The sequence below is a fragment of the Talpa occidentalis genome, unplaced genomic scaffold (assembly GCF_014898055.3).
Source record: "Talpa occidentalis isolate TD23 unplaced genomic scaffold, MPIMG_talOcc4v2.1 talOcc4.10, whole genome shotgun sequence".
NCBI classification, from domain to species: domain Eukaryota; kingdom Metazoa; phylum Chordata; class Mammalia; order Eulipotyphla; family Talpidae; genus Talpa; species Talpa occidentalis.
In genome coordinates, this window is record NW_023600993.1 from 89086240 (window position 1) to 89146096 (window position 59857).

The 59857-nt window shown below is 46.9% G+C and overlaps 2 protein-coding genes across 4 annotated transcripts; one reads left to right on the plus strand and one right to left on the minus strand.

Annotated features, from left to right (window-relative positions):
- The first annotated feature begins 16130 nt into the window (after window positions 1-16130).
- PSMF1 (proteasome inhibitor subunit 1) lies at window positions 16131-45701 on the plus strand. 3 transcript variants are annotated; one of them, XM_037497662.2, is made up of 8 exons: window positions 16131-16321; window positions 19060-19206; window positions 25290-25442; window positions 26865-26947; window positions 29892-30077; window positions 41367-41420; window positions 42754-42912; window positions 43410-45701. In XM_037497662.2, exons 2-8 carry the CDS (start codon window positions 19078-19080, stop codon window positions 43459-43461), a joined length of 816 nt encoding a protein of 271 aa, XP_037353559.1. In that variant the 5' UTR covers window positions 16131-16321; window positions 19060-19077; the 3' UTR covers window positions 43462-45701. The 3 variants fall into 3 exon arrangements, with proteins under 3 accessions (XP_037353559.1, XP_037353572.1, XP_037353567.1); XM_037497675.2 differs by having other exon boundaries at window positions 19063-19206; XM_037497670.2 differs by lacking the exon at window positions 16131-16321 and having other exon boundaries at window positions 18911-19206.
- Window positions 45702-56401: 10700 nt separating this feature from the next.
- Window positions 56402-57812, minus strand: TMEM74B (transmembrane protein 74B). Its single transcript, XM_037521265.1, has one exon. The coding sequence runs from the start codon at window positions 57777-57779 to the stop codon at window positions 57081-57083; it is 699 nt and encodes a 232-aa protein (XP_037377162.1). The 5' UTR covers window positions 57780-57812; the 3' UTR covers window positions 56402-57080.
- Between the last annotated feature and the right edge of the window lie 2045 nt (window positions 57813-59857).

A 59857-nucleotide genomic window follows, 5' to 3' on the forward strand; every position in this document is an offset into this window, starting at 1 on the left:
GAGCCCAGCCCTCTTTGAAGGGGTCTAGGAACAGCCATCACCCAGCCCCTGGCCCTCCCATGTGCTCACAGCCCCTCTGAAGACCCAGTTCCCCTCCCTGCTGGGGTCAGGGTGGCAGCTGGGCCAGAGCAGAACCTGCAATGGACCTGAGGTCAGAACATGAGGTACAGAGGGAGCAGGATGCTCAGGATGGGGAGCTGGTGAGGAAAGAGAGACAGGAGATACAGAACTAAAGGGGAGGGCCTCCCCTGGTGGCACAGCAGTTGAGCATTGGGCTGCAAAGCTGCCCGCAGTCTCTGCAGCGCCAGTTCGATCCCCCTGCAGTGCTGGTTTGATCCCCGGCCTGCCGGCCACGGGGGCGAGGGTCCCACATGGCGCGACAGACCTCTCCTGCTGGGCCCACTGCTCCCCTCAGCAGTGTATTTCGTCAGTCTGCCTGTTCTGCTCCCCGCTCTGGCTCTGGTGAATTCTCTCACCCTCCCGTGCTTCTGACTGCACCCAGTGCTTGTATAAATAAATAAATAAATCTTAAAAAAAATAAAAAGAGCAAAGGGGGAGGAGGAGGAAAGGGCCTGGAGGGGAGGGAGGAGAAAATCAAACCATCCTGGAGAGGTTGGCTGCAGAGTTCAGTGCCATCAGAACCTGGGGCCCCCTCCTGATCCAGTGTGCGCTTCCCATTCTCAGCAGCCCAGAGAGCCATGACTTTGAGATCCCAACGCTGCACAAAGCAGTGCCAATCTCCCAGCCATTTTGGGATTCACTCTAATTGGCTCCCAGATCTCATCCCTCATACCCAGACTAACCCCAGAGGGCAGTAATACCTAAGTCAGATTGCCTTGGGCCCATGCTCCAACCCCAGCCCCCCTGGACTGCAAGATCAGGGGTGCTAAGGGTGCTGGATCCCCCAAAGTCCTCTAATCCCTTTTGGGGATTAGATGAAGTCACAAACCATAAATGTTCCCCTTAGAGTTCATTGGCTGATTGAAATTTTTCTTTCCAGACCGGCCCTTTTCTAAGAGAAAGATGTGTCTGTGGTCCCATCCTTGTCAGTGGTGCTATGAACTAAATGTTTCTCATGTCTCCCCACATTCACAAGTCAAAGCCCTAACCTTTGGGAGGTAATTAGAATCAGATGATGTCAAGAGAGCAGAGCGCCTATGATGGGGTTACAAGGTGCTTTGTAAGAAGAGAACAGTGTCCACTTGAGGACGCAGCAAAAAGAGGGTGTTTGTTGACACTGAATCTGCCACCACCTTGACCTTGGACTTCCTAGCCTGCAGAGCTGTGAGTTGTTTAAACTCCCCAGTCTGTGATGCATTGTTGCTACAGCCTAAGCTGATGAAGACAAGTAGCAAAGCCAGGCCCCATGCTGGGCCTTGCTCTCTGGCAACGGCCTCCTCAGGGGCAAGGCCAATGAGTCAGGTCCCAGGGGTGCCAGCGGGGTTCTGAGGCGGATATCCTGGGTGGGCAGTTGTGGAGGCCCTTGAGCCAGGGCTTGAAGCATGGGCAGCATTTGCTTGGAGAGGCTCTAGCAAATAGGGAGAAGGACAGGCTTCCCTCAACAGACGTTCTCTCTGGCTCTCTTTTCCTTTGAGGGTGACTAAGATGGGGGACCAACAGTTGCCATAAAATGCAAAGTGGGCATTATAGGAGAAGCACAGAGAAGGAGATGGAGGCCCTTGCCCGGCTTGGCCAAGGAGGCTCCCTGGTGGCTGTGATGTTTGAGCTGAATTTTGAAAGATGAGCAGGAGAAAGAGAAGAAAGGCCTGCCCAGTGATGGGAACAGCATGTACAAATGTGCAGAAGCCCAAAAACACGATGTGGTTACAGAACAGTAAATGGTTCCACATGGCTAGATAAGCCAGAGAAAAGCAGGCCCTGATGCCACTGCCCGTACCCGCAGCTGACCGGAGCTCTGACCATTTCTCTTGCTCCAGGGGCACCGGGGATGCAAGATGGGCAGGGACCACTTACAAATATGTAGGTGGCTTTGTTCTTAGGGGCAGGGATCTAAATCAGGACTCCTGGTTGTAGGGAGCAGAGGTCAGCCAGCCCAAATCCCCATGGCCCAAAATGCAGCTTGGGAAGGATGCCGGGGTGACTTGTGTTCTGAATCCAAGTTGTATAAATCCTGTGTGGGGAGGTGACCGTGGAAATTGGTGTTTTCTTTCGGGAAGACAGGCAGGCAATATGAGCTAGAGCCTAGAACATACTCTTCAACCTAGAAATTCCACTTCTAAGAGCTTATCCTAAGAAAATCAAGAAAGATGAGGGCAAAGATTTAGCTTCCACATGTTCATCATGATGCTGTTTATACAGATAACAATGGTCAACAATATGAACATCCAACCATCAGAGGCTGGGCTGTGCAATGGCTGAAAGGCTGACGATGACCAGTCATTTCATAGGCTGATAAAGATCGTCATTTCCCAGATGTCTGTCCTCCGGCCAGGGCTGCTCTGTGACAAAGTGTGTGCTAGTCTATGGCAAAGTCAGAAAAACAGACACAACAATATGATGTTGATTGAAAAAGATTTTTTTTGTGTAGAACAGTCTTTGCTCTACTTTGACTTGATGATAATGGATGTTAGCTTGCTCTCTTTCTTTTTTATAATTCATTTCTCTAGTTCTTTCTCCCCCGTTAATTGCATAGAGTACATTATTATGATGTGTAGTTTACATTCTTGGTAAATAAAATATCCCTAATAAAGTTTATATTAATTTTTTTTCTTCTTTCCATGTTGCAAATAACAAAATATCCATTTAACTGGCATAAACAAACAAGGGTTTATTTTTCACATAAAAAGAAGTCTGGAGGGATCAATCACTTGGAAGCTTCCACCCGTCAATACCAGGCAGGGAACGATCTCTGGTTCTCTTGCTCTTTCCCTCATCATCCCAAGGAGGTCGCCACTGCTCTTGACATCAGTTCCTGTTTAAGGTGAGCAAAGGGGAAATGTTGCCAATGCTATTTCCCCTTTTATAAGAAAGAAAAAGCATTCCTGGAAGTCTCCAGCAGACTTCCTCTTGTGTCTGATTGGCTAAAAGGGGTATAGAAAACCAAGAGTTTGGCACAAAGAAATGGGATTACCATGTTGGGTTTAGTAATGATTAATTGCCCAGGACAGAGTAACTGGCCCCATAAAGCAAGGGTGGAATGGGGCGGTAGGAATTGGCCAGTGACAGGGCAACTAGTCACGCCCACCACACTGAAAGTTGGCAATCCTTGATCAATGGCCCTTGGTCTTTCTTTCTTTTTTTTTTTAAAGTAGAATTTACTAGAACAGATGACTTATTTCAAATGAGATTCCTGTGATGCCCAGAGTTATTTAGGTTAGGGGGAGAAGCTGAGAAGGGGTGGCTGTACTAAGCCCCCCAACTTTCCTTCAACCCAAGCACTTCACTTTTATCTGAATGTTATATTGAGCATCCCCATAAAATTCCATTTGATGTGTGTGTACATCAAATGTGTGTACATCAAATGCGTGTGTGTACATCAACATGTGTGTACACATGTTTATCTGTATGTATGTATGTATGTATATCATTTAATCTCTCTTTAACTCTTTAATGTCTTTCCCCAATCTGCCTACTCTCTCTTACTCCACAGATTCAGACATTCCTGATATCTTTTATTAATAATCTTTTATCACAATCCACATATTTCTATTAATTTTCATGTAAATTAATTCACCCTATTCCCACATTCATATTAGCATCAATCCCACTCAGTTCAAGTAGTGATGTTCCTCCTATTGCCACGCAGTCTGCACTTACAGTAACTGCCTGGCTCGCTGCGCATGTAGTTTGTGACCCCTGAATACATCAGGGTGTTAACAATGACTCTTTCTGGGTCACGGGTCGTTTTAAATTTTTTCTTGTTCTTGGTCTGGTCTGTCTAATTTTGCTAAAATAAACAGACATGACTTTTGTAATAAGGGGAAAAGACGCCATTTTAATTAAAAAGTAATAACGATGTGGCCTGTGACCCGTAGGCTGTTTGGGCCGTGCTCCATCAGCCCCATGGAGCCTGGCTCTGCTGAGCTGCAGCCCCAGCCTCCCCATCCTGCCTCAAATGCCAAGGGAGTGACTGGGGTCCCCAGACTTGCTCAGTGAGGGAGGCTCTCTCCAGAGGTGGGCAGGAGATGGAGGGCGGGAGAAGCTGTGAAGAATGAGCCCTTCTTGGAAGAGTTTGGAAACCTTCTCTGGGTCTGAGGCCCTTTCAAATGTTGAACTCAAGCGTGGGGACAGTTGCCACCAATGCCAACTGCTTTACTCTGGCTGGGGCTGTTGATAGATATATGGCTTCAAGCTAATGTGGTATTATCACAACACAGTTCCACTCTCAGCTACTGCAAGTCACCAAGACAACATCTGGTTTGAATGTTTTCTCATTAGGACCTAAAAAAATAAAAGCTGAAATCGAAACCACCCCAGAGTGTTAAAACTCTGCATTTCTTTCTCCTTTCTTCCTCTCCCTTTCTTTTCCCCCTTCCCTTTCTCTCAGGCTCCAGAAACCTCAAACCAGGTGTGAGGGTTTAGCAATTATTCAACCTAAGCTCCCTTCTCCCCATTTTACAGATGGGGACACGGAGGCCCAGGAGAAGCGGCTATATCGTAAACCTTCTTACTGACCTGTTAAATGACCAGAAGCAAACAGTTTGAGCCTCTCAATTCCTTCTCTCTAAGGCAGGAAAGCATGGACAGCCCTCCCATCCCACCCAGCACCTCTGAGGTGCCCCTGTGAGGAGCTGATGGATAGTGGGGCAGGACTGGGTGATCAACAAGACTATTATCACTGTCACTCAAGGACTTCTAGCTAATTGGTGGCAGGGTTATATCTTTCTAGAACTCAAATCCCTTTTCTAATTGGAGCATCTGCTACAATTTATTTGGGAGTAAGGACTGGGAAGATAACTATTAATACACTATCTTCCAATACGCCGTCCTCCATTGTGCAGTGTCCGTTCTGAGAAAAGTATCTTTAGGTGCTGTCATGATTATGCAAGTATCATAGAACACAATTACACAAAGTCAGGTGGGCTCACCTCCTACCCACCTCAGCTATCTGGAACAACTGTTGGGGTAACAGCTGTACACACGGTGTGTGTTTGACCAGGTGTCTCTCAACGACACGTGGGGGCTACACTGGGGACTTCATGAACGGTGCGGTGTCAAGAGTGCAGCAGCATCTGCAGTCAAGCCAGAGCCATGGGCAAGCCCTCAAGCTTTCTCATGTGAAAAATGGGGGTGCTAGTAGTGCCGAGCTAGTAAACTTGTTGTGAGGGTAAAATGAGAGCATGTGTAAGGGGTGACTTCACCCCGGTAAGCAGAGGTGCACACGTGGGCCATCTTTGCTTTCCCTAGCTGATCTCTGCTTCAAAGTTAATTGCATTTCCCACCCTTGAGCCTTGTTAAAAAAAAATTTTTTTAAAATAGTGGCAGGTATTATTTAATGAGCTTACCCTATTTCTGGCAAATAATAGATAATTCACATGTCATAAAATTCACCCTTTTTAAAGTGTACCATTCAGTGGTTTGTGCAACCATTGCTCCTGTCTAATCCCGGAACATTTTTATCATCCTATAAAGAAACCCACCACTGAGAGTAAACCCTAAGATAAGCTATGGTCTTTGGGTAATAATGATACGTCAGTGTAAATTCCTTCATTCTAAAAATGTACCACTCTAGTGTGGTGTTTTGAAAGATGGGAAGGTTGTATGTTTGTGGGGGCACAGAGAATATGGGAAATTTCTGCACCATCTGCTCCATTTTGCTATGAACCTAAAACTGCTAAAAAAAATCTATTTTAAGAAAAGAAAAAGAAAGAAACTTCATACCCTTTAGCAATCACTCCCTATTACCTTACTCCCAGTCCCTAGCAACCAATAATGTACTTTGTAAGTTTCTGACTATTCTGGATATTTCATATAAATAGAAGCATACAATATGTGGCTTTTCAGTCTTAGTTCTTTCACTTAGCATAATTTTTGAAGGTTCATCCATGTTGTAGCATGTATCATTACTTCCTTCCTTTTCATGGCTGAATAATATTCCATTGCATGACCATAACACATTTGGTTTGTCAGCTGATGGACATTTCATCTGTTTCTACTTTGGAGGTTATTATGAATGATATTGCCACAGACATTCCTGTACAAGTTTTAGGGTGTATATGTTTTCAGTTCTTTTGAGTATATATCTACGTTATATACATGGTAACTGTGTTTAATGTTTTGAACTGCCAAGTCATTTTCCACAGAGGCTGTATCATTTTTGTTTCCACTCGCAACACATAAGAATTTCAGTTTCTCCACATTCTTGCCAACAGTTTTTATTGTCTGTTATTATTATTAAACCCAGTAATATCTCACTGTAATTTTTATTTCATTTGTCATAATAACTAATAATGCTAATCTTTTCATCTCTTTCTTATCTATTTGTAGCCAATAGATACTTAAAAAAAATCTATTCAAATTCTTTGCCCATTTTTTAATCGGGCTATTTGCTTTTTTAAAGTTATTGAGTGGTTAAGCCTTGTGAATATGTTCTGGATACAATAACCTTACAGAATACAAAAAAGATTTGCAAATATTTTCTTCCATTTCGTGAGCTGTTTTTCACTTTATGGCTTTTAAATTACAAAGCTTTTAATTGATTATTTGTGCTTTAGGTGTCACAACTAAATTATTGCCTAATCCAACTTATTTATAGTACAGGTTATTAGATTTAAGCCTTTGGCCATTTTCATTTAATATATGTATATGGAGCGAGAAAAAGGCTCACCTCCATTCATTAGCACACTATTTGTTGAAAGGATTATTCTCTGCCACATTAAATTATCTTGACACCTTCGTCAAAGCCAATTGCCCATAAATGCCTGGATTTATTTCTGAACTCTCAACTCTACTCCAGTAATCTTTATATCTATCTTTATGTTACCACCACACAGTTTATAGTAATTTCACAACGAGAAAGTGTGGATCTTCGTATACTAAACTTCTTTAAAATTGTTTTGACTATTCTGGATCTCTTGAATTTCCATATAAAGTTTAGGATCATTTTAAACTTGAGTATCTTTAAAATTGTCCACTGGGATTTTAAGAAGGATTACAATGAATTTTTCAATGCATTTGGAGAGCGTTGTCAGTATTATATTTTCTAATCCATAACATAAGATATCTTTTCATTTATCTAGATCTTCCTTAATTGTTCAATTATGTCTTACAATTTTCAGTGTGTAAGTATTTCTTGAAGGGCAAATTTGCCAACAAATTCAGGTTTTGTTTATCTATGAATGTATTTCATTTATTTTCATTTCCTTCATTTTTTTAAAGAGAGTTTTGCTGGATGTAGAATTCGTCATTAACAGCCTATATCTTTTAACACTTTGAATATAACGTTCTACTGACTTCTGGCCTTTGTGGTTTCTATGAGAAATCAGCTGTTATTCTTCTTAAGGATTCCTTGTACCTAGATGACTCAGTTCTCTTTGGCTGTTTCAAGATTACTTGTCTTTGAATTTCACGGTCTGATGATGATGTGTCTAGGTGTGAATCTCTGAGTTTCTCCTACTTGGAATTCATTGAATTGCCTAGATCCTTGGGTTAAGGTAATTTATCAAATTATTTCTTTAAATATTCTAATGTTTTTCTTCTTGGACTTTGATCTTGCATATATACTTGGTGGCATCCCACAGTTCTTTTACTGGTTCCTTTTTCTTCATTCTCTCTTTCTATTGTTCAGATTGCATCATCTCAATGGACTTAACATCAATTTCACTGAATCTTCTTCTGCCTGCACCAATTTGCTAAATCCCTCCAGTGAATTTTTCATTTTATTCTACTTTTCAACTCCAAAATTTCCATTTGATTCTTTTTATATGATTTCTGTCGCTATTGTTATTCTCTATTCAGCAAGACATCATTTTCACTTTCCTGTACTTCTTTAACCATGGGTTCCTTCAGTTCTTTAAATTATTAAATTACTTTATTTAAATTCTTTGTCTAGAAGTCAATGTCTGAGCTTCCTCAGGGACAGTTTCTATTGATTGCTTTTCTCCTGTGGAGGGAACCACAGTTGCTTATTTCTTTTCATTTCTCATAACTTTTTGTTGAAAAATGGACATTTTACATAATAGAATGTGATGACTCTTGAAATCAGATTTCCCCCATCCCCAGGGATTGTTTTTATTATTTGTTTTAATAACTATACAGAACAAATTCTGTAAGTCTGTATTTCTTTGTGCATGGCATTGAAGTCTCTGTTCCGCTACCCAAGTTGTCATCTCATAGTTGGGCAGAGATTTCCTTAGGTGCCTGGAACTAGTACATCCCCGTCTTTACTGAGGGGCCCTCTGTGCATGTTGAGGCAAACTCAACACTCAGCCTGGCGTTGCTACCTCTGCCTTAACCTTCACTTCCTGCTTGACAAAAAGATTAAGGTCAACTAAAGGTGAGAGCTTAGGGCCCACGCAAATCTTTCCCATGCATTTGCACAGCCGTGGCATGCACATAAGCCTACGCATGCACCAGGCCTGCCAGAGTCCCAGGGATATGTCAGAGCTTTTCAAAGCCCCTACGGACAACTCATTCTACAGCCTTACCTTGAAGCATTTCTGTTGGCCTATTGTTTTTCCCAAATGTTATCCACCACCTTAGACAACCCCAAAGTTACACAATTGCATCCAAATGTTTTTGACAAAAGACACAGGAAAAGGACTTTTTGCACTGGGTGAATTCCTAGTCAGGACAAATAATGACAGTTCACAAGGAATGAGGTTTTGGAAGAGTTTGAATTCTACCCTATTTGCTCTGATGGCTGTTAGGCTGCTGGATATCAAGGCTACTACAGAGTGGAGGGACTAAGGAGATGAGAATAGGTTTTCATGCCATAAAAGTCATTGTTCTTACCAACGTTTTGCACTTTTCCTTGGATGTTTCCTTGATTGCTACAAGTCTTTCATTGATTTTAAGAATTCTGGAAAAGTTGATTCTGACAATTTTTGCCCATTTTGTCATTGCTTCTGTGGAAGACTGAATTTTCAGAAGACCTCTTCCACCATTTTCCCTCTTTTAAGCCTTTTGTAGATATCACCTTAGTTAATTTTCACCACATTCCCCCCCCCCAAGATTTATTTATTTATTTATACAAGAACTGGGTATAGTCAGAAGCGCGGGAGGGTGAGAGAATTCACCAGAGCCAGAGCGGGGAACAGAACAGGCAGACTGACGAAACACTGCTGAGGGGAGCAGCGGGCTTAGCAGGAGAGGTCTGCGCGCCATTTGGGACCCTCACCCACATGAGTGGCACTGCAGAGGCTGCGGGCAGCTTCGCAGCCCAGCGCTCAACCACTGCGCCACCAGGGGAGGCCCCTCACCACATCTTTATGTGGCAGATATTGTGGTCATCACTACCTCTCTCTTAGAGGAACCTGAAGCACAGAAACATAAAGTGGCTTGCCCAACATTGCACAGCCAACAATGGATGGAGCCAGAACTCAAATGCAGAGTCTAGCTCAAGGGCTCCCTGCTCCCTGCGCTCTTTTGTCTCCCAGGGCTAAGAAAGGAGCACTGGCTGTGGAGTCAGAAAGTCTGAATTCAAGTCCCAGCTTTGCTGCTGGGCTAGTGAGTGACCTGGTGGCACCACTTCCTCTCTGCCTCCGTTTCTCCCTATGTACAATGAAGTGATTGACTGATGTCTCCTAAGCTTTCCCAAGAGTCGGGTTTCCCAGAACCAGGAGTGCATGCCAACTGCGCCCCCATGAAGTTATGACCCCTTTGTGGGAGCCTGGCCTGACCATTGCCATGCAGAGCACACCCTGTGCACTAGAGCTCTTCCTGTCACCAACTACTCTGGCCCAATCCCATTGCCTGGAGTCCTTAGGGGATCCCAGTGGAGGATCTGTCTGCTGGTGCCATCACTGATGTCACTTCTGTCCTCTCTGTGTCATGAAGCACAGACAAGTTCCCCTTCTGGCTTCTAGCTCGAACCTCCCAAGGCCAAGGAGGATCAGCTGGGAAGGGACAGCCCTTGCTTCACCACCCCCAAATCTCCCCCCACTTCAACCCCCTTCCCCATCCACGCCTGCAGGCACATGGCTCTGCCGTCAGGCCACAGAATAAGGGGGCTTTTTTTTTAATGCCCAAGTATTTCCCTAATATTTGTCTTGAGGTGACCTCTCTGACTCCCCTGAGTTTCAGACACACGTGACAGGCACACTCCTACCTCCGGACCTTTGCTGTTCCACCTGCCTGGGGCAGCCACCTGGCTGGTTTCCTCGCCTGCTTCAGACGTTCAGTCAAATGTCCCTGGTCAGTGAGACTGTCCTTGGCTTCCCTATTTAAAATGTCCCTGCCTCGTTCCTGCCCCTCTTCTCCCGCCCGAGTTCCCTTTTTTCCTTAGGGCAAAATATTTTGTAGCCAATACCTTGTTTTTTTGCCCAAACCAGTTTGAGTTTTCCTTCCTTGGAAGCCATCCTTTCTGATGCAAGACAGCCCTCGAGGAAGACCTGACAATTTGAGCCTCTCTTAGCCCCATCCAAGGACTTGGCAACAAGCTGGGGGCATCCGAGGCCCTGACCCCACGCAGGACAACCTGCCTCATGGCTGCAGTTTGCACAGAGACCGGCTAAGATGTCCGCTGTGTGGGACGACTGGGCCAAGCAGTCGGCAGAGGAAACACACTGATTCAGACGCAGCCAGCCTCTGCCCATCCTTCCCACCCGCGCCAACCTGGGGCTTGACCCAGCGATTGGGAAACGTCCTTTCCTTTCCCCTTATTGAAGTCCGGCCGGAGCCAGCTCTTTCCACTGAATCGTGTGAGCGAGGTGGAAACTATGGTGGTTCCGAGCGGGCTGAGGCTTGCGTGCCAGAGCCTGGACCTCGTCCCTGCCACGTCCCTGGCAGCCAGCCCCCTGACCTGCCACGCCCAGGCCAGCTGCCCACCAGGCCAGTTCGGCAGACATGCAGCACCCCACAGAGCAGAGGGGGTAGGAGAAGAGGTCATTCAAAGGTCAGTTGACCCAACCTGCAGGAGATGTGCCCACTGAGGCCAGAGAGGGGGAGGGAACAGGCGGCCAGCAACATCACCAGGCTGACCAGACCAGGCTGTGCTGCTGATGGGCTCAGTCTCCACTTACTTCCAGAGTGGCTTTGGTCACGGGCCACCACCCTTGTGAGCCTGGGTCCCTAGTCAGAGGTTATAAGAGCTTCTCCTATATCGGGGTGCAAGGAGGAAGAGTTGAGGCAACTCACCCTAACAAGGAACCTTATGCACATCTATGCAGCCTGAGGGGACCTGCGCGAAGGACAGTTCTGGACCCTCAATACACACGAGAGCTGCTGTGCTCAGGGCTCCGTTCTAAGTCGCGACCAGCTCATTTCAGCAACCCTGGGAGGGAATACAAGGAGCAACCCATTTTACAGATGAGGAAGCTAAGGAAGCCAGAAGTGCCAAGTAGTACTGCACTTTCCCAGGATGAGAAGCCGGAGCTCTCCGCCCCAAGGTCTGCTGCAGAGAAAACTCCCACACTCTTCCTGAGGCTGGTCCTGGCCCTGTCCATGGTCTCAGGGAGATTTTGCACCTCTTTGAAACTGGAGCTGCAAACTCTAGTAGAAATGACTGCCCTCCCCTTCGTGGAGAGATGACTTTGCCTCCGTGTGTAATTCCGTTCCTTTCCTCCATGTAAATGTGTGCTTTTGGACTTTGCCTTCGAACCAGTTATAACAGCTGTCTGGTTCTCTCATTGTTTGACAAGTAAAATAAAATCCTGAACGCACATTTCATTTTTTTCACATGTCCAAGAGTCATCATTTTACCTTTTTCTTGAAATGACCTTTTCACAGGTTTGATAGCTAAGCTGGGTTATTATGGCAACAGTCCTAGAAATCCATCCTCCCTTACTCCTTTCTCGCTTCCAGGGCTCAGGGCTCAGCCTTTCTGTGTGTGTTTTCTAGAAAACCCCACAGGGATGCTACTTCTCACCTCTCAGTTTGCAAGTGAGGAAATAGGGGCTTATTGAGGCAGAGACTTAGCCAAGTTTATACAGCTGAAGTCCACACTTTCCCTCTGGAATTGTGTGTGTGTGTGTGTGTCTCCTTGACTAGATTGTGAATCTGGCTCCAGATGGAATCCAAGGGCTACATCTGGAAATGGCCTGGCACTTGTGGGGAGCAGGTGCAGCTGTGGTCTCTAAGAACAGGCTCCACAGGCCTTGGCAGGGGGCCCGATCTCAAGGGAGAGAGGCTGTAGCATGACCGTCGGTGATATCTTTGCCCTCTCCTGAAGAACAGGCCGGGTCACATAGTGGCTCCTTCTGTCCCTTCTTAGAGCACAGAGAAGCTTGCACAGAGCTCTGCCTGTATGTAATAGAACCCGGACTTGAACTCAGGAGCTCCGACCTTGTATGCTGCAGACCTCAGGACCTGGACTTAAACCCAAGGTTGTTCTTCTCAACTGTGTTGGCCTTGGGCAAGCTGCATAACCTATCTGAGCTACTTAAGATCTCATAAAAGTAGCTTTAAAAATTGAATTAGATAATGTAAGTCAAGTTCCAGACACATGTTAAATACTAAAAAAAAACAAACAAACAAAAAGAAAAACAACCAAAAAAACAACCCAGCTGCTTTCTAAAGCCTCATTATCTCAAATAATGAGCCACCACCGAGGAGCTCCTGCCAAGGGCAGGGCACCGTGGGAAGCGCTGCCGTGACATCATCTCCGGGAATCCTCCCAATAGCCTTTAGGGTGATACCGTTATAAACCCTGTTTGACAATTTGATAAGTCATTGGCCCAAAACTGCACAGAGAATCAGCAACAAGGCTCAAATGTAAACAAAGAGGCCCGACTGCAAGACCTGGACACTTTCTACACATTCATTCATTTATTCATTAATTCAATAAATATTTATTGGGCATTTCCTGTGTCTGCCAAGCGCTGTTCCAGGTTCTAGAAGTAGAGCAGTGAACCAGACAGACACAAATCCCTATGCTCACCAAGCTGACGCTCCAATTAGGGGAGCAAAACTTCTGGTCCTTCAGGTGAGGCTGGTCTCCCATCCCACCTACCCGGCCGACTGTGGGGCTTCACAGCTGGAACTGGGAGGGTGCGGGTGCAAGAGGGGAAAGGATCAGGACAAATCTATGAAAGGACAGACACAGGAATGCCTGCTGAAGGAAGAGGGGAACGTGGGGAAGAGAATGGCCTCAGAAAGGAGCAGAGCAGACCCTCAGTGCCCACCCCCCAAGCCCCGGGGTCAGTTATACCCAGAGGTAAAAGCAGGTATTTCCATGTGTGAAGACTCTGACTGCACTGAAGACAGAGTCTGCTGGAGGGCTGCCAGCCTAGGGCTCCCCTGTATCTCTGGGTAGAAAGAGTCAGGATAAGGGAGAGGATCATCTCATCCTGCTTGGATGCCCTGCGCGGGCATTTGGGTGAGCCTAGCGCCCTCTTGTGGTCTCCATTGTCCCTGCATAGACCCTCCCAGAGTCCCAGTGGTTGGCGGGACCGCCAGGCCTAGACCATCTCTGTCCCCAGCTTGGACACTTTTCCCTATTCCCAGCCTTTTCTGCCTCCTTCCAAACGCTGAAAAACTCAGTTATACCTTTCTCACCTGTTCATCTATAGGCCTCAGAACACAGAACTTGGGCACAGCAATCCCCTGGGATGCTATCGGCGGGGCACAGGCAGTGGTGAAGTGTGTAGGTCCACCATCTGGTTCAAATCCTGAGTTTGTCACTAGGAGCAATTGTACATCCCAGGTGCGCTTACTTTTTTCATTTTAAAAATGAGGGTCATAGTAGTTCTACCTTTAAATAGTTATGGGAATTAAATGAAATAATACTCATTGGCTAATTTATATGGTAAAGCCCTAATACTGTCCCTGTTCTCCTCTCCCCATACACCTTCTATGTTCCTCCCCTGCATTCAGGGGCCTGAAGTCTGACATTTTCCAGAATGACTTGCCAGCAGGGTTCAGACAAGATTCAGTCAGTGGGAGGCAGCAAAGGCACATTATTGCTTCTCCAACAGAGTCTGGAATCTAGAGTTTCAGATTCACTTTTGCTGCTACCTCTGCAGGTTATTCCTGATGCTACCTCAGGACAGGAGGGAATTATGGCCACTGTTGGAGCTTTTCCTGACTTTCCTGAAACTCCCAAACTCTGAAAGCAAGAGGCGGTTTTCCCTGGTTTTTACATTTCAACCAATCGAGTGGTTTTTCCAGCAGCCAATTTTTCATATTATATTCCTCCCTGCTGGATGTGGAGCAACTAAGGCTCTCATTCACTGTTCATGGCAGTATAAAATGATGCAGCCATCTTGAAATCCATTTGGCAGTTTCTTATAAAAATATGCTACTACCCTTTGACCAACAGTCCCACTCCAAGAATTTGCCCATGACAATGGCCACACCAAGACTGGTACAGTAACACTCCTCACAATAACCCAGAAACTGGAAATAATATCCAAATGTCCTTGGATAAGGGGATGGTTAGACTGTGGTACATCCATACAATGGAATATTACTCAGAAATGAAAAGGAAAAAGCTGATATATACAACAACATGGATGGATCTCAGGCAAGATGATGAGTGAAAACCTGGCACAAAAGAGTATGTATTGGGCCTCCCCGGTGGCGCAGCAGTTGAGCGCTGGGTTGCAAAGCCTCTGGGTTGCAAAGCTGCAGCCTCTGCAGCGCCAGTTCGGTGGCCTCCCCGGTGGCGCAGCAGTTGAGCGCTGGGTTGCAGAGCCTCTGGGTTGCAAAGCTGCAGCCTCTGCAGCGCCAGTTCGGTCCCCGGCTGCTCCCCAGCCACTGGAGGAGGGTCCCACATGGCGTGCAGACCTCTCCTGCCGCTCGCTGCTCCCCTCAGTGGTGTACTTCAGTCCTTCTGCCTGTTCTGCTCCCCGCTCTGGCTCGGTGAATTCTCTCACCCTCCCGTGCTTCTGACTGTACCCAGCGCTTGTATAAATAAATAAATAAATAAATAAATCTTAAAAAAAAAAAGAGTATGTATTTTATGTGTCAGCGATGGAGGATGCCAGTCCCTATATAAGAAAGAAATTGCCAATCAGTTGTGAGGAGTGATGTGATCAACAGCCTCCAGCTGCAGCTCCTTTGGGATAATGCTGAGGCCAAGCTCTTCACAGCAGCCCACTTGGTAACTGGGCACAGAGGGGGTAAATGACAAATGCTTGGCCATTCCTGCCCAATTTGGGACTTGATGGGAAGTCCTTGCACTGGGGTCCCCTATTGGGCTGATTGAGAATTTTTCAGAACCAGTGAAGACTGAGTCTCCTTCTATCCAACCCCCATTTCTCCCCACTTCTCTTGGTATGAAATTCCTCCCCATTGACTCCTGTTCCTGTCCCTTTCTCTTCCACAACACTTACTTGCAATAATTGCTCTAACACTGCTTATTTTATTCTGTTTCCCAGGACTCCCATCCTGCTCAGATATTTCATTTATACGAAATTTTAATAGAAGCAAAATTAATCTATCAAAACAGAAAGCAGATCAGGAGTTGCTTGGACCAGAGGGCAAACAAGCCAGTCACAAAAAGACACACCATGCTCTTTACTCATGAGGCACCTAAAGTAGTCAAATCCTTAGAAGCAGAAGATAAAATGGTGACTGCCAGGGATGCGAGTAGGAAGGAAGGGGGAGTTATTGTTTAATGGGTACAGAATTTCAGTTTTTCAAGACTTACCTTGCAAAGAGCCCTGGATAGAGATGGTGGTGATGATTGTACAACCATATGAATATTCTTAACACTACTGAACTGTACATTTTAAGATGGTTAAATTTTGTTGTGCTTATATTACCACAATAAACAAATATTAAAACAAATAGAGTTATATTAAAATTACACTTAAAAAAAAGTCATCTCTTTTGGGTGACAAAGATGTTAGGCATCCCGCTGACAAGGGGGATTGGAAGTCTTGGGTTCCAGTTAGTACTGAATAGTATTAATCATGGAAGGCATCCTGAAGGAGGTGAGGTGGTTGGGCTGATGCCAAAGAAGAGTTCCAGTGGTGAATGATTCCACCTTAGTGACTATCTGGGTCCCGCCCCTCAACTCACTTCTTCATGGTCTCCAAGGAGATAGGAAGCTTGGAATACCCATATTGCTGTCACTTGGCAACCAGGAACTGGTGGCTGCAGCCCCTGCCATGTTCTTTCCATCATCCTGGGCCCTCGTCTCTGGCATGGGCTCTCTGCTGCCCAAGCAACGGGGGCCCAGCTAGGAAAACACCTTCCATCTACTTTCTTCTCAGCCACTCACAGGTCTCACAGAGAAGACTGAGACTTGTTGATGGAGGTAAGTCCATAGAAAGTTATAGATGGACCAGGCACAGGACATAGGCAACCTCCAGTCCCAAGGGATCCTGACATTTGTTCCCATCCATAGAGGATTCTGGGGTCGAGGGTAGAGGTAACACAGTATTGGTGCTCTGGGGGTTCATAGCCTCGTGCAAGAGACAGATCTCACCTTGTTCTTTCAACACAGAGACAGCGGGGCCTACCCTGTGCTGGCTGTGAGTCCACCGATTTGCAAAGGCACTTTAGGGAGAGCGTTAGGCGTAGCAGATGCTGCAGAGTGCCCCACTCATTCCTTAGCAGCCACCTCTAAGCACCAGAGGCTACTTTCTCTAAGCTCTGCAGCTCTTTGCCTGAGACTTTTTCATGCTCACAGAAGTAGTCTTCAACCTGTGGCAGACAAAGAACAAATGGGGGAAAAAGTACCCAAGTTTCCCTCACTTGCCCTCAATCAGGACAATTCTGAGACACGCTCTACATTGCCTTCCAGAGTTGCTGGATAGGACTAAGCTCCGGGTGCCCAGATCAGTCAGTTGATCATGTAACACTGTCTTCCCTTCTTTGCCTCACTACCCCACTCTCTTACTGCTATTTTCTGGAATCAGCTCCCAAATAAACCACTCAAATCCTTGTCTCAAGCTGTGTCTCAGGGAACACAAGCTTGAGCAATGGAATGATGGTGTATAACAGAAAAGTAGTGCTCTGTGCCAGTCTAGCTATAACCAACTGTATGCAAAGCAATGGTGAGCCAAGAGGGTGCTGAGGGAGCCGTGGGTCCAAGTGCAGGAAATGAAGGTGTGTATTGTCTGTAAAAAATCTAAATAGTATAAACTGAACAAAAACCAGTCTGCTTTTTATTATCACTATGACCCAGCCATTCCAATCAATTTTAGTGATAAAATTCTCCTCCTGCAAATCTGGTAGTTCTTGCTACCTAATGTCTAACCTTTGTCATCCTACCTATGCCAAATGCACTGAGAAGAAAGTAGGTAGAGAAGGGTAAGGGAAGGTCTCGCTTGGGAGGCAGCATCAATCCTCTAATCACATATTAGCTACATTTCCCATCTCTGTGTCTTTGCACATGCTATTCCCTTTAACTAGTTCCTCAGTGCACTCCCAATCTCCTGTTAAGGTTCAGTGCAGTTGGAAATACCTTCCTCCAAGAAGCCCTCTCTGACTTCCAGCCTGAATTCAATGCCTCCTCTGGACTTGCAGAAACCTCCAAGGGCTTCTCAGTTATGGCAGACTTTTTAAAAAATAATTTATTCTCTTACATCTTTGTTAATTTTGAATAGTATTGATTTCTCCCCTCTGGTGTAGTCCTTGGAGTTCTCCCACCACCACCGTGGCACCGGTGATCCATCACCACAGTCTATTGTGCTCTTCCATCCCCTGTTTTGACCCCTCCTCTGCTGGATTGTGGCAGTTTTCATACTGTGTTACCTTGTAATTTTTTTGCCACTAGAAGGTGAGCTCACAGAGACAGGGAACGCAGCATGTTCATTTGGGCCTGGCTCACAGTAGGTACTTAGGAATGGGGCTGCCACACTGGACAGGCACCTTTGTGCAGTGCACAGCCTGCATCACCATGCATGGCAACCCACTTTGGAAACTTAATGAATGATTGAATGAATGAACTGATGGGATTTTCAATAACAGAGCAAGTGAAAGCAGGAATTTCCATAAATACAGAATTTCTATTTACAGACTATAGAACATACTTTAAGGAGATAGCAATGCAGTAGCAGAGAGGTGCAGAGTTTGGTGCAGAGGTGCAGACATCCAAGTGAGAGATGATGATGGGGTACACCAGGGGACTGAATGGGATGAGGAAACTGAGTTTATTTAAATGAAACAGTAAGTGGATTTCAGTGAACTTGTTGAAGGAATAAAAGGTGGTAAAAATCATGAAAGCAACAAGCAAATAAGTGATTCAAATTTGGTAGTGGGTCAGGAGTACCAGCTCTAAAATTAGCACCTATCTTCTTGAAGGAAATGGTTTTAATTCTCTGAGTTGGCTTTGGTCATCCGCAAAATGGGGATGCTAATGGAGGATAGTTAATAGAGTTGTTGGCAGAGACGTGAAGGTTTTGCACACTATAAACATTTAATAAATGTTGGCTGGATGTGTCATCATGGTCTAATTTACCTGTCTGTGCCTCATTTTACTCATCTGTAAGAGGAGACTACCACTAATACCAGCTTTATAAGGTTGGGTGGTAAGTTATAAACAAATGAATAAAGCATTCAGAATAATGTGGCACATAGTAAGCACTGCCAAACATGCCCACTAAAACTATGGATATATTTCAGTCATATTTCTAACCTTTACCCCGGCCTAACGATCCCCACCCCATTTTGCAGATGGGAGAGAAGTCAGGGACTCGAGCAAAGCGGCCTCTCCTCCAGGACCCAACACCCAGAGCGTAGCGGTCCCGCCTGCTACCCTGGCCGACGGGGCGTCCCTCCGTGAAGCCCGCGCTCCCGGAGGCCCGGATCCAACCGCGCGCGACCTGACGGAACCTTTTAACATTGCTCCGAGTTTCCAGCCGGGCGCACTCGCGGAAGTGCTCCGGGGCTTCGCGCTACTTCCGGAAGCCGCGCCCCGCCCCGCCCCCTCGGTATCTCCATTTTGGCCGCAGGTGGAGACGCAGCTTGGATAAGCCGAGCCGCAGTGTCAGCTGGACTTCGAGGGCCGAGGAGGCTCACCGCCCTCGTCTCCCATTTTCCTTCCCCCAGCAGAAGCCGTGAGCGCGCATGGCGGGCCTGGAGGTACTGTTCGCGTCGGCGGCGCCCGGCATCACCTGCGCGCAGGACGCGCTCGTCTGCTTCCTGCACTGGGAGGTGGTGACGCACGGCTACTACGGCTTGGGCGCCGGCGACCAGGTACGCCACGGGGCCGGCCTGAGGCCGGGGTGGAGGGAGAAGGTGTCTTCTGCGCAAACCCGGGGGGCCAGAAGTCAGACTTGGGGGTTCGTGACACCATTGGTATAGCCTGCGGGTCAAGGAGGACCCTGCGATCCCAGCGCCCTTCATCCACGCCGCTGGCAAGCCCTGTCCTGCGTGGACAGAAACTCCTCCCTTCGGCGTAGTCTGGAGGATTTACAGGCCAGAATTCTGTGGTTCTGGCACCGACACCGGGTTGTAACTCCCCGGAGTACTCCTTACTTACCTGAATTCCACTGAGTTCCATCCCATACATTTGGGGGGTGGAGGGGTGGATTGTACTCAATACTGCCAGATATCTGGATCCAGGCACACTTTAGGGGTCAGTTTTGACCTACTCAGCCGCAACCCAGGGCCCTTTCTTCACTCCCATAGAGCTCACACACACTTGCCTTACCGAAAGGCCCACTGCAGTCCACACGCTGCTGTCATGCCCAGCGCAGGCTCTGGAAACCACCTCCTCTCTCACACACGTAAACATTCACCTTGAGTATTAGGATCCAGTACGGTTTTCTTCCCAGCAGGACCAGCCCCTCCTGCTCTTCCATTCTCAGGCTCTGCCCCTTACAGCTGGACATTGGTTGTCATCTCTTCAGAACCCCGGGATTACTGGACCCAGTTCACCCACTAATTCGCATTCTCCTGTCTTCCTTTCCCCTTCCCTGCGCCTCTCACATACACATCTGCCTCCTGGGAGACTTGGACTTGGCCCCCTTAGTACCCTTTCATTTCCTATTTACTGTCTTCACATGCACACTCTTGCACACTCAGGACTCCAAGCCTGCCCCTCACTATCCTTGCTCATAGAACCTAGAGCAGTTCTGAGGAGCAGGGCACCTCACCCTTTGTAGCTTACAGTGAGATTGTAACTTTCCTCTCATTTGTAGCTACTTCAGTCCTCCAAGTCCCTAATGCTTTTTGCTTCTCAGATACATAATCTTCATTTGCCTTTTCTGACACAGTTTTAGGGATTCCTCCTCGGACATAGTTCGTACATTCTGAGCTCTTAGTGCCAGGTAACCCTTCTCCCAGGTGCCCCCATTCCTCTGTCCCTTAGAACTGAGGACCAAGACCACCACATGCCCTCACGCTTCACCCCCGCCACCAAGAATTGCCATGGATTTCTGGCTCTTTTTTTCCCTCAGACTTCAAATACCTCACTGGGAACCCATATACACACTTAGCATCCCCCACTCCCTCCTTGAAGCTCACACATGTCATCCTTCATGTAGACTCTGGCACTAGAGATGAGAGTACAAAAGAAGGATTTGCCTTTTTCACACACACCTAGAAACATATCTTCCTCGCAAACACACCTGTCTTCGGCCTTTCTGTTCACCCTAAACTTCTTTCCACTTACCTTGCCTTTAAACATTTCAGACTTTGGGACCAGGTAGATGGAGCCCTCACTCACAAGTGCCAGGCTTTCCCTTTCAGTGCATTGTCTCCCCAGCAGAAACCTTTACTCTCTTCACTTGCCTCAATCTAAGAGCTCTTTCAGTTTCCCCAGTCATTGCAACTTTTTTAGGAAGTTCTCCTAGGGATCTGTGGTGTAGGGTGGTGCAGGGGACAGTGAGATTGGAGGGAGGAGTAAGACTCCCCATGGGTCCTCAGGTTCCCCATCACTTGCCCTGTCCTTCAGATCTAACACGTCTACCCTGCTCTTTGCAGCTCATGTGCCTCACTATTCCCAGCCAGCTGCTTGTACTCTGATGCAGAATTAGAACCTCCCCCGCCCCAACCCCAGAACAGAGGACCTGCTTGACTTCTCACCATCCCACAGATACCAATTGTCACCTCGGGCCTCCTAGCTAATCTCATCCCCTTGCCTTATACTCTGGGCCCCCAAATTTTCAGGTGAAATGTGCAGAAAGAATACCATCTCATTTTAATACTGGCTTTAAAAAATAAATCAGAGATCCTTCACTGATTCACTGATTCCCAGAGGTCCATCTAAGTCCACTCGGCCCATGGTGCCATGTGTTGGTTCTTGCAGGCCAGGAAAAAATGCTGGCTCTACTCATATTAGGGGAGGCCAGGAAGAATGGGGGAGAGGGGTTGGAAGGCATTCCCTGGCTGTCCACCCCAGTGCTAAATCATGCATGCCCTCTGCAGAGCAGCTGGGGTTTGTATTGCACACTAGAGTGTGGTTTATTTTTGCTTCTCGCTGCCTTTTCTCCTTAAGTGCCTCTGGGGCTCAGGTTGCTCTTGTCCTCCTCTCACTTCTGCCGAGTCTCCTTTCTTTGGCTCGAGGCCTTTTGGAAAGGCAGCTTTCCTAAGAGTCAATCGTCTAGTCTGAGGCTCACAGACTCAGATGAGAACAGTAGTGTTTGTCAAACTTAGAGGATATGGCAAGGCAGACCTCTCCTGTCTCACCTGCTGCTCCTCTCAGCAGTGTACTTAGATCAGTCTGCCTGTTCTGTTCCCCACTCTGTCTCTGGTGGATCCTCTCACCCCCCGCATCTCTGGCCTGTACTCCAGCTCTTGTATGCATAAATAAATAAATCTTAAAAAAAAAAACCTCAGAGGATGTATGTATTTCCTCTCCAGCCACCTGCTTCCCACTCTTTTGAGGGTGATAAGAAAAACAAGAACGTCCTAAAAGTGTTTACTTGGTCCGTCCCAAAAGTGCTTACTTGGTCATTTAATATGTTAACAAATAGAAAGCTAAATTTTCTACGTGCCTTCTTGGTTTTGTCTCCTCTGGCACAGGGGAATTGTGTGTGACATTTGATTGGAAGAGCAATGAAGCCTTTGGTTTCAGTAAAAATCCAACATTTGAAATTGAATTTCTTTCTTCAAGTCAGCACCACTCTGCTAGAACTTTACAGCTCGGACAAGTGGTTTAAGGGGGCAAGGGAATGGAGATGACTATACACTTCAGTTAGAGAATTGTGGTTTCTGTTGTGGGACTCTAATGATTATGAATGAAAGGGGGGAAATACCCAGGGTGAGCTATTTGAGTTTCTTTGGGTGTACTTCAGCACAGAGGCACTGGGATGAAGTGAGTGGCCATTCAAGCATCCTTCCAGCTCTAGGGTTTTGCCTAAGGGGACAACTCTCTTGACTTCTTAGGGCCATTCTGCTGGACCTGCCTGGCACAAATCTTTAGCCATAGCTCTGGCAACCAGGAGCTCTGAACACTAAGCTCTGCACCTCACTGTGACCTTGAGTAGTCCTCGGCCCCTCTGAGCCCTTAGGTTTCTTAGCAGAGGGAGTTAAAGTACACAATCATGCTTTTTGGCTGTTTTCCAGTCATAGCTTTCTGGGAAGCCCGATAGCTGATGTCAGGGCCCAGAGGGCAGTTGAATGCCATGTCTGGCCTGCTATCGTCAGGGCCAGCCCTTCTCCATCCCGCCAGTATTCCCCGTATCAAGGCGACCCTTGGACGGGGGTGTGTTGTTCCACTCAGCGAGAGGCATTGCCTTCACCTGATCCCGGGATTCTCTCTTGCTCTGGGAGCCAGAGGTTTTGGAGTAATGACCAAACTATCTGTATTCCAAGAAAAAATTCTGGTGGGTTGAATGATCTACACGGAGAATATACATATAAACTCAAAGGTCCCTGACAGAACAAAAACAAAAAAAAAATCATATTGTCATATTGGCTTCCAAAGTGAACCTTAAATCCAAACACTAAACATGTCACAGGACATATGTTGTGGGTGAGAGAACTGTTTCTCTTTGATTTGTTTTTTTAGTTTCACTTTTGTTTTTGTCACTCTCGTTTCTCTGCTTCAGGCCTGTGGGTTCCTTTGTCATCCAGACAGGCTTTAAGATATGCCAGTTGTGTGTTGTAAGCACTTGATTTTCATTTGGGATGGCTCCCCGCATTGGAGTCCTGAGCCCCAGGGGTGATGAAAGAGAAGAGGCCTGCAGTTCTCCATCATGGCCTCCTATTGTCCATGGTGTGTTAAAGTCTGTTTTACTTGTCCTCCGTCTTCTGCTGCTGTTCTTCACCTTTAGTGGCACTCTGTCCTGCTGTATTCTTATGAATACAGAGCTTCCCAGTACAGTTAATCTGTACTTAGCTGTATAAATATATATCCACAAAAATATAGATTTTTTTGTGGGGGAGGGGGTTGCTTTTTAAATTTCACATAAATGTACCGAACTGTAAGACTCACTCTTCTTAACTTTTGTCATATTTTTTACTTTTAAATTTAGTGCTACAATTAGATCTAGTTTGTTCCTTCTAACTGCTGCATGGTATTCCACCAGGGGCATATTTTGTATTTTCTCTCCACTTCAGTGTCCGGCTAGTTACAGTGAAGTTCCTTGTCATTTCCTTACGTCTCTGTGCCAGGGGTTCTTGCAGGAGTGAAGGTTTAGGTCATGGGGTATCACCTCACCTACTTGCACTAGTTTCTGCCAGATTGCCCTCCAGAGAGTTGTGCGGTTGTGACTGGCCACCAGAAGTGCCCAAAGGTCCCCATCCTCTGCCACACAAACACCTGCCACTAGAAAAATGAATAGGATACCTGGTAACTCATTACTTCAACCTGTGCTTCTCGGATTGCTAGTAACCCTGTATGAAATGTTAGCTACTCTTTTGCTTCTTCATATCTTTTCCCCATTTTCCAAGTGGCTTCCCAATTTTTATTGTTCATTTTCCAAGTATTCCTTTTATGCGCTATTCATTCTTTTTCATTTGAAGTTGTGGCACATATCCTAGCCTGTGGCTGTAGTGTCTATTGTTAAACAGCTTTAAATTGTGAATAGTTTCAAAAACTGCACTTTTTTCTTTTTTGGACCTTGGCTTAAGATCTTTCTCCTGCTGAAAATTTCACTATAGAAATAGTTTGAGAACTGTTTCTCAAATTTAATGTGTAAACGTCTTAGGATTATTTAAAAGAAAAGAAAGGAGAACATCACGACTCATAGTAATGTATTTTTATACTCACACAATTGGCAAAATTCAAATGTTGGACACAGCAATGTTGCTGACCACAGGGAACAAGAAGAATGTTCGCACACTGCTGATGGAAGCATAAATCAGTACCTCTTTGGAAAATAGTTTGATTTATCTTATAAATTAAAAGCCCTTTCCCCAGATAGTATATAAATTCATCCACGTGTGCTAAATGTGTATTGGAATGTTTATAGCAGCATTGTTTCTAATAGCAAAACACATGAATTGGAGCCAATCCAGATACCCATAAACCAGCATATGTGTTACTTGCAGCATATTCCTACAGTGGAACACTATGCAGCTGTGAACTGTAGCAGTGGATATTATATAGTGAATCACCTATGACTGACTGACATACATTGATATAAATAAATCTCAAAAAGCAGTATCAAATGAAATAGGCAAGCAGTAAAATGATGCCATTATTATAAAATGAAAAAACATTTAAGATAATATATTTTTAGGGTTGTGTGTATAGTAATACAACTATAAGGAAGTAAAGAAATTTTTAAATACAGAGTACTGGTTACCCTTGAAGGGAGGAGGGAGATTCCTTGAGGGTAAACTACTCAAAGCTTTAGCCCTATTGTTGATGTTCTCTTTCTTAAGCTGGTGGTAGACACATTTTATAATTCTTTTGTACCTAGTACAAATACTGCATTTTTATGTGTCTATGAAGATTATTCATATTTACTGTTAACCCACTACAGTAGTCAGGAAGGGGGTGTATTAGAGTCTGTGCTTGTAGTCAGCACACTACTGATCCTGAGCAGAACTGCCCTAGAATTTCACAGAATTCCTTGAAATGATTGGCCTTATTCTTGCCAAGGTGACAGGAAAGAGGTGATTATTAAAGGCTGCAGATTCTTCACAGGTTCCAGTACTGTGTCATAAAGGCAGTCAGGGCTGAGGGAGGAGCACTAGATAGAGCGTTGTGTCAGAGAGTAGAACCCCAGCCACTAACTTGCTGCATGGCCTTGGACCTTTTACTTCTCCTGACCTCCACACCCTTGCCTATGAAATGAGGGAGTGGGATTAGATTATTCACTATGAGGTTTTTTATAGGTCTTTGTTCTGTGGCTAATGATCTTCTCAATCCGGTGTCTTTTCAGCCAGGGCCTAATGATAAGAAATCAGAACTTCTGCCTGCCAATTGGAACAGCAATAAAGACCTGTATGCCCTCCGCTATGAGTCTAAGGATGGGTCCAGAAAACTCCTCGTGAAGGCCGTCACCGTGGAGAATAGCATGATCATCAACATGCTGGTGAGTCTGGAACACAGAGGGGTTGTTGGTGCGAGTGGACATGGGGGATGACGTTTTGAAACCCAGTTAACAGTATGAAGCCAGGGTCCTAAATGGGAGACCCTTACCCAGTGATCCTACTTCTGGAACTTTATCATGAGACAAGAATCCTAAATATAGAAAAGCTTTGTGCTCAAAAATGTTCCCCACTGGTATTTAAAAGGTGCATTTGCCCTCACAGGAGAATGGTAAGTAAATTAGGGGCAATCCATTCAGTGACAACATGGCACAAAAAGCTTATTGTTGCCTCAAGGGGCTGATTTCAGTTCTTCAAGTAAGTCTAGCTCTGTGCTGCCTTGGAACCTGTGTGCTTTGTTTCCTGCGCTGGGGTGCGCCTTCATCCACGGTGACTGCCTCGTGTGCATTCACATCCTCACATCCTCCACCGTTCCTTTTGTCTGGCTCACTTCCTCTCATTTTTCACGTATTCAAAAAGTTCTCACCTGCCGGAAAAATCTAAATTATGCCTCTCTACACCATCATTTTCCTGCCGGGTACTTGCCACAGTTTGTAATTATGTACTTATTTCTGCTTTGGTAATGTTTGTATTTCGCCTGGTCTGTAAGCACCAGTTTGTCCTGACTGTCTCTATATGTTCATTTAAAAGCATCGTGCAGCCTGTATTGTCCTGCGCCTTACTTTTTTTCACCCAGTATGTTTTGGGGGTCTTTGTATGGGAATGCTTATAGCTCTACATACTCACTTTAACTGCTGTCTAATATTCCATAATGCCATAATTTGTTTATACCTTTTACTTTTGATAAACATTTACATCTTGTGTCAGACAGGGTTCAGAGTCATAAACAACAAAATCCCCTCAGGTTAATGATAAACCCAACGAACTGGGATAGCTCATAGAATTGTTGAAAAGAACCAGAAAAACAGGTCAAGACTGGGGCTTCCAGGACAGCACCCCAAACCATGCCATGGAAACCAGTACTGCTGTTGCTACCCCGAGGCATCAAATATTGGCCGGGACAGCGGCCTTGTTGCCCCTTATCATGATCTATTGACGTTGTTGCCCCTGCTATCTCCACTACTGCTCTCAGCGAGGTCCTGCCCTTTGCGGGCCTGCTTTCTGCGTGACAGTTGTGAGTCCCTCTGGCACTTGGATTCCAGGCCTGTGCCCAAGCTGTGAAAAACGCCTGGGAAGTAGGTTTTCTGGGGTCTGCCTGGGAAAGGCTATATTCCTAACTAAGAGAAGCCTCCACGCATTAGACAGGTATTTCATATGTTACAAACAGCCCTTATGTGTCTTTGTGCATATATCAAATATTTCTTTAGGTTGGACGTTAGTTTCTCTTCTCCTCCCACTCCCACCCTACCACATAATCATTAGCCCAGAAATAGCCTGTCTCTCGTTTTCTTTTTCAATTTTTCTAGGAATATGGCTCACAGCAAGTGTCAGACTTGACCCTGAACTTGGATGATTATATTGATTCAGAACACCTGGCTGACTTCCACAGGTACTTCTAAATGATGGCTTTTCCCCGGGGAAAAAGAAGAGAAAACCAATGGCCAGATATAAGGATGGGATGGAGGGGTCCAGAGGAAGGTTTACAAAGGATCTTTAACTCCTGGGCATAATCTCCTCTCGGTTCTCTTTATCATGCCGAGAATGTATATAGTCAGAGTATTGCATTCAAAAGGTACTTAATGTTTTTCCCCCCATGATTGTAATAAAGTTATCTGATATAAATTAGATCCATTTATTTCTGCTTTATTCCATTTTAGGGACTTTCCCTCATCCTCATTGACTTTTCAAGTTTAGAAAGGAATCTGTTATCTCTATAAATTCACAGCCACCAGAACTGCCTAGAAATCCTTTTATGTTTAAATCTGTCTAGTCAGCAATTACCATTTTGAACCTAGTCCAATCCTCTCAGGCTTCCAAACCACCTACTTCCATCATGTCTCTACTATCTCTCTATGTCTCTGTCCCGCTTCCACACAGCCTCTCTATGTGGATATATCCTGACTTCCTCTTCTGCTCACTATACTCTGCTTGATTTCCCACACAGCCATTACACCAGCCTTTTTAAGATATAGATAAGATCATGGATAAAATCCTTGCTTGACATCTCTTAGGAAAGAAGGGAAGGATATTTAGAATCTAGTAAATGTTCTTTGCCAAGTTGAAGTTCCCCTCGATTCCAGGATTGCTGAGAGTTTTTGTCATGAATGGTTTTATCATCTTAGATTTTCTCCAGTGCTTTTTTCTGCATCAGTTGGATATGATCATGGTTTTTCTTATTAGTATGGTCAGGATTTGTGAGTATTGAATCAGCCTTGCAGATCTATAATAAATCTATGATATACAATTCTTTTAGTGTATGTTTTATATTGTTTGTTGTTCAATTTAATAGTTTATTAAGAATTTTTTGGGCCTCCCCTGGTGGCGCAGTGGTTGAGTGTTGGGCTGCGAAACTGCCTGCAGCCTCTGCAGCGCGGGTTCGATCCCAGCCACTGGGAGGGTCCCACATGGCGCAACAGACCTCTCCTGCTGCGCCCACTGCTCCCCTCAGCAATGTATTTCGTCAGTCTGCCTGTTCTGTTCCCCGCTCTGGCTCTGGTGAATTCTCTCACCCTCCCATGCTTCTGACTGTAACCAGTGCTTTTATAAATAAATAAATAAATCTTTAAAAAAAAATTTTTTTTTTTTTGCTTAAGTTCATGGGAAATACTGATTTTCTTTTTGTACTCTCTTTGTCTAGTTTCGATATCAGGGTAATACTGGCCTTCTAAAATGAATTGGGAAATGTTTCCTTCTGGAAGTGACTCTAAACTGGCGTTAATTCTTACTTAAATGTTCGAATTTGCCACTGAAATCATCCAGACCTAGAGATTTCTTTTTTGGAGGTTGCATAACTGAATTTGACTACTTTATTTTTTTTTATTTTTTTTTTTTTAAAGAGGCATGTATTATTTATTTGTTTGTTTGTTTGTTTGTTTATACATGCACTGGGTACAGTCAGAAGCGCAGGAGGGTGAGAGAATTCACCAGAGCCAGAGCGGGGAGCAGAGCAGGCAGAAGGACCGAAGTACACTGCTGAGGGGAGCAGCGGGCAGCAGGAGAGGTCTGCGCGCCATGTGGGACCCTCCTCCGGTGGCCAGGGAGCAGCCGGGGATCGAACCGATTGAACCGGCGCCGCAGAGGCCGTGGGCAGCTTCGCAACCCAGCGCTCAACCGCTGTGCCACCAGGGAGGCCTGAATTTGACTACTTTAATAGAACTATTCAGATTATCTATTTCATTTTGACTAAGTTGTTACTATTTTGTTGGTGTTCCGAGTTGTTGAATTAAGTTATTTCTAAGTATTCTCTTATCTGTTCAGATGCTATCGATCTGATGTAATGTCCCACTTCATTCCTGATAACTGGAGACTTCTTTTCTTTATGTTTGACAATCTTGCTAAGAGTTTATCAGTTTTATTCATTTTCTAGAACTTTAGTTAGCTTTATTGTTTTCCTGTTTGTCTGATTGATGTCTGTTCTTTATTACTTCTTCTGCTTGCTTTGGGTTTAATTTGCTCTTTTTTTCTAAGTTCTTGAGGTTATACTTTTGATTATCTTTTTCATTATAATTATTTAGTGTAACAGCGTGTCCTCTTAACACTGCTTTAGCTGTACCCCACATATTTCAATGTGTTGTTTTTTAAATTTTAGTCAATGTTTTGTATTTTTTCCAAAACTTCCTCTATGATCCATGGATTATCTGAAATTCTGTTGCTTAATTTCTGCATATTTAGAGACTTCCTTTCTTTTTTTGATATTAGCGTTACTCCACATGGTCAGAGAACATATTCTGTATGACTTCAGTTCTTTTACTTTTGTGAGCTTTACTTTTTGACCCAATATATGGCTTATCTTAAAACACCAGAACTCTGGAGTCCTGCTTATTCTCTGTTTCCTCACATTGTTCTCAGAAGCAGAGAAGAGAGGTCTAGACTAGCTTTCCGAGGACCCCTGAGATAGACCTTGAGCCCCCAGAGCCCAGCCTACCTGGATTAAGAACGTGGTTTGTCTTCCCATGGACCCTTTGCCTCCCATGACACATGTGATGACACACAATGAGATTGAGGGAAGGGTGGGGTAGGGTAGGTGCAGAGGAGTATCCAGTCCAGGCCCTGTGCCCCTCCACCCTCACCTCTTTCTAATGGGGTGGTAAATGAGGAGGGGCAACTCAGATGCCTAAGAAGCTTAGGCCCAAATCTCGGAGACAGTGTCGGGCTGTTGCCCCCCTCATCCAGGTCCGCCGGACGGGCCGTTCCCACCCTGGCAAACGATCCAGGCGCAATGCCAAGAGTTACCAGGGTCGCCGCCGCCATTACTGCCGCCGCCACCGTCAAAATAAAATATACAGGGTTGCCAACCAGGTGCAAGAAGTTGACACCTCATCTGCTTCCTACAGGACCTATAAGAACAGTGAGGAACTGAGGTCTCGTATCGTGTCTGGAATCATCACACCTATCCATGAGCACTGGGACAAGGCTAGTGTAAGCAGTCCCCAGCGGGAGTTTCCCCCTGCTACTGCCAGAGAGGTGGACCCACTCCGGATTCCCCCACGGCACCCACACACCAGCCGACAACCTCCCTGGTGAGTACAAAGCCCCCAATGGGCAGCCCATACTTGTGCAAGAGGACTCCAGCCATTAGCATCCTGCCCCTTGACCCTCTTTCTGGTCCCCATATGTCTTCCACAGAATGGTCAGGGTCTTGGTATGTGGATATATGTAGAGAATGGAGACGTAAGTGAAGCACTGAGTTCTTGTACAGATAATGCTATGCAGCATTATAAGGTTGCCTGCCTCTTTCCAGAGACCACACAGAGCCCTTCAGTCTGCCCAGGAGTCAGTGCCTCTGGGGCTTGTTTTCAGTAATCCACGTATTTCAGTTTGTTGTTTTTTAATTTTTATTCAGTGTTTTGTATTTTTTCCAAAACTTCCTCTATGATCCATGGATTATCTGAAATTCTGTTGCTTGATTTCTGCATATTTAGAGACTTCCTTTCGTTTATTGATATTAGTGTTACTCCAGTCAGTTCCTAAACTCTACGGCTGTGCAGGGTCCCTGACCAGACTTTCAGGGAAAATGCAGAAGTGCAGAAGTACTTTCCCAGAGGTTATGTAGTCCCAGAGTCTTGCCTGTTTCATTTCATTGTAGTCCCTGACTTTGACAGCTTCAGAACTTTACCAAAACAGCAAAGGGTATGAGCAAGTCATGCCTAAGATCTTTGCAGATAAGGATGGCAGCATTTAAAACTGGAAAATTCTGCTCTGAGGGAAGAGATGAGGACTAATCAGAGTCTCTGAGATGGCATTTCCTAGTTGGGACGCCAGAGTGTGTTAGTAAAGGTGAGGTTTGGTTTGCTTGGGGCCATAGTAAGCACTCATTGTTGACTGCTGCTGTTTTATTCTGTTTTGCAACTATAATCCTTTAGTTGGGTGTTTTGTTTTCTTTTTAGTAATTATTACAAGTAATAATTGGCAGTTTTTTTTAAGATTTATTTATTTATGCATACAAGAGCTGGGGTACAGGCCAGAGATGCAGGGGGTGATTGGATTCACCAGAGACAGAGTGGGGAACAGAACAGGCAGACTGACTGAAATACACTGCTGAGGGGAGCAGCGGGCGAGACAGGAGAGGTCTGCTTCGCCATGGGGGTTGCTCTCTGGCTGGCCAGGGATTGAACTCGTGCTGCAGAGGCTGCAAATTGCTTCATAGTGTGGTGCTTAACCCCTTGCGCCACCAGGGAGGCCCTAATTGGCAATTTTTTGGGGCAGTCCTGTGGGAAGAATGAGACTAATAAAAAATGGTTGAAAGGGCCTCCCCTGGTGGCGCAGCGGTTGAACGCTGGGCTGTGAAGCTGCCCACAGCCTCTGCAGCGCCTGTTATATCCCCGGCCACCGGGGATGGTGCCACATGGCTTACAGACCTCTCCTGCCACCCGCAGCTCCCTTCAGCAGTGTATTTCGTCACTCTGCCTGTTCCGTTTCTGGCTCTGGTGAATTCTCTCACTCTCCCTGCTTCTGACTGTAACCTAGTGCTTGTATAAATAAATAAATAAATCTTTAAAAAAAAAAAATGGTTGAAAGGTTGGAAACAGCTTGTCTGACCTAACCTTCTTAATTTCCAGACCAGAACAGCGGTAAGATGACCTGCCTAAGGTCACTGGCCACTAATAAGAGGCAAAACCTGGGACCTGGATGGGTGTTCTCACTCCCAGCATAGTGCTCTGCCTGTGTTGTGACCAGAATTTGGTGGCAAGCATAAGCCCTGGATAGCAATCAATGTGTTAACCTTACAAAGAGTAATTCCTAGCTCTCTCAGACTTGCTGCACATTTCAGAAACAAATATTTTGTGAAATCTCCTTTATTCTCTTGCAGTGAAATTCATATAGATAATCTAACTCACCAAATGCATAAATTCAACAGGATTTGGTGTCAAGTCCTAACTATAATAGAAATATAAAGAGAGTGATTGACAGTAAGGTACTATGTGCGTCACCATGCAGCAGCCTGAGCATCATTACACAGGACAGCATTGCCAGGACCGCTGTACTGAATTACCTTGAATTCATCGATAACAAAAGCTGGCACGTGCAGATGCTGTGTATCAACAGCTCAGATTCCACAGACTGTATTGCTATTACTAATGTGACTTTTCTGAAATGGTCAACAGTTCTTGGAAGAATGGCAAAAAAAATTAGTAGATGGGCAGTACTTCCAGAATTATATCATAGTTAACATTCCTGGAGAAATTTGTTTGTATTAAAATAGTATAAAAGTATACTTTGGGGCCTTACCGGTAGCGCAGCGGGTTGAGCACAGCTCTATGAAGCTGTCCGCAGCCTCCATGGCGCCAGTTCGATTCCCGGCCGGCCAGGGAGAATCCCACGTGGCGAGGCAGACCTCTCCCGTCGCACCCGCTGCTCCCCTCAGCAGTGCTTTCGGTCCGTCTGCCTGTTCTGCTACCTGCTCTGTATCTGGTGAATCCTCTCATCCTCCTATGGCACTGGCCTGTACCCCAGCTCTTGTATAAATAAAAATAAATCTTAAAAAAAAAAAAAAGTATAGTTTGTGTTCATATATAAAATGGTCTTAAAGACAAATGACTTATGTAGATTTTACACCTCGGTGAATCTAAAAAGACTTTAAAGTGTGGGATGGAGGCCATTCTACCATCAGCTGTGGAACATGCAGCATCTCTGGTCTCTGCCTGTAAATGCCATGAGGACCCGCCAACCACTGTGACAATAAAGAAGCCTTAGGGCTTCCATGATGGCATGTGGAGGTTGCGCAGTCCTAACTGGGAATCAGAGCTGGAGTCAATAATTGTGCAGACGAAAAATCCTAGCTTTGGAATAACTGGAAGAATTAGAAAACTGCCACATTGCAACTTGCACCAACATAATGTAGATAACTACAATCTGTTGATGGTGCTAAAATTATTGGGGAACTCTGTAATGAATGTGTCAGCTGACAACATCTGAACCCATAGATCAATCTTAGTACTAAAAGTTGGACTGCCAGGCTTTGTCTTCTTCTCTGACTAATATGACTAGTAAGTGAATCTAGCTCTAACTCCCAGTTTAAAAGAAGCATGAAGAATAGAAGAACAAGTTAAAAAGCTATGTGAGAATACATGTGTCTAGGCAGAACTGGAAAATAAAAAAAATTTATGTGGTAAAGTAACCTTGTTTTTTCCTTCAAGTAAATGAGTGGTATTGGAAAGAAAAATGAAAGGAGGAAGACTTAAAAAATCGAGCCAAATCCACTAAATACAATATTGGGCTTTAGATCTTGATGCAAACTAATTCTGAAAATCACTAATTCGACAAATTCAGCTAATTTGACAAATCGGGGAAATTTGAATGTGGACCAGGTATTAGGTAACATTAGGGGTATTACTGCGTAAGGATAAACATCTAAAACAAGGGAATAAAATTGAGAGTCAGGAAAAAACCATACATTCTAGGGCAGTTGATTTCAACAAGGGTGCAAGACATTTCAGTGGAGAAACAATACAGTTTTCCATCATTATCCAGAAGTAGAACATTCCTATAAAACCTTTCATAAACCTAAATGACAGAAAGCAAAGAAGCAATTTCATTAATTTACATGGAAAAAATTTTGAGTATTCCCAGACCCAAAATGTAACCTACCAAATCATCCTAAATAACACATAAAACTAGTAAAAGAAAAAACAAGAAAAAGCAGGAATGCAGGAATACACAACCGAATTGTATAAAGTAGTTCCTATGGGGGGAAGGCTATTTATGTAAAGGGTGCTTGTTGGCTCTGACAGCTCGCTACAAAACTGCAACCGAATGCTCTTTTCACTTTTTTCCTTTTGTTGAAAAAGCAAAAATCTTCGTGTTTATTTCAGTTAGCAAGAACTGAGATGTTGGTCAGTCATACAGCGGGGCCACTTAGGTGTGAGAGTATTACCCAGAGGGGATGTTAGGCAGTTCTGCTTAGGTCCAGGACCTTTATGATCGTTGTTTCTGAGTGTGGGAGCACATACTGAGTGTGGGAGCAACTGCCACTTCTCCACCATCCACATTTTGATTGCTGAACCAAGTGCTTTCATTTGTGGTTGTTCATCTTCCAGACAACCCTCCAAGATGATCAGTGGCATCCCCACTCCACAGGGGTAGGCAACAGTGGATGAGGGAGGTAGCTTAAGTCCCCAGCTTAAGTATACTGGCATACTGGGAGGGTATCAGAGGGTGCTGAAAGGGTGAAGCCTGGGATTTACTGCTTTGTGAATCTGACTCAGAAGTTTATTTCCTCACTGCACCTTTCAGTTCTAGTTCATGTAATAGTCAACCTATGTGCAGGTTCAGTTTAGTGAGTGTACCCTGATTATGGAGAAAAATCTTTTCCCCTCCCTCCCCATGAGGTTTTTCTCAAGCAGACCTGCCTCCCAGGACTAGGACTTGGAATTGTATGAGATAGAGAGGAGGCAGAGTGTTTAGGAGGCTTTTTTGTCAGCCACTAGTGAGTTGAAAACCTATCAGGTCTTCCCACTGCAGTCACCTGCCTCCTCCTCCAGCACACTCCTTGCCAGTCCCCTTCCTCCGCACAGATGACTAATGACACCAATTCATTATTACAGTGCGAGCGCGCGCACACACACATACCCATGTTGCTGAGCAACCAGGCACTCGCACTTTTTACCTTTTTGTTTCTCCTTGAAATGCTTGATTTGGGGGTGGGGCCTTAGGACAGGAAGAAGGGAAAGAGCACACCACAGCTGAGCCAGCTGACTGCGGCAGGGTGCAATTACCTGGTCACTGAACACCCTTGGCTTGTGCTCAGAGTAGGAAATAGCAGCCTCCGCCCCTTCCCTGGAGGACACCTCTTGCCTTCTACACCCCATCTTGCCTACCCCACAGCTGGAAACCTCCAAATGCAAACCAGTGTGGGGGTGTCTAACCCAGTGCATAGAGACACTAACTTCCCTAAATGTGTGGTGACATATGTCCAAGGTCTGGTGATTTCATGCCGGGTGTCCCTCGATGAGGAGTAGAGATGGACATTCCATTGTGCTAGAGGATTGGGAATAAAACATGGATCTGTCTTAATCCAGAGAACTGTAGGAGAGAATTACTGAAAACAACCCAAATTTAAGGGAATTTTTTTCTTATCTAAGCCTAACTTTTTTTGTTTTCATTAAAAGTTCTAACTCATTTCCCTTTGCTCCAGCTGTCCACAGCCAGACTGTGCTCCAAATCCTGATCCCAGTTTTGAAAAACCAGTTTTCCCTGTGCTTAACCATCATCACTAAAAATAAATCCTGGGCTATGAAGCTCTTAGTTAAGACATTCCAAATTCATTTTCAAAGCATGTCTTTTTAGTATTTCCAGTATTTTGGTGTCTGCATCCTTTTAAACTTTCATAAAGTGATAAGCCTATTTTTTTAGTATCTGATACTTTGTTGATAGGCTGTTGTTTGCCTAACCTCCTTGTGGTATTTCAAGCATGATCAGTTTTTCATTTTGAATAGTACAATTGTGAACTCATCTGTATATATATTTTTTTCTTTTACTTCTCTGAGTAATATTTTCGAGGCTTATAGTCGCAACATTTTTGATCTTAGAACCCTCTTGTACTCTCAGTTATTAAAACCCCGAAGACCTCCTGTTTTATGTCTATCAATATTGAATATTGGAAATTACAAGTGGAATTTTTAAAATATGTATTTCTTCATTTGAATATAACAATAATAAACCCATTTATATTAATTCTATAAATAACTATTTTTTATGAAAATTACTATATTTTCCCAAACAATAAAATTCAGTGAGAGGAATGACTTATGGTTGCAGATCTAAATAACTGGCTTAGGAGACAACTAGATTCTCTTCTCTGTCTCTGTATTTATCTCCAGGCAATGATGTTTTTGTTAAAGCCTTACACAGAGTCTTAGAAAAAAAGAGTAGCTTAATAGCCTTTTCCATAAGTGTGGATATTCTTTGCCTTACACCAAAATGTGGCAAGTGATAGTTTCTTTAAGGGTTAGTTGCAGTGTGGAATCTGAATCCATATCAGTTAATTTTATGTACATTATTACATTAAATCCCCAGGTCTTTCATGTCCTTTGATGGATCTTTTACCCATGCATAATGTTAGATGAGCATGTATTTGTCATTTGGAAAATATTGGTTCACTGAGAGAGGCAGATCTGCTAGACATTGACATTTTATTACACAGTATCAAAAAAAAAAAACATTCATTAGTATTATGGTCTCATCAGCATCAGTACTGGGAAGCCATCAAATTAGCGATGAATAGAAATTTCCAAATTGCTAATTTTCACTTGAAAACTTGAATTTTTTTATTGGCAGCATACACTCTCAGTTGTTTTCCTTCAAATAACAGTCTTACATTATTTTGAGAAAATGTCTACTATGAAGCCAAATCTGAATAACCATGGTTTGTCCATCAGTCATTCTTACAAGTTAAAGTGGTTTTCTGTGAGAAAATGGCTAGTTCAAAATTACTTTTCTTTGAGAGAACTGTTGGCTGAGGACCTCTCTCTCAGCTCCTTAGACCTGCATTTCTTCCCGCATGGGCTTCTTCATCTTCAAAGCCACCAGTGGGGGGTGAAGTCCTTCTCATGCTTCTACCGTCTGTTCTGCCACCAGCCTGAGAAAGTCCTCTGCTTTTTAAGGACTGTTATGATTAGCTGCCCACTCAGTTAATCTCCCCTTTTTGAGGTCAACTGTGCCATATGGAAAAAAAAAAAAAAAAAAACCAATCACAGGATTGATTTTTCATTATATTCAAGGATTTGGGCATTAGGGGTTGTGGAATCTGATGGGGGCCCATTTGTAGAAATTTTGCTTACCAGCATCTACTCTCTGGACTACCAAATGCAAAATATGTCTCCCTCCCCCAGGGTTCCCAACAGTCTCATTACTGCATCAGCTTAGTCTGAAATCTTAGCTGAGTCTCACCGGCTTGAAGGACACCCACATCTCACTTAAGGCATGTGTGGCTGAGTCTCCTGAGCACCAGCCTTTTCTGTCTGTTGGCCAAAGAAACAAGCTGTGGGTTCCCAGTACCTCTATCATGTGTTGGTAGTACAGAGGCCGACAGGAATTTCTAACAGAGAAAAACATGGGAAAGTTGTTAATTATAGCCTTATTTATAGTTACACATACCAAAAACAATACCAATACCTTCGGTAGAAGATTAAGTAAATTTTTAATTTTTTTATGTTTACATTTTATTTATTTATTTTTTTAAGATTATTTATTTATTTATTTAAACAAGCACTGGGTACAGTCAGAAGCGCGGGAGAGTGAGAGAATTCACCAGAGCCAGAGCCGGGAGCAGAGCAGGCAGAAGGACCGAAGTACACTGCTGAGGGGAGCAGCGGGCGGCAGGAGAGGTCTGTGCGCCATGTGGGACCCTCCTCCGGTGGCCGGGGAGCAGCTGGGGATCGAACCGGCGCTGCAGAAGCTGCGGGCAGCTTTGCAACCCAGCACTCAACTGCTGCGCCACCAGGGAGGCCCATATGTTTACATTTTAAAAGGACAAGCTTATTAGGAAAGGAGAAAGGGATATATATACCTGTACCTGCATAGTCACAGGTGAGCAGGAGAGCTCTAAGTAAATTTTTTAAACTTGCTTTACTTGAGTAAATATTATTTAGCCATTAAAAATAGTAATAGTAAAGACAACTTGGGAAATACAGGACATAATGAAGGAAAGTAATGACATCTAAAATGATTTATAATAATATCATATAAGAACTTGCCTATGAAAGACTAGAACAGCAGAAATAATCATGTTAGAGTTAGATGATGAATGACATGCTCGTTACCCTGAATGCAGTGTTTCGCAACCATCCTCAGTCTCCGGTTCACCTTTGAACTAATAGGATATCCTCATTAAGGGAAGGTTTCGTTTTCTGCTTGCTCAGAGCACTGTAACTGGCGCTATGCTGATGTATATGTACACACACTCTTGGCCAGTTGTCAGCGTCTCTGCTTTCCCAGCCTTAAATTTCTGCACTAAGTAGAGCAAAGTAAATAATCCCAGATCACCAGTGTTTCCCAGCTGAACTTGTACCCTGGCTGGGAAGCAACCTAGCCATTTGTTGTTCCAGCTGACCTGCAAAGTCACATCACCTGGGGGCTTGTGAAAAATGCAGAATTTCAGGCTCCACTCTCAACCCTCTGAATTAGAACCTGCATTTTAGCCAGCTCTCCACTGATTCATGTGCCCATTAAAGCTTGAGCAGCACTGGCCTCGGTGCGTCACACAGTGTTGTGGGTGCTGATCCAGGGTTAGGTTCTGGAAACCTTCAGGTCGTGGCAGCTGCCTGCCCTATGAACCACAGTGGGCAGTCTGGCTGAAGCCTTTTGTGCAGATTGAGAGTGTTATGTTCACTTGTGGCTGCAGACTAGCAGCTGTGTTGTTGCTGGCAGTCACATTGGTGTTCTGTAATTAAGAACTTGGGTTTGGAAGGTTCTGGTTCTGAAGTCAGCACAGCCCCTCCTGTCTTTCCCACTGCAACTATACAGAATGCATTAAGTAGCTCTTTGAGGACTGAGAAATTCAGCTGGTAGTCTGGGTGAAGGTGATAAAAGTTTGAAGTACTAGCAGACTAACAGTGAATTCGTCATTGTTCTGTCCAGTGACCTCCACTTACAACTTAAGGAAACTCAAAATTAGGAAGTAGCCATTGGCATGGATAGGGGACACTTCAGTGTCCTCTAGTTCTGGCTGAAGAAGTGGGAAGTTGGTCTGCTAATGCTCAGAGGGAGTGGAGAAAAAATCTCCTGTGCCTCTCCTCTTGTCCTCCATTTTTTTGCACCCCAGCTTTGTGGCAGTTCACAAACATCTAAAACTGAGGGAAAAGAACCTTCCTTTCAGTAGTAAAACTAAATAGCATATCAAAGACATTAAGAACATAATTATAGGATAACCCCACTGCCAGATCTCAGGCTAATCTCTGGGTAGCACTGAAAGACTTTGAAAACAAAACTGACATTCTAACATTCTGTGACACTAGAGAAAAGCGGAGGTGAATGCATATTTCGTAGTCCATGAAGGCACTGTTTTCCCAGGCATTTTTATAACCACTATAAGCCCCTTCCATTTGCTGTTCTGTGTGGGCACAGTTCATGGAAACAGGTAAGATCTCACTGCCCTCCGGCACCACCTAGTTTGGTAGGATGTTGGAGACCACCAGAAATTTTGGCTACCGGCTCCAGGCATCACTACTTGAGAACAGTAACCTAGATCAGGAAAAATTCCTTCCCGAGCCTAGTCTAACCTTCCTGTGGGTTCCTAAGAGGTGGCTACTAGCTGGCCACTCATGGGCAACTGTGACCTATTTGCTGTCTGCGTTCCTGGACTATCTACAGAATATATAGCCTGTATCACCAGGCAGGCCTGGGGACACCTAGGCCACCGTTGACCTGGTTATGTGACTATCTCCATGGTGGTCTCAGGATAACTGCCTGTGATTACATCATATACTTTGCTGACACAAATGTCTCTTGATGATGATTAAAATGTCCCACCCTCCAGACTACTCCTCATACCATTGTCTCATGATCAGCTGATACTAGCCTGTGTGTTTTCAATAAGTAGCACAAGAACTTCTGCTCAAGTAGCAGAGTCTTGTCTTGCAAACCTGCTTCACCACTGCTGTGTCCCTCATCACGTTCCCACTGCAAAGTGGCAACACAGTGCCTGTCGCAACACCTTCCCTAAGCTAAACCTAGTCACATCTACCTAAATCAAAATATCTTCTCTAGCTCATAGGTAGGACTGAATGGAAAAATACCTACTTTTGGATTTTTTCCCAGTCTTTAATTAATGGTTTCTTATCTATAAACTTACATTACTGCTGAGGTTTTCCTGAGGTCTGGCAGGAACCTGCCATGCCCCAGAACTGTCAGGTTTGCATTGCTTGCCAGAGCTCCAAGCAGATTCTTAAGCAGAGGTTTTCAAGTACTAAATTATTTTTGTTTTATTATATCTGTATCCTTTATAGAAAAACAGGAAAGCATAAAGAAAATACTACCCAGGAGTAACTGTCACTGTTTATATTTCAGTATGCTTCTTTTTAGTTCTGTGTATACAGGCACACCCACACATATGCATTGTTCATGGTTGACTTCCCCTTACCCCCCAATTAACACTAGAACATAAGCATCTCCATATTATTTAAAAATATTCTTGGAGGGCCTCCCTGGTGGCGCAAGGGGTTAAGCACAGTACTGTGAGGCTGTCTGCAGCCTCTGCAGCATGAGTTCAATCCCTGGTGGCCAGGGAGATACCCACATGGCGCAGAAGATCTCTCCTGTCTCACCTACTGCTCCCCTCAGCAGTGTATTTCAGTACATCTGCCTGTTCTGCTCCCCACTCTGTCTCTGGTGAATCCTCTTACTCACATCTCTGGCCTGCACCCCAGTTCTTGTATGCATAAATAAATAAATCTTAAAATAAATAAATAAATAATAGAACGTTGTCTCCATGGCTGCATTAGGGATATACCATCATGTCCCTAACTGGTATGTTTAGTTCAATTCTACTTCTCTTGATTGAAGTCCTTAATGATATCTTAATTTGAATTTTGTATTCCTTCTCCAAGATGGACACCTAGACCTAAAATAAATAGATCAAAGAATGTAAAGATACTTAAGAATTTTGAAAGGTGTATGTGTGTATGTATATACATATATGCATATATATGGCGGGTGTGTGTGTGTGTTAGATGCCCAGAATTGTTTATCAGAGATCGTGTATTCATTTATGCCCTAGCTATACTCCATGAGGGCAAAATTTGGTTGTTGGGCTAGAAGGGTAATGAAAAAAATCTTAGTGATTACAATGGTTTGTGCCCTCTCCCCTCCAGTAAACTATCATGCAGATACATACACTATCTGAGGTATTAAAATTTCTTGAGGGGTCATAGAAGCTTGAGAAGCTCTGTTCTCCATGTGCACACCTCTCTCATTCCACCCCTGGACGCGCTTACATCTTAGCACTTTGCTTTAAGAATATTTTTCTGATTCAGACATTCTTGGTTCTTTATACAAAGTATAGGAACTTAAGAAAAGTGTGAATAAAATAAAATTTGACAGCACTTTTAATATTTTTATCTTTCTGTATTATTTTATCTTTCTGTATCATTAGGTGTGGGAACACAAATCTCTTTGCACATGCCCGCCTCAGTGCTCCTCTGTGCCAAGCACCACTTGGGAATCCCCCCCTGCGCCAGGGTCTCACGCAAGGATTTTCCCTTTCCGCTGAGCTTGGGAGTGCATTGGTGAACCCACACACCGGGTTTGGGCTCCTGGGGTCCAGGCACCAGGCTGTTCTGGGATTTGTGGTAATTGTCCCTTGTTTGTTTCAGGTGTGATCCCCTGGGCCCATTTGCTGTCGGGGGAGAAGACCTAGACCCCTTTGGGTGAGTACTGCTGAGGAGGTGGCGACAACATAACTTGCTCTCGTGGCTTTTTAGTCTCAGCTCATCTTCTAATTTTAGAACTCTTCGTCATTCTTCCTTTGGGGTGAAGGAGGCGGTTGCTGAGCGGCTGAGAAATCTTTGCCACTTGTTCTGCTCTGCATGCCCAGAGCAGTGTAGGAGGGCTCTGAGCATAGCAGGGGAGTGAACCAGCCCAGGAGGTGCTGCTCTGTCATTTCCTGACCCCACTTGCTCTGAGGCAGGGCAGTAGCGCTCTTTGGATGGAAGAATACCCCGAGGGAAGGGTGTATCAGGTGCATGCCGAAGAGCACGTGGTGGGCTACAGGCCTTAGGGGCAGTTCAGGGACATTCAGATTACCTCACCTGCTCAGGGAATATCCAACAAAGTTATTACAGCTTTGGCTATGCACAGTCTCCTCTAAGTGTTTCAGAATAGATTTAAACTCTGCTGCAAAGTGATCCCTGAGTTGAACATCTCATTTTAGATAGAAAAGTCACAGAAGTCTGCAATTAGACGTGAGCAGTGACCTCAGCGTTTGGGGAATATCAGGTAACTCATCTTGGTTTGAGCCACGAGGTCTGGTCCTTGGAACTCTGAGGGACAAATGCTGCTGGCAACCTGATTTGGGCAACCCATGGGCAGTTACAGATTGCCCTGAAAACCTGTAAGGAAACTGCAGAAGAGCTAGTCTCAGAGACCCAAAGTCGTGCCCTGCAGAACTCTGCATTGACCTTGGCAGTTTAGGGCACCTCTTCTTGATTAGTGCCCCCCACCTTGGGTGTAGGACATGGCGGGGGTCTCAATTTTATGGACTTAGGGAGCCTTAAAAGATGAAAGTAAAGGGCCTCCCCGGTGGCGCTGGGTTGCGAGGCTGCCCGCAGCCTCTACAGCGCCGTTTCGATCCCAGGCTGCTCCCCGGCCACCGGAGGAGGGTCCCGCATGGCGCGCAGACCTCTCCTGCCGCCCGCTGCTCCCCTCAGCAGTGTACTTCAGTCCTTCTGCCTGCTCTGCTCCCTGCTCTGGCTCTGGTGAATTCTCTCACCCTCCTGTGCTTCTGACTGTACCCAGTGCTTGTATAAATAAATAAATCTTTATAAATGAATGAATGAATGAATGAATGAATGAATGAAAGTAAAGCCATAGGTGCCAGGAAAGGATTATTCTTTGTGTTCTAGCCATTGTCCACTCCCCACTGGCACTCAAGCGGCTCTCCACACATATCTGCTTAAGCCAGCATAGATGTCACCAAGCCATTCTCACCTCCTGCAGCTGCTCTTGCCACGCCTGCTTACCCATGTTTCCTTCTTCCCTCAGCTGTCGGAGAGGTGGCATGGTTGTGGATCCCCTGAGATCTGGTTTCCCAAGAGCACTTATTGACCCATCCTCGGGCCTCCCAAACCGGCTTCCTCCAGGCGCTGTGCCCCCAGGAGCACGTTTCGACCCCTTTGGGCCCATTGGAACCAGTCCATCTGGGTAGGTATTCACGTAGGTGTGCTGAGTCATTGGGCCTGACAGCAGCTCAGCTCTGCATGGCAGAAACAAAGGCATCTGACTGCAGACACAGTTGCCACTAGCTCCACGCCCTGCTTCCAGGAGCACGGAGTCTCCCACAAGCTCCCTATCCCTGAGTGCCTCCCTTCTCCCAGCTCTTCAGGGAGGACTCAGAAAAGGTGGCACTACTCACACTTAGAGAGTTTAGTATGTTTCAGGAACTCACTGACTCTACACCAGCACTCGTGGGCAGATATGACACTCCACATTTTATAGATGGCAGAGATCAAAGCCCTGAAAAATTAATAGTTACCAAGGTGGGAGAGTCAAGAGTCAAACCCGGGCTGTCTGGCTCTTGGACATCTGCTCTTAACACTCCATGAGTGACCATGTTCTGGAGACAGGCTCCCTCAGCTCAAGGCCCTGTGTGCCCGTGGCCCCTCCATTCTCCAACTCACCTGCCCCTCTTTGCATTCCAGACCTAACCCAGACCACCTCCCCCCGCCGGGCTACGATGACATGTATCTCTGAAGGCCTCAAGAATGTAACATCCCAACCTACCCTCCACTCTTCTGGAGCTGCCACTGCTGACCCTAACAGCCACTGTGTTCTTGCTGGCTGGGGGCAAGGGACTCTGCCCATGTGTTTGCAGGCGGGCTGGGGTTGGCTCCCCACCACCAACCAGAGCCAAGGCACCTCCTGCAGCTCCCCATCTGCCTGCATCTAGGTCCCACAGAGAAATCAGTGTGTGTCTTTCATTACCAGCTCTTCCCTGCTTCCCAGAGGAGACTGCGGCAACATATACCCTCAACCCAAAGCAGTCCCATTTGCAGCGCTATAAGAACAGAACGCATTTTGGATGTTATTATTAAGAACCAAATGTCAATACAGAAATCATGTTGCCGTCTCCCACTTTTCTTTACTGCACAGTTCCTTCCAGTTTGGAGGCCTTTGATTCGAATCTTTGTGGGGCTAAATGACTTTTCCTACCCTGGGCCCATTCTTGCTTTTCAGGCACCCTTCAAAAATTACTTCTTCATAGATTGCTGTTGCTTTTGACATCACTAAGACGGGTCCCATTCTGGATGAATATGAGTAACTGAAAACCCCATAGTTTCACTAAGATGACTTAACAAGGGCAGGCGCATTGCAGAAAGACTGCATCATCTGAGAAGGGCGAGACCGTCCAGGTCTGTCCGAGCCAATCCATGGGCCCATCTCTGCCTGGGCGATGGCCAGGGAAACAGAGGAGTAACAGAGCAGACTTGAAAGCTAATCACATATTTTGCTGCCAACTTTCTAAATGACCCTATGCAAGTCCTTTTCCCTCCCAGGACTTTTGTTGCTCCCCTATGAAATCTAAGGTGCTTTTCCTGCTCTAAAACAATTATTTGGATGTCTGCTCTGCCTGTGGCAACATCTAGGAACTCTGGGCAAAGGGAAAGAGTGAAGGTTCAAGGCTTTGTGTGATACTTGCCTTGTTTGTAACTCTGCTTATCCTCCTTGGGGTCCAGAAGAGCACAGGAGCATGGGCTCCATTTGAGTGTGTACTGAACTTTGGGAAGAACAGGAAGCCCAGTCTCTGCAAACCAGTGGCTGGGTGGATGGAGGAGCTAGTGAAACAAGAAACGACCCAGGAAGTAATTTCACCCCTGGAGGAGCCCCAGCCTCTGGAAGCCATGTCCTCCATCCAGGCCCACCTGACATTTGGTGTTCTCCGGATCATTTTCAGCCCGAAGCCTGACAGAGGTGGTCAGTGATGAACTCCTGTGCTGGAGTGGAAAGAGCACCATAGAGCTCCAGGCTCAGGCAAGAGATCAAGACACTAGTCACTTTCGAGACACAACTAACGTTTCAGCCATGCGCGGTTCCTTTCACTTCCAAACTCCCTGGGTTCCTTCCCCTAAATTAGGACATTCTTCTATAGAGGGAGACTATCAGAAGGTGTCGGCTAATATGCTGGAGCCTGTCTGTTCTGCCCAGGAGTAGGATAGCATAAGCTAAACCGGCGCATAGGCCCGGGGTCAGTCCAAGGTGGAGATGGGCCTGCATGGGGAAGCTAGCGTGAGCGGGCTCGCTGGGCGTTTCTAGCAAACCCGTCTCAGTAGAAAATTACACCCTGAAGCCTTTAGAACATCTCTGCTCTGGAGAAAGACCCAGAGGACACAGACAGCTACAAATGTCATTTCTGGTAATAGTCTTCTTTTCCAAAGGCTGGCAAATGGGTGGAATGGTCTTGTTTTGAAGTTGGATCATAACTTCTACCCGAAGAACTTGGGGCAACTTGCTCATAAAAGCATCCTTTATTATAAAATCATTAAAACCAACATTAGAACAGAGAACATCAGATAAGCAGGGAAGGTAGGCCCCTGATTCAAGGAGAAGACAAGATTGAAACAATAAATTTGCTACTTGAATTTTCTAGTAGCAAAGGTCAAAAGGATGGTCATATACATAATTCTGTTTTCAGAAAACAGAAACTTCAGTGATTCATCTGCAGAATCAGCCATTTTTTTGTATGTGGGTCTCCTTGCATCAAGGACACTGAGGAACACAACAATGCCTTAGTTTTTATGTGGGGAAAGTTAATGGGGTTGTTAGGAAATTCAAGTCAAGCTGTCGTTGCTTGTTGTCTGGGCCACTTCCCTGCCCTGGGTTGTGAGTAGTCACCAGGCAGGAATAGCTGTGGTTCAGGTGTGTGTTCTGTCGAACCTAAAAGGTTGGAGCCTTAATAAATATCAGCACTAATAACCTGTTCCTCTTATTTTTTTTCCTTCCTAACAGCTTTATTGAGATATAATTCAGACCTGTAATCGTCACCCTTTTTAAAGTGTGCAATTCAGTGGTTTAATCTATTCCCAATGTTGTGTATCTATCACCCTGTTTAATTCCTGAACATTTTCACCATCCCAAAAAGAAACTCCATGCGCATTGACAGTCACTCCCCATTCCCTTCCCTCCCAGCCCCAGGCAACCATGAATCTATTTCTATCTCTAAGGATTTGCCTATTCTGGATGGTTCTCTTAAGTAGAATCAAACTATATGGCCTTTGTGTCTTGTTTCTTTCACTTAATATTTTCCAGGTTCATCCATGTTATAACATACATCAGTATTTCTTTTTATGGCTGAATAATATTCCATCATGAGGCCATATATCATCTTTCTTCACTTATCAGTTGCTAGACAATGGTTGTTTCCATGTTTTAGCTATTCTGAGTAACGCTGCTACGAACATATGTTTTGAGTTCTCGTGGGTATTACCTAGGAGTGGAATTGCTGGGTCATATGGTAACTCTTAATGTTTTGAAGAACTGCCAGACTTCTGTAGTGTGGCTGCACCATTTTACATTCCCACCAGAAGGGGTAGAGGATTCCAATTTCTCCACATTCTCACCAATCTTGTTGTGTATAGCCATCCTAGTGGGTGTGAAGTGGCTTCTTATTGCGCTTTGTCTATTTTTTTTAAAAAAAGAAATTTTGACTTAGGCCAAGCAAGTCCAAGGCCAAAGCCAGTTACCCCTTGGGAGTAGACCATGGCTTTGGTAGTAGCCATCTTGGGATGACAATGGCTGGAATCACAGAGAAGTTGAGTTTGACTTTGAGGGAAGATTCTGGGTTGCACAGAGGTCCTGACTGGAAGGACATCACCATGATCTTTCCAGCTCTAGTGAGGTTCATCACATCACTTCACTGGGTTTGAAATGTTCCTGTTCATCCAGTGACTTTGTGAGTTGAAAAAAAAAAAAAAAGGTCTGGTTCTAAGTCCTTGGTTTTCAGTGGGATGCCATAGACCACTTTTACCATCTCTGGCAGCCCCCACATCTCCACCTTCTCTTCTTTGTCTCCTCAATTTGAAAGCTGGCTGTGTTGCTTACTGCATTTATCTACTTAGTCATGAACTGTCAACTTCCGTGGTGAAATCATGCGTCCCTGGAGACCCTGACTCCATGAGTGTTCACAGTGGAAACTGTTCTCGTGCTGGCTGCTCAATAGTTAGGAAATGGGTAGCAAGCCTCATAACCCTCACTTCAGAATCCAGTTTCCCTCATGGCCCCCCTTTTATCATGATATTCTGTTACTGATCATACCCCTCTTTGCAAATGGAAAATTAGAATCTGTGCAACAGGTAATATCCTGTCACCTAATCTCGTCTATTGGCGCTGTTCCAGTAAAACACGTCCCACCACCAAGAACGTCCCCCACATGCATATGTTCAGCATTCTGTCATAAAACTTGCCATCTTATGGGCCACTAGCCATTTTTTGCACTGGCAGAGTCAAAGGCAGGTGCCCATGTCCCAGCCCTTGTCTGTCTCCAGGATTTCACCAGGCACACACCAAATCACGTCAGCTGTGCTTGGCCCTAGGTCTGACCCAGAGGGAGGGTCAAAAGGCAGGAGTGGCAGGCAGTGAGTGATGGGCAGTGAGAGGTAGCGGGACCCATGTGATGGAGGGCAGACCCCAGAGTGCTAACAATGACATGAGGTTTGAACACCCAACTAGGGCAGGACCAAGTGGGAGGCACCAAGCTGGGAGCCCAGTGTCTGCTTAGACCAGCAGTGCAGTGTAATAGAGGAGCAATGACCATGGGAGAGGCCGCCCACACGAGCCGTATTGGTGAGTGTTGTGAAAGTCACATTGTGATGGGCTTGGGGAGGGTGCTGAAGTGTTAGTCCCGGGGTCCCGCCACCGTGCAGGTCTATGCAGAGACCAGGGCAGTCACATCATCATTGCCACGGGCTGAGGGTCACGGAGCTCCAGAGCCACACTTGCCTATGCCTGCACCAGAGTGAACTGCCCCTCCGGCCCCCCACTAGGTTCAGTTCCAAGTTCAAAGCTCAACTGAGTGCATCTGCTACTTAGAACTTCTCAAACCATAGCTACAAAAGAGTCTGAGGCAATGTCTTTATTCCCTTTTCCCACTTCCCCATCAGGAAGGTGATGGGGACAATCAGTGGTCCGGGGAGCCAGTCTCTGTGTCTCCCGTGTCTGTGATACAGATGAGTACCACAGCCAGGCTTCCCCGCCTTCCTGAGTCTGTCAGTCCCGTGAGATGCACATGCACAGTACATCCTGGGCTGCATTGGACTTGGATCCAAACCTCCACGGAGGGGACTTTAAATCTGTGTTTTATAAGTTCCTCAGGTAATAGCGTTATGGGCAAGTCTCAGAACTCCTGAGAAGGGAAGGGAAGACGTTCTACACCCTTCTTACTGAAACCAGCAGCACCTGGGAACTTGTCAGAAGCGCAGAATCTCAGGTCCTACTCCAGAATCTGCATTTTAACAAGTTTGCCAGGAGGTTCATGTGCATGTTAAGGTTTGAGATGCTCTAGTGCACAAATCATCATTTTCCTTTACCTGGATATCAGACGCGAAGATCTGCATCAGTCAGTCTTCCTAGTCCCTGGCTCAGTATGACTGATGTAAGAACCTCCACATTTTAAGTTTTTCCATTTTTCCCCCTTGTATCCCCTCCATTCCCTTCCCGTGTTTCATATGAGTTCTGAAGTATGCAAGTACCCTTGTGAAAAATAACCTGCTATGTCTTCAAATCTTAACAGTATTTAGAGGGTTTGGGAAGGTCTAGTATTTTGCTCAAGGCCAAGCAGGGCTCTCAGAATCAAACAGGCTGGGTGTGACGCTCAGCCTCCCTTTGCTGGTGTCCAGCCTTATCTGCAAAGTGAGCATCCCTGCTGTCTTCAGGATTGCCTCAGGGTCAAATAAATACTATGTTTTATAAATGGGTAGTTGGAGCTTAGTGGGTGCCAGCTATTATTACTGGGTAGATATGACTGGGACTCACGGACAGGAGGACAGGACCTTTGTGCAGCCCCTCATGCAAGAAATGAGCATTTACCTGGTGCCCCAGTATGCTGGACTTCTCATCTCATGCAGTATTGGCCAACTCTGAGGTAAACACAAGAAGCATCAGTTGGGGTGCTGGGCTTGCCCCTCCAGGAATGGCAGAACTTTGATGGAAACCTGGATCAGTCTGGTTCCACAGCCAGTGTTCTTTTATGTAATGGCCATACCTAGTTCCCACACCCAGCATGGATCCTGGGCAAAACCCATTCCTGAAACTGGAAATCAAGTCAGGACTTGTGTGAGAAAGGAGCATGCCCCCCAGCGTGGTTTAAGACTAAAATTAGATGCAAATTGTATTTCATATTCCCAGCACTTCTACCCTACAGGTGCAGCATCCAGAGCATCCAGGTTAGGAGCATCCCAGCACAACCCCCAACCACAGAGAAAGAAACAGGCCCAAGATGGAGTCTGTGAGAGTGAACGCCTGAGGTGTGCCCACCTCTCCCTTCTCAGTTTGTAGGTTGGGAGTTACTTTCCCTGATGAACAGGTGAAAAAGCACTTCCAGAGCAGTAAAGTGACCTAGAGAGCACAGAAATTCTAGTTCCAGGGCTTTCCCACTATCCAGTGTCAAAAACACTCATGTTGACCCCTCGGTGCCAAAAATATATGAGTCGCCTTCCCCTCCACCTCCCTCTGGCCCCTCAGGTAAGCGTTCCGGGAAGACGCAACGCCGTTTCAGCACCCTGGTCAGCGCCCACCCTCTGTGCAGCTGCTCCCGGCAGCCTTTGGGCCAGGCTTCCATCAGCTTCAGCTGCTCCCCAGTCCAGGATGATCCACTCTTGGGGAAAAGCAGGCATCCCCAAGAGGAGGAGACCTAGACCTCGGTGTCCTGCTTTCCCTCTCTCCTCCAGATGAGAACCACAGGGGAGGTCTCATACTGTAGGCTGCTTAGTTCCCAGGGTATATATTCAAGTAAGCAGTTGAAGGAGAGGGGTGCGAAGGGGCCTGGGCCATGGCGACCCTGAGAAGGCCCTGCACCCTCTGGTTTTCCTCATCTATAGAACGGGGATAAGGAAGGACCTGGCTGTTACAAGGCCCTGCCCATCTGTGAACCTGCATGAGTCTAAGAGGGCCATGGGTCTGCCCAAGTTCAGCATCCCTCACTTTCCCTCCTTCCCACAGAACTTCTCAATGCACATTTAAACCACAAGCCTCAAAGTGGCAGGCCACAGCCCACCTCCGTCCACCAACCTGCTCTGGCTGGCCTGCGTGTTATTACATTTGAGTCTTGACTGCTATTTACCAGCTGTGTGGTAAGTGACCTTGACCAGGTCTCTTCACCTGCCTGTGCCTCAGCTTCCACATCTGTGGAATGAAAGTAATGATCGCATCCAGTCTCCACGGAGGTTGTGAGGTTTAAATGAGACAGTAGTCGCAAAGGCTTACAAGAGTGCTTGCCACAGAGAGAGCACTATATTCATTTTAAAACTGATGACCGCTTGTGTACAATGCACCACTAGTTAATTGAAATGTCCAAAGTGTCATCTTTTTTCCAGCTGAACTCAGTTAAATTCCTTTCTCATCTCAACATCTGGGGCCCAACCAATAACAGGCCAATCACTTTAATATCCAAACTAGCCCAGTTTGGAACTTTCCAACTCAATTCCAAATGGCCCCCTCTCACCTCTTTTCAACCCTCCCTCCTCCACTGCGGTGGGATGCGGGACAGGAAGGGAGAAAAGCGAAGTGTCTCTTCAAGCTGGCCATGATGATGTGGGGAGGTGGTCTTAACTCTAACTCATACTGGGTTTTGGTTTGGTTTTGTTCTTTCTTATCTTGGGTATCCAGAAGACAGCATGCTTAATTTGGGTAGTGGGAAGATGTTTGTCCTGGAGTCAGAGGACACTGTGTGGGGGTTAGGAGTCAGGAGTAAGGGTCTCTGTCCAGTCCACCAGAGCCCCTCTGTGCATCTGCTTCTTGAGCTAGTGTGTGCCAGGCTGCAGGGCCACACGTGCCACCACTGCAGCCTCCTCTCACTTCTCTTTTAGCATCAAAGGACTCAGGATGCGGGGCAGGGCTGCAGCAGTGCCCTTCCTTCACCCTGATCCCCACTCCACACACCCGTCAGCCGCAGGCTGAGCTGTGGGCTGCCCACAGCAGAGACTCTCCAGATCAGAAATGTACCTCATCTCCACTGCTCCTGAACTCCAGAAGAAACACTTCAAGCCCTCTTGAGAATACTCCCTTTATGTTTTTCATCTGCTCTATATCTCCAAAAGCTGGCACAGAGTAGGCGCACAGATCTTTGTTGAACAAAGAATGAAGGATCCTTGGATGGAAAACACTGTAACGGGCTTCAGGCCTTGCAGTTTGAGAAGCCTCCACCTGGAGGCACAGGCCAGTCCACCTCTTGAGGGTGGCCCCAGCTCTATGGGCGAGGGGGAGGGGAGATGTCTGGTCTCAGCAGGTGGCATGTCATTGGACAGTCCCTTGTCCTTAGTTTTGGACCCTGCCACAATTCCAGGCAGTGGGATAATTCTTTTCAGCATCCTCTTATCCACACAAAATGCAGCAGGCCAGCTGCTCTTGGAAAGTCAGGCCTTCTGGCTGTCTGGAACCCGTCCACTGGAGCACAACACCAAAACGGTGCCCCTTTAATCCTACCACTGTCACCCCTGCTTTTATCTTTGATGGGGGAGGGTGCAGACTGTCAGGAAAGTCAGATGGCTGGCAGGTGAGTCAGCATTAGCGACAACTCACCTGTGGGTATGTCATCCCCAGGAGTGGTTCAGGGAAAGGAGATGTAAGTACAGAACAATCAAAAAGCAAAGGAAGATAGGGAGAGACTGGAGGCAAAGAAGAGCCAAAAGAGGGAGAGAGATGCCTTTTCTGAAGGCCCTGGGCCCTCAGTCAGTATTGCCAGGATGCCCTGCCACCAGGGAAAAGGTTGGTATGGCAGCCGCCTTCTTCCCTGCCCTCTCTGCTCCCCTGGGGCCAGCTTTCCTGCCAGCAGATCCTTCTACTCACAAGCCTTCCCCTAAGCCCAGGAGAGCAGCAGCCACCAGTTCAACTTCAGTGGCTCAGAGACCCAAGGGGGACAGGCTGTCGAGAGGGAGGCCTGGAGTTCGAAGTCATGTCCTCTGGCTGCAGTTGGAGACCACAGCCCCATGCACTGGCCTCCCCAGTGCCAGTGACACCTCTACAACACACCTGCCTCAGAAGACTTCCTGGCACACACATCTGCAAGCAACCATAATCATGGCCAGCAGTGAGCTGGCATTGCATGCAGGCATGTGCTATGCTATGCCAGCATGAGCTCAGCGTCTTCCTAACACCCTGTCAGTTAAGGACTGTGGTCTTCCCCATTCTACAGGTGAAACACACCTCCACGGTGAAGCTCTCAACCTGCTCATCTCCACACTCCAATATAGCACCTGCAGGCCTCCAACTCCCACTCCCCCCGCCCCAGTCTACATCAGGCTGTTTTATGCCTCTGAGCCTCTGCTCTTGCCATTCCTCTCTCTCCCTCAGATAACTTTTCTGCTCCTTACTCTCATCCCACTTCGGATACTGCCTTGTAAGATTCCTATTGGACATCATCCTTTCTAGGAAAGCCTTTTCTAACCCTAGCTCAAATAGCTCCTTTGCACACAATACTACCCCTACACATACACACACACAGCCTTCTTTGCATGGTTTTGTTTCCCCAGACAGTAGGTGACCAACTCAAGGGCATGCAGGTGATCAACTCAGGGAAGCATGCAGAGTAGGTGTGAATGAATAAAGATCAACAGCTCCCATTGCTGAGAGATTATAAAGAGCCAGGCACAGTTGAGGGGGTTACAGGTATTGTGTACTGTTCACCATGCCGTAAGGGGTAAGTGCTGTCGTGAGCATCCCCTCCCCATTTTACAGATGAGGAAACAGAGGTTCAGGGACACTGGCACCTGCCCAGTATCTGAGGTATCAAACTCCAGCACCAGTGCTCTTCCTTACACGCTTATCTGATGAGCCCTCCTCTGCAGAAAGGGCCCAGCCCTCCTTCCCTCTGAGGTCTGCATAGGGAGAAAGCCCAGGAGTGCTGCTTCAGCCCCTGGGAAGTTGGTAATTCTGCTGCCCTCTGCAATGACTCGGGTATCCTGGGTCTGCCCTTCCGCTCATGGACAGCCCAGCCTGGGGAGAGGCATGATCTGAGGCTGTTTGGAAGCAAGGCATGGCCAGGCTGGGATTGCTACTGTCTTCAGCCAGGCTCTGCCACCGGGGCCCTGGCTCTCTTCGGAGGAAGGGCGTTGGAGGCCTGTTGGGTAAGGAAAAATGTCAGGCTTTTCTGCCCTCCCGCCATCAGGATAGATGAGGGATCCTTGCGGTCCTGAATGCATGCCTGATGGCGGCCACCTGGAGTAGGGTGTGGGCATAGGTAGATGGGATTCACCTGGGCTGAGACTGGGCTTTTAAGGGCGGCATCACGGGGACGCCAGCAGAAGCCAAGAACGAATGGAAGCCGAGAGAAGAAGAGAAACAGAGAGAACGCAGGAGAGCCCAGACAGAGTGAGGATTTGCTGGGGGCTGGGAGGATGGCCAGCCTCCCGGCCCCCCAGCACCCCTGCCTGCCATGTGCCTGGCAAATCTAAATAAAAGACCTGCAAAAGCCACGGAGGACTCTGACTCCTCCTTTACCCGGTCTGCTGGTCAGAAAACCTGCACCGTGTCCATTCCTGCCCTTACAAAGCCCAAGGAGCCTCAGGACCAAATTCCTCCCAACTCCACTTCCCCTCCTGAAGATGCCCAACACCTGACCAGTGAGTGCTAACATGCGACCTACTGCTCCCTCCCAGGCAGGAGCCCAGCAAGTTTCTCTCCTCTTAGCTAAAATGTCCCTCCTCTGGGGCATCAAGAGGGTGTACTTTCTCCCAGATAACCGCGCAGGCCCTGCTGGAGGGCATCTCCTTGACTCTCTGTGTTTCTGACACCCACTTTCCTCCCACCTCCTGCCCCTCCAAAGCTCTCCGGACGCAGGGCTCCATGGTCTAAACTCTGGAAGCCCCTACTGTGTTCCCGGAGAAGGCAGAGTGGGAAGGTTTCCACGGCAACTCTGCAGGGTAAATGAAGATGCTCAGGCTTTTTTGCGCCCTTGGCCTCTGTGGCTAGCACCTGCGGCCTTGAGTGCAGGAGGTGCTTGGGGTGCGCATGCCTGATGGTGGGCACCTGGAGTACGGCCTGGGCATGCGGTGTGGGCATGCGTAAGTGGGCACACCTGAACCAGAGACTGAGCTTATAAGGGCGGCGTCACAGGGGACCATGCGGGGAGTGCAGTGGAGAGCTTGGGAGAGCATCGCATGGGGACCGGCTGTGAGAGGAAGGCACAGTGCGTAGAGGGATTTGCATGGTGGGGGCAAGTTGCTGTCTCCCTGCTGGCTTGTTTCCCGTAAGCTGTGGGGACGATGCCACGGGCTCCAAGTTTCTGTTTCAAGCTGCCTGAACTGACGATGAACCTACCCAGCCTGGGGTGGTTGCAGAATACTCTGGAGGACCAGAGAGGTGGAGCGATTTGTACAAAAGCCTACAGGGACTGGGCGACCTGCAAGACCCGGCTCTCCTGGTTCCCAGCCCAGGACCACACAGTCTCCTCCCAAAATGCCAGGTGGAAATGCTCCCTGAACACTAGGCTGGCGGTTAGTGCTCCAGAGGAAATACAAAACAGTGACAGGAAAGAGGGACTTAGGGGAAGGGATACAATTTTAACTCGATGGTCAGCAAGGGCCTCACTGAGAAGGTGAGATTTGGATAAAGTCCCCAAGTTGGTGAGGGAGTAAGTGGGTTCTGCAGCTATCACGGGGAAGTGCCTTCCAGGTAGGAGCAACAGGTGCAAAGGTCCTGAGGTGAGAATAAGGCTGGCAAAGTGAGGAGCAGCAAGGATGGAGTAAGGCCAGAGCCAGAGCTGGAGCCGGAGCAGAGGCAAGGAGCAGAGGGAGCAGAGGCAAGGGTGGGAAACAGAGACAAGGGTCAAAGCAGCAGGGGCACCAGATTTCACCAGGCCAAGGTTCTGGGAAGGACCTAGGTTTGGGTGGAGCTGAAGCTTAAAAAAAATCAAAATTGCAAATGAAATCTTGACTGAGCTCTCAGAGGGGTCTGTGCAAAAGAGGAGCCTAGAGGTTAATCTGCATCTGATCTGGGGGGGAATTTTGGCTGTTGCCTGGATTCCAACCTAGGTCTCACCAACTCTAAAACCACTCGAAATTCTGATGAAACGGAAAAAGTAAGGTTTGGGGACCCTAGTAGCCTGTCAGGTGGAGAGGCAATTCCTGGGGGGAAGGTAGTTGCAGCAAGTAACTGGGACCTCTCCACACCTACCCCACCCCCCAAAAAAAACCTGCAAAGGAAGTTCTGGGCACCCAGGACTTGCTCCTCCACACCTCCTTCCTAACCCTGTTTCTGGGAAACCGGCTGGGAGAGCTCAGCTGCAATCTTGGGGAAATGTTTTTGGCATCTTTCAACTTTTCTTAATTCCCTGACAGGGTAATGACTGCCTCGATCCATTATACACATTTTCTAAAGGAGTTTCTGCATTAGGATGCAAAGCAGGCTTCTCTGGCTTGGAGAAAACCTGAGATTCCTGGGATTTAATCTTCAAACACATTGAGTCCCTGAATACAATTCCCTGCATTTAGAGGGACAGATGCGGTGGTCCCAGAGGCATCTGCTCCACAGGTTTGGTCTCTGCATGGGTCTCCCTGGCTGGCACAGTAACCCACGTGGCTTGGATTGATACTTTTATTATTGTTATGGATTTGAAAGATCTCAGCCCATCATTTAGGAAGTTCAATTCCAATGTTGCTCATCTAGAACAGCTCTTGCCACTTCCCACCTGCACTCCCTGCTTGGATTGTGGGGAAAACGGACTCGCCAGAGGAAGCCCTGGACTTGTGACTCCCTCACCACCATGAGGCTTTGTTCTTTTCAAGCCACACCCCTCCAACACCAGAACAGAGGCTGGCGGCCAAGCTGAATGAGCCCTGTCCCCTTCAGCCCTCTGCTCCCAGCAAAACCTGCCAGCAGGGGCAGATATTTGATCTGTCATCGGAGCTGTCATGTTACACTGCCCAGATGTTCACCTCACTGAGGAGGGCTCATGTTACAGTTCGAGGCCCACATGCCCCAGGTCCGCCAGTGCTCCCATCCCCTGGGACAGGATCCAAGGTCCACAGGGCAAATGAGAGGGAGTAAGTCGCGTCTGCTTGGGCCCGGAGGTCACTGAAATGACCCCTTTAGAGTCTTCCCAGCAGTGACCCAGAAGACAGGTGCTGAAGTCCTGTAGGGCCACTCAGACACGCCTCCCATCCTCAAACACCTGTATCTCCTCGGCCCCTGGGTCCCCTTTCCTTCCCTTGTCAGGAGTTTCAAGAGCGTGTGCACAGAGCCTGGAACCATCCCACCAGAGAAACAAACAGTGATGGATGTGGCAGGCGTTCCTGGCCATCAGAAGGTGCCCGATTTCTCCCCAATCAACTGGGGCTGCTAAGGGAAGGGGAGGGGGTCACACATTCAGCATTGAAGTTTGTTTTTCTACTCCCAGAATAAGGTCAGGCCTAGAGACACAGAATATGAGGGGCAGACAGTGAAGCCCACGTCATATTCTGTTGCACAAAGCCCTCATCCTTTCTTGTAGAAAAGACCCCTTGTCCGCAGGACTGAGGAAGATGCTGGCTGGTTGACCGTGGTGGCCACCAAAGCAGGGCCAGAAAATGGCACAAAAGATGGTCAATACCTGGCTGCCTCTCGTCCCACAAAGGAGTAGCCAGCGGTCAATACTGGGCTCCCATTCCTAGGGATCATCCAGTCCAACCCTCCCATGACGAAGTCCGGGACCGAGGCAGAGAGAGTGGAGGTGACACCAGCGCTGACTTCTCCCCCTCATTTTGAAGCCACCTCCCAACTTCGATGGTCAGGGCTGAAAGGTCCCTCTGAGGTCACTAACGCCCATACTCTGCTGATGAGAATAGCAGAGCTCTCTGAATTCCCCAACATGGGGAACGGACTGGCAGCCTTTCAGAGAGCTCTCAATCCTCAGAAATGCCAAGAAACCTCATCCTCAAAGGGCAGCAGTTTCCAAACTTTTGTATTTGTAGCAGCAGAATCCATCCACCAAGCAGAACCTTAGGCAAAACCTCAAACTACGAAACAGACTGGGGGCCACTCTCCCAAGTGGGGCCTAGCCAGGCCCTGGGCTCCCCCACCAGCACCCAAGACTCCTTCCACGGGGCCCTCTGTGGAGCTCAGTCAGAAACCCCGGGCCTCTCGGGCCTTCTGGCCTTGGAGATAAAGCAGATCGGGTGGGCTCTTACTTAGGAACCCTGGAGGGTGTGGCTGGTCTCTGAGACCTGGACCACTTCGTTCTCCACCAGGGCCTGGCCCCCGTCTCCATTGAGCTGTCTCATGCGCAGGTTAATGGAGCCATAGGTCTTCCTGGAGCCCCTGCCGGAGACGAAGGTCGGCCGGCGGTACAGCTCCCCCTTGCACAGGGAGACCATAAGCAGCACCGACAAGAGCATGCCGCCCACCGTGAGCAGCCCCAGGCCCGCGATGATGCACTTGTCCAGGTGGGACCCCAGGCGCGCATAGTACATCTCTAGTCGTTCCATTTCCCGTGCTGTCACCGTGTCTGGGTTGACGCGGGCCTCTCGGGGGATGGCGTATGCTGTCACCACCAGAAGGATCCCACTCACCAGGAAAACCAGAGCAGAAACGAAGCCATAATCCACTGGGCGGCTCACAGCTTCCAGGCCGGGCGCCTCTTCTGAGCGCAGGGATAGATCATCCCTCTGGGATCGGGACCACGAGGGGACACCCCCAGGGGGACTGGGGGAGCTGCCCAGTCTGGCGTCCACAGGGGTCTGGAAATGGGTCTCATGCTCCTCCAGGGAGAAGCAGGCATTCTCCACACCCTCCCTGGGTGGGGCCACGGGGCCCAGAGGCGCTGGTCTCCTTGGGGCTTGGGGCCCATTGCTCAGGGTCTTCAGTTCCAGACCAGGGGGAGATGCCATTGGGAAGGCGCGCCCCGGCTCATCCCTTGGCCCCTTGGCTGCTAGAAGAGAAAACAGAAAGTCGAATTTAGCAAATCCCCAAGAGTGCACTGGAGTTGGACTCCCACTGGGCCCTGAGCGATGTGGCCATCAACCAGGCAGAGTCACCACTTGAGGGAGCCCACCGGGCAGAGGGCGAGGCAGAATGAGATGATGCTGAGCAGAGCCATCCTCTACTGCTGGCACGTGGCTTCGGGCCATTCACTTGTTACCCCCTGGGCTCAGTGTTCCCCATCTACAAAGTGACCGTACTGCTACCGCCCCCTGTTAACAGGGCTGACGTAAGGACTGAGAGAATCCACAGAAAGTACTCAGAACAATAGTGCTCAGTATCCGTGGTAAGTTGTTATTATAACGGGGGAATTTAAATACAGCAGCTATCAGGTTCAAATCCCCAATCCACCACTGGAGTTTGGGCAAATGACGTGCCCTCTCCACACCTGGTTTTCTCATCTCCTAAATGGGAACAAACAAAATGTCTCCCCCATAGGGTTGATGTGAGAATTTCATGAATAATAGATGTAAGGTCCATCCAGTCCAACCAGTGGGCACTGTTGTGATGAGGAGAGGCTGATGGGGGAAAGAGGTGGACAGAGAGATGAAGGTGTGGGAGCAAATTGGAGAAAGTCAGGGAAGCTTCTAGAAGTTGGTGGTGCTTGAGTATGAGTGTTTACCTCAAAGGATGAGTGGGAAACCTCCCAGCAGCAAGGGGAGGCATTCTGGAGAGGGACAGGGGGGTTTTGGGGTGACGGGCCAGCTCTCCAAGGACACGGAGACCCAGGCCTGGGAGCCAGAGAGCCAGGGAGGGGAGGTGTCCGAGCAGGGCTTGCTGAGATTGGCCTCGCGTTCACAAAGCTCTCTCTGGCTGCTGCATGGGCAGAGAGAATGGAAGGAGCATGGTGGCGGCCGCGGGTTCAGGAGGAAGCATGGACAGTGGCTGAGGGGCCAGGCGGAAGGTGCATATTTGGGAGTTATGACTGGGGTCCAAGTCAAATGCTTTCACATAATTAGAAAAGCGGGTAGGACCCGGCTGAGGACCACAGGAGAGGAGCAGGGTGAGAAGGTGCACTCTGTGCTCAGAGGAGCTGTCCCACCTAAGCACCTGCACGCACACCACACTGACAGAAAGACAGGCCACACATGTGCATCCTGTCAGAGGACACCAACTCCTAGCCCGTGGGTGATCTTTGGCCCATAGAAGTTTGGCTTTTCTGTTTCTGGTCATTTTTGGTGAGGTAGTTGCCAACATACGATTTTACATTTCAAACTTTGGATGCCTGGTTTCTCCTGCACAGTGAAAGAGGCTGGTCACCCTGGCCCCGTGCCCACACAACAACCACACTCAGCGTGAGCTGATGACACAGCCCCTCAGGAGGCGGGCCCAGTGCTCTCCCACACAGAGCCCCCCCCACACCTTGGCCCCATTCCCCACCAAGAACCCCACAGCAGAACACCACACTCCCCCCCACACCCATGTCCTGGGAGTACACACATCCAGGGCCCCAGGTACACAACCCCAAGTCCCCACAGTGGATGATACCCCCAGGGGCAGAGTGCTCTGGTGTGTCTATACACTTACACATATCTATACACATGCACACACATTCTAGATGTCGCTCTGCTTTTCAATGCCTGGGCTTATTCTCCAGTGCTCTGTATATAATGTATCTCTCTCTGTCTCTCTCTCTCTGTCTCTCTCTCTCTTTCTTCTCTTGCAGGAAGGCAAGTTTATCCACCTTTCTGATTTCCCTTCCAACAAAGACTTGCATCACACACCTCCCCTTAGCACACACAGGGCCTTTCATCTACAACCCCTTTCTTTCCCCACCTCCCTCTCCCCTGAATCCCAATATAACAATTGTTTACGGAGCATCTATACCGCACCAGGGCATGGCCTACCCCTCCCCCCGCCCCCACAGTCCTCATCACAGACCCTCCATTTGATCCCACTGTTTGAAAGCAAGGGTGAACAGCTTGAGGCCAGGGGTATATCTGAATTCCAGCCCGTTGAGGGTTTGGAACACAGCCAGCCTCAGGGG

Bases quoted from the DNA above. Each gene is read 5' to 3' on its own strand.
- PSMF1 (XM_037497662.2), top strand. From the start codon at position 19,078: ATGGCGGGCCTGGAGGTACTGTTCGCGTCGGCGGCGCCCGGCATCACC. The intron at 19,207-25,289 runs GTACGCCACGGG...GTGTCTTTTCAG, and splicing joins GCTTGGGCGCCGGCGACCAG to CCAGGGCCTAATGATAAGAA. The intron at 26,948-29,891 runs GTACTTCTAAAT...TGCTTCCTACAG, and splicing joins CACCTGGCTGACTTCCACAG to GACCTATAAGAACAGTGAGG.
- TMEM74B (XM_037521265.1), bottom strand. From the start codon at position 57,779: ATGGCATCTCCCCCTGGTCTGGAACTGAAGACCCTGAGCAATGGGCCC.